Source organism: Ischnura elegans, chromosome 7 (genome assembly GCF_921293095.1).
Source record: "Ischnura elegans chromosome 7, ioIscEleg1.1, whole genome shotgun sequence".
NCBI lineage: Eukaryota > Metazoa > Arthropoda > Insecta > Odonata > Coenagrionidae > Ischnura > Ischnura elegans.
This window is the reverse complement of record NC_060252.1, coordinates 39,826,225-39,898,313: the sequence shown is the minus strand read 5'-3', so window position 1 is coordinate 39,898,313 and position 72,089 is coordinate 39,826,225. Positions and strand designations below refer to the sequence as shown.

Below are 72,089 nucleotides of genomic sequence, written 5' to 3'. Positions count from 1 at the left end.
TAAGAGTTGATGTTTATCTTTTAAGTTATAAATAACCGGTATTAAAGAGGTTTGCGAACACGCACAGTCATTCCACTTCACCAATCATCTATGTTTATCAGACGTAGGTATTCTACGGAATGGTGTTACATAGATTACCATCCGACCGGCATTCTGAAGCAGAAGTACAGATTGCAAAGGACATGGAAAAATTTGCCTTCCCTTACTAACCCAAACGAAATGATTATAAAGTATAGGGAAGAGAATAATGCAAAATAATGGACTTGGACGACCTGGGCGAGAATAAGATCTTATCTACAAGATTAGATATCAATCTGGATTTGTATGCTTGCATGAAATAGATGCATGTTTGCTTTTAGTACAGTGCAGCTATTCGAGGGTGAAATTTGTGAACACATAAGGTCAAGGCAGCTTTAGAGAAGGCACCAATTGTCGTCGTCACACAGGGATGCTGGCTAACAAAAAATATTGGGGGGCCCAAACCGGGGATCTTGCCCCCAGAAATTTTATAAGTAGTGAGTTTTTTAAATGCATTTTAGAAGAGTCATTTGATCAACATTAGAACCCTGATAACTCGGATCTCAACACTCCGGGGAAAATCGAAAAGCCTCACACATTTTTTCCTCACACCCATAACGAATTATTAAGGGGGCTCGGGCCCCCCTCAAGCCCCATGGAGTAGGCGCCACTGTCGGCACACATATGTGGCACTCCGCTGTTTGAATCAAATTCAGTAATTCACGATTTAATGTAATATTCTGAACTAAGTTTTCATTTTTAACGCACATTCATTTTCAAGGAGTGTAAATTTCTCCATGAAAAAGTCCACACATTAAAAATTTGTGGGAATAATTGATTGTAATAATTTTATCGGTCAATGTGGGTTATAAAGAGTCAGATAATTTCACTTTTCTACAGTTAAATATGAAATGTAACGGGCAATATATAAAGAGTTGCTCGCGCATGTTCAAAGTTTTGACATGTTTATTTAGATTCAATAATGATAAATGGAGTGCAAACCTTGAGAGAGAATTTATAAAATAATACTAATTCAACGAATACCAACAAATAACGCATGGGGCATGGGCGTATCCAACGACGGGCAAGAGGGGGTAGCTGTTCCCCCCTAGAAGCAAAAATCGCATGTCTTTAAGAAAAATCAGGATTGGATTGAAACGAAAGTTTTCAACATATTTTTTTAGCTCACGTAAAACGATATTAACATAAGGCATGTAATGAAAATAATTATTTTCAAGTTAATAATTTGAAAAACTGATAAATAAAGCTGTTATAGTTTTCTTAAAATGTAGGTTTCACTCACCTTTTCCATGCTTAAATATTACAACTTGAACAACCCCCCCCCCCCAGTTTTGATCCTGGGTACGCCCTTGGCATGGGGCTTAGGATGTCTCACGCGATATTGAACTTCATAATTGTCCTTATCTATAGTTGGTTGAGATATTTTAATGGTCATATTTTCAGACATTTATCTCAAACTCTCAGGACACGATTTGTGGAATACTTGAGTTGTATGAAATATGAATTGTCGCACTCTAGTTTCATTTAAAGACAGGATCATTCAAACTTGAAGGGTGTAAATAAAAGGGTGCTTTACATACGTGTAAATACTTGGAATATGTATGTATTCCTCGTCTAGACAGTAGTGAGAGTGAAAATTCAATATCAACTCTGCAAGCATACAAAAAAACTTAGCATTATGAAATTTTCCCGACCAAGGGATAAAAAAATACCGAAGAAAGTCTTTCACCATGCCAACAATTGAGTCGATGCGGTCTAGCAATAATGCGCGGCACGGGGAAAAGAATTTTCGAAAGCTGTTGCGCAACGAAGGAAAAGAAATGAATATCTGGTGGCTGGAAGAGAGGCATAGAGCATTCTATATAACCGACAACCAAACAATGGAGTATGAGAGCGGTCCTTCAAATATTTGCGTTCGTTTGGCCCTGAGAAGAAGCAGGGGGTTAGCAAGAAAGTGGAGGAGGGAGGAAAGCAGATAGAACCAGCCAATCACAAGAGCCGAGGAGGTAAAGGAGGGTGTACCCTACTAAGGGTGGACTTTATTCCGGCATGGTCAGAGTGCAAAGCGTGCTATGTGTGCTATGGAAGTAGGGGACAAAGGACGCCTCGAAGCAGAAAAAAATATATATGGATCCGACGTCGTTCTAGGGAACAACGAGTATGTGCGTTTGAGTGCTAGGGTCCTGCTCTGTCCCCTTAGGCCCTTAGGACATTTCTCGGACCACGACGAGATCTATCAAACTGGGAGAGAAGGTTGTAGGCGTTGACCTCGGGGAGCGGGGGTCATGGAATAATAACGCGAGGGCAAGAGGGAGGGTTCTCGGAACTTCAATGTTTGCCCGAGAACACAATCGCGCAAGAAATGAAATATTGTGCCTTCATAGAATCCCTTCAAGGTTTTGCGAAAAGAATAAAGATTCCACTGAAATGGTGCGGTCGGTTCAAAGTAAACGATCTTCGGTTCAAGGAGGAATTCTTTTTCCTGCACGATTCAAGCATTTTCAACACTAAGATGTGCAGTAAGCACTAATGCTTCACACAATTTTGAAAAATCTGAAAAAATTTTCATCGGAATAATTTCCTACCCTAGTATCAGAATATATTGCATGGATATCCAAAAAAGGTTGAAAATATCCAAATGTCGTTACATCCAACCTGTGATATTCCCTGGATATTTTATGGATATTCAGAAGCAAATGCCATGAAATATTCATATTAAATTTTCGTCAAATGGTGATTACGGCGCTAAGTAGTGGCATTCTCGAAACGGAATTGCGATACGTAATGACCAGCGGTGACGGCTTAGTCGGCTTGCGACGGAAGTTTGTTGAACACGTTGAACGTTTGATTAGAAAGTCGTGTGAGTATTGTACTAAAGGAAACGAGTGGAATCAGTGAATTCCACTTGATTCATAGCTTAGAAGAGAAACTGTCATTCTTTCCATTCAGCAATATCATTTCATTTATTGTAAGAATTTGTATTCTGAGGAGTAGCTTGACTTTTACGATGTCAGGAGCTTAAGGTTGGGTTTAAAATGTTCTGCCTCTGTGAAGTATCTTAGTAGATCGAATGTCACTTTGGGCGGCTTATGACTTATAATTAAGATTCAGGCTAAAGGCTGCTTCCAGCAATAATTGTTAGTACAATAGGGGACGATACAGTGTATAGAAGCAGATTTGAATTTCGATATAATAAAGAATAGGGAGGAGTGGTTTTTGCTGCTCCATGGATATTTTATAGATATCCATGTAGCTGTGCAATAACGTTGTATTGATGTTAGCAATGGATATTTATTGAATATCTTAAAGTGGGAACTTTGGATATTCTCTGGATATCCATACATGGTTATACAATATATGCTTTATATTACACTATATATGCTACTATACTATATATGTTGAATATCTTATAGATATTAAGGAGGTTATTTAATAACATTAAAAGGATATTGTATGGATATTATCTGCTGCTTGGGATAGTCACCATACTTCCCTGGTTGTGATACTGTAAGGTCTTATTCGTGCGCCACAGAGCTATCCTAGACAGGGCACTAATGCGACATACCAGGCATCACATCAACGGAAATGCTTTATGTTATACTTGGTAGTTCAATATAAAATTGGTTAACGCATCTTAACTTAAGGGCATTTACAATTTCTTTGGATTACATGTTGAGAAAAACCAAAGATTATGGCCCGTGAGAAACTTATTATTTTTCAACGTATTTAATCATTTTTTTCAATCACTAATGATAAAACGCACTTTTTATTTCTCAAATGTGCCAGAAATATTTGTAGCTCCTTTGAGATAAATAATACAGTGAGATTGATGTATCAACAGAGTATTTTGCACGATTAGCATTAGATTATATGAAATAAACCAAAAGGAATACAACACTAATACGAAAGGAAAGCTTTTGTAAGTGCGATTTCCAAGGAATACTTGAATACAGTTTTCGACCATGGCGTAGGGTTAGAACCAAGTGTGAAACCTGAAACACTCGATTTTTTCCCGATCCCTCTCTAGCAATAGCTCCAGTGATCGTTCCAATGATCACGGAAAAATGATCCTTCCATGCGATCATTCGCCGCGATGGCTCAAGGGATTGAAAGTACCATCTTTCAGCTAATCAGAACGTACGGCCGCTAACAGCGATTGAATCGCACGTTTGGCTTTTAATGGAAACTGTATTTACTCCTGTTCAATGTGGAATTGTACGAAGGTATAGGAATGGAAGGTTGTATAGGAATTTTATAAGGGAAATATATAAATGAAACATGAAAATGTGCATAAAAATCTCAATCTAAAATTTACACATTTTTGATGTTGCTTAGAAGGAACATTGAACATTAACAGGTTGGTTTTATGTATACCGAGACTAGCCACAGCGATAACTTTTACGAAAGTCACCCACAATGCGGATATTGTGCGAACAATCCACTGAGAATCTCAGTGGATTTTTCGTATAGTGGGTTACCTTTAATTCAATAATGTCTCATTTAACAGCATTATTAACACCGTCCTGAGTAAAGAAATTAAAAGTTTAAATTAATATAATTCCATCTGGTAAAACTCAATTCAATCTCAAGAGAGTAAGAATTAAGATTTCAAAATTTATTTATTATATTTCGCACTACTAGATCCCTCGATAGTCCTACCCCTGTGTAGTGCTGGCGCCCTCTCGCCGTGGCCGTAAGAAGGGATCCAGCACGGGCCTAGCTCCAGCGATAGGTTTTCAGAGACAAGAAAAGAGATCGATCGACCCGCCATTTTATTTATTATACCGTCATTCCGCCGTCCATAATTGCATCATTTGTTCCTTCCCCAGGGTTACATATGCCATTAATAAGAGGATTAACAGGAATTTCGGTCGCAGCCATATAAGTCTCGAGTGAATGATACGACTGTGCGTTTATTAGTACGACAGAATATCTCTCTTCCTTCTCCCGCTTTATCCACAGCAGTGCAGAATTACAGGTTGAAAACAAAATCGAGATGAAATCAGCAGCTTCTACTAGCTCAATAAGGTTATTAGGTAGAAATAAAAAAGGATATCTTCCGCAGCAACCTGCAGCTATTACGATAAGGATTGAGGCGTACAGGAAAAATTTAAAAACAAAACAAAAACATATGACTCACAATTTGTGAGGGCATTCTGCGACCATTTTCTCCCTTCAAATCGGCTCGTGATACGCGGAAACCCAAATTCAGTGAATTTTTTCGGGAGAAAAAAAGGAGAAACCCAAAGATAGAGACAGCGACAACAATAGGAGAACATTAGCTGCGTGTTCTGTTATCAAGGAAATAAAAACTAACGGGAAGCCCGCAGTTCAATTCGCGGAGTGTTATCCAATAAAAACGTATCTCAACCCCCAGAATCCGCTTCTTGTGCCCAAGGAACAATGAAGCGGAAAAAATTCCATGTAGGAAATAAAAAGCACGACCTATATCCGTATTCGTGCACAGAGGCATATGTTTCGCAGCCTTTATTTTCCACTCCATGTTCCACCCATCAAAAGTTCTCCTCTGCTCGCATCAACCTCTAATTCCTACAAGTTCATTTTCGGCTTCCTACCCTACGGTTTCTGGCATGATGTTCCGCAACCGTCAACTCCCTCATAGAGACTCAACAAATCTTTGTGACGGAGAGAATAGTCGACAGAGGTTTCTGAAAAGGATCACCTCCTAAACAGTGGTAAATGATCAAAAATACTTACATACTGCATTTAAGCACTAACTTCACGAAACTATGTATGAAACCTAAATTTGACAGCTTACTCAGCAAGAGAGATCAGGCTCATACCCTCCTGCCCCCAAGAGCTAGAGGTTTTTCGGAGAAATTTGAATCATATTTGATTGCATTACGATTTAGAATCAAAACTGACTTAAATAACTAAGAATCATAATATTGTTTATTAATCACCATCATACCGGCAATTTTCAATAGAACAAAAAGTCAAAGTTACGGATATGGATGGCACGCTAAAGATACGGATCGCGAGATAGGAAAAATTTATTAAACATGAATGATACTTGAAAGATACGAGCAAAAGCTCTGTCAATGGATTAACTAGCAACTCTTGAAACATTCGCGCCGGATACATTGGCAAAATCCTGCCGAAGTATGTTTACTATACGATGATGAGGAACTTGCAAATGCTAGATATTGTTGGCCAATGGAATATGATTGCTATTTGTCTACTTGAGTGTAAGAATACCATTAATTTTGATGCGGAAATTTTACAAGTAGAAATGAAATGTAAAAATCGAATTCTCTGGAATCAGAGGGAAAAAGAAAAAGCCAGGAAGAATTGTCATATGAACATAGTGAACGATATTTCTTTCATGGACATTCACCTCTATTGAATTTTCAACAGTTTTTTTTGTTTTGCCAGCTGATCTTTGTATTGAAGTCATAGCTCTCCTTGCTTGTGACCCCTTACTTTTCCATTACTCTCCCTTGCCAACCCTCGCGTCCAAACAAGGCCTACTCGCTTCTCGAGACCTTCCCTCTCGCCAGCCTCTCCGACTCTTACTCTCCTTATGCTTACCCTAATTTAAGCGTATAAAACATTCATTTTGTGATCTTGTTTCTTGATCATGAAAAACAGTGTCAAAATCACGGTCGGAAATTAAGCGACATTGTGGAACTTTCAAACTGAATATTTTCTCCTTTATTTGTGGCTCAAGGAAGTGATGTCGCAAACTTTCAAACTGTTTAGAAACATATAATTTTTTCCAAGTCCATCCGAATGCCCTCGATGAGGCAAATAATTAAAGTTATTTTCCTCAGTTCTCATAAAATCGCTATTCCCTTAAAGAGAATTGCAAGTCGCGATATTAAATAAGCATTATTCGAAGTTGAGTGAGAAAACAAATGGCTGAAGACATTCGTCCAGAGAGGACCTCGGCCGTATTGCAGCTCTTTAAAATCACTTATTATTTCAGAATATTTGAAATTAAAACGATATATTGGAAATATACCACCGAAGGGAAAAGATAGTCGCCCAGGGCTTTTGATCGAAGACTTTAGAGAATATGCCATCCCAAAATGCTCTCCGAATTTGGGTATGGTATGGTATTTGGAGGAGGCGACCGACAGCTGAGGTCATTTGCACCATGAGGGAAGGGTGTGGAAGGAAGGGTGGAGAGAAACCCGGCGTCGGCATTAGCCTGCTCTTAACGAAAGGCGCCAAAGGGACCACGGCTTAACGTCCCATCCGACGGACGGAGTGTTGCGCTTGAAATGTCCTCCACACAACATTCAAGCAGGGATCGGGCAGTCTCTGAAAATTCTCTGCCACTGCCGGAATTTGAACCCGAGCCCGCCGGGTGGGAAGCCAACACTCTAGCCACCACACTAACCGGATCCCCCTCCAAATTTGGGGCATCTTCAACACCGAAGGACTCTGATCACCGGTTTAATAGCCACTTTAAAATATTCATAGCCATTCTGAAATATGCAAATCAATAAATTTGACAAGTTTGTCCGCGTCATAATGAGAAACGACGTGAATCAGAACAATCTCGCAGGGAGTGTTTAAATAGGCTGGCTGAAGCACTACTTACTACTGCAAAAATCGTACTAATGGCACGAAACAAAAGGTGAAACGAATGGATGGTTAAAAAAAAAACTCACGGGAAAAACTGCGTCGTACAGTGAATTCCTCGAGGAAACACTAAAAATACCCGATGGCCTTTTCTTGGCGAAAAAAATCTATGGTAAAATTTAGCGCAGGACACCCCTATCTCTCCGTCGAGCGCGGAGGAAAGAATAAAAGCCCCGGGGCCGTGGAAACGAGTACGGATCGAGGCAGCATCATATTGTTTGTGTAACCATGACTACGGCGCACGAATGCATGCAAGGACTGCGTAACAACAAAGGCTCGAGGAAAGCCATGCACGGCGTAAAAGCTCCCTCGACCATAGAGAAGCTTACAAAAATAATGAGTAATAAAAATGAAGCAAGAAACAAGTACAGAAACTAATCTCAATGGTCGAGTTGGGAAGCTAGATCCCTTACTCACTGTTTCAACACATACCTAGTCGTTATCAAGGCCATTGGTATCAAGTTTCGCTGGGATAAGTAATGAATAATGACGATGAAAATTTTTCTGCTGGAGAGAAAATTGTAAGCATAGCGAAATTAAAGGTAGAGAGACTTTGGTTGCTCCATGATATTCCTGCAATCCGAGTTTGACCGACTCGATCGCTGCATCAACAAATATTGAGTCGATATCAAGGTCCTTGCTAACGAGTTGCGCTCGGAAAAGTAATGAATAACGACCATGAAAATTGCTCTACTAAAGAAGACATTATAAGCAAAACGAAATAAATGGTAGAGTGGTTTCGATCGCTTCATACTATTAATCCAGGATTACTTGTCTTTTGAATCGAAACTTACATTCACGGTGGGCCTTTTGCCGTGTTCAAACCCAAAATTGAATATTACGTTCGAGTAGGAAAGTCTACATTTCAAGGCCTCGAACTATCAATGTAGTACCAATTAAATACATCGTAATAAATACAAAGTTTCATGCGTTCTTGATATGGAAAAAATTATCCAAGAAACCTGATACAAAATATGCATGTTTGGCGAACTTAAATGGAAGGAACACTGAAAACAAATGCTACGGCGTATCATCTAACCTAAAGTTACCGATTGGTTTAAAATATATTATTATTAAACATGGGAGTTTACGCCTGGATTGTCAAAGATTATGGTTAAAAGAAAAAAAATGCCTTTTCCCCGATGTTTCGTTTCTATTCAACATTCGCTAGATGCATTTAAAAGTAACGTAATCATAACATACTAAACAAAAAGTCCTTAACAAGTTGAATAAATACGCCGAATTTCTATTCAAACTGTTCATAAAAATCTCATGAAATATCTCATCTAAAATAATGCATCTCATTACGTAACCACGGTAGAAAATTCAAACATAACGGGAAAGTTTTTCGTCTCCAGAATAATTTGCAGAAACGATATTTAAAAAAAATACAATTGTATTTAATCCAATGGCCAATAACTTTTTCTTATTCAGTCTTTCGAACGATTTATTCCTTTTTACTCTGACCTAGCTTTATTTAAAGAACAAGTAGTTTCCAAATCGATTCGTGAACGATAAATATGTTGGAAAATAGCTAATTGTACCGCTTACAATAAACTTGAATATATGCTTCCACCATTTCAAAAAGTAAAATTCAAAGCTATTAATAAGAAGAGAAGTCGACTTCGCGAGACCTCGCCAAATTCATATCTTAAGTGAAGATTAGGCTTGTTATCTAATTATTTTTTAATAAAAACTTTTTACCAAGTAATTCATTCATCCACAGCATCCAAATGCTCTGGCGGAAAACGTAAATGAGATGGGATGCGACGGCAAAGAATAGTAAAAGTTATAGGTGTGTGTTTGAGGAGAGGTAAGATGAGAACGAAATAAGAAGGATACCTATATAAGGAAGGAGCAATAATGAAAGAGGCGGTGCTGAAAACTAGGGTTAGAACGATGAACAGTAAGATTAATTTCTTATTTAAAAATGGCAATTTCAATGGCAATATATGCTTCCAAGATAATAAATACAGCGAAATTCCCCAAATCCGTTAAAGTATGTTACTATGCCTTAGACTATATTTTTCTTCCATAAAATGTCGGTATAACTTGAATAAATAGATGCACGACCTTTTTAAAATGTATGACCTCATCTTTTACCCTATCTCTTTTCCCCTCCATTAACCTCTTAACCCGTCTTCGGCAGGGTGAATTCCCTAATTCCCCCGATTACACCCTACCCCCCCAGGACCAAACGAAGATCTGCCGCTGTTATTAGGCTGTAGAATTTGTAGACTTTGTGACAGTACATTATTTTCCTCTATTTGCATTTGGTGCAATATATGGAAAATATAAACAAAATGCGCAGAAAATTAAAATATAGATATGTACAAAAGAAACCAAAAACTAAACGTTAACATAGAGAGAAAAAGGAACGACATGCCAAGTCGACTGTAAGCGCGTCAAAAGACGATATTTATAAACACTCATAAAATGAATTACAAATATTCCAACGTACCTAACTGAACTCTCAGTGCACAATAATGTCGATTGAGCACCAGTACTTATACCACCGCTCCTGTTCAGTCAAGTTTTTTGAGAATTTATCGAAGAGATTATTCTTCTTCTTATATATTTTCTGCGGACCGTTTTTGTAAATACGTTTCAAATTAACTCTTTAAAGAACATAGAACTCTTTAACTCACCAGACGAGCAATCACTGAAATACGTAGGATTTTGCGATCTGTGTGAAGTAAAAAGACATAATAGTTGTGCCGGGCGCGCAGTCTTCCCCATCCAACACCGCTTACTTCCCTACTTTTCGTGCGTGGCACTGAGTTCCACAGTGAATGCTCCCCTTTTGTCTGAGAATCGGGAAAGTAATATGTGTAACGGCACCCAAAAATTGTAATCTGATATTTATTTTCGGTGAACTAATTGGGGTCTCAACTATCCAAAAACGCAGCTGCGGGGATATCGGGTTTCATTAGGGAACTGGGGATTTCGGAAATAGTGGAGCAATGAAAAAATGGCTAAGCCTGGGACAGGAGAGAGAGGGGGGAGAGGGAGAGAGAGAGTGAGAGAGGGGGAGAGAGAAGAGGCGCGACCGGACGCGACCAAAGAATGCCGGCCTCTTCACGATGCACTCGACCGATGTGGGGGGCCCCTATGCTCGGGGCCCTCGGCGATACCAGACCAGCCGACCTAGCCAGACCGCCTCTGGAGATATCTGATATATGCCATGCAACTATACAGACAGCTAAACCATCATCGTCTACCGCAAGAGAATTAGGACATAATGCATGCACAAGGCCCAGAGCTCAGGGAAATATCTCTTAATAATCACCTATTAAAATTGCCTAAGGTCGGAAAGTTTTCCTCGTTTGGTAGGATATTAATAATCCTTATTAAAGCCAAGCGCTATCTGCTGGCAGGTAACTCTGCTACATGCTAGCAGACTGTATCGTAGCGGCGCTGAAAGCCTCGCTCCAAGGTCATCTCACACGGCGGCATAGGGAACCAGAAATACGCCACACGGGCTTTTCCCAGATTTCACACTTAGCCGTCGCGTTTTCGCGCGCTTGAAAATTTTTCATTTAGTCGAAAATAGATATCGTCATTTAAAAATCTAAGAGCGTGAAATGCGTACTCCAGCAGTAGTAATCTTTCGTTTTAGGCAATAAAAAATTATAGGAAACCACCCTATTAAATGGGTGACTACGAGATACTCGCGACGGTACCGTGATTATGTAAAAAAAAAGCTGGTGAAATACACCCCCCTACTTTTAATTCAAAACTTTCGTTTTTCACCGTCAAATTTTCAGTGTCCCAACGCAGGTTGAAAAAATAAACTTTGTATATTCCGATTAAACTATCGATAAAATTTCTAATCCCTAAAAAGAGAAGCGAATCAAATTAAAGCTACACCTCTCAGTATATTTTACTGGTAACTAGGAAAATGCTTTGGGGGGATGACATGGCCTGGGGGGGGGGGGAAATTTTTGAAAAATGACATGCCTGAATATACATTTTGGCACTAAAAATTTAAATTAAAGCAGATGCAGTTATTATTTTTCAAAACTAGGCAATATTTTAAATAACTTTTTTATTTCTCTGATGCTTTGGGGGGATCTAATCCCTCATCCCCCCATAGTTATGCCACTGACTGGTAATGTCGTTGTACTATAATGCATCCTGTTCAAATATACTTGAATTCAATGTCTATCTGTAAGCACAGCAAGTTAGATTCATGCTAAACGTTAAAAATGAGCGATGCTTTGGGAATACGCTTGGAACATACCTTCGGAGCACAGCTACCTCCGTGCGAAATAAATAAACAATAATCACCAGACATAAAAGGAGGCGGTGAGGGTCCTTATCCCTTGATACGCTTGCGTTAAGAAATCCATCAAAACTCTCCTGGAGGCCTCTCGCATCTTAAAAGAAATATATTATCCTTTCCAACCGGATTCTCACTGATCCCCTGCGAAAAATTACTTTTTCTCGTCACAAGACATTCATTCCTACCCTTACCTCATCATCCTGGATAAAAAATAACCATTTGAGAGGGAATTGCAATTTCGGTCGCCAAAAACGAAAACGGAAGGTGTGCGGGTAGGAGGTGAATTTTTATCCACTCTCGAAGCAAATGGGTTTCCTTAAACCCAAAATAAAAATAATCCTTGGGTTGCTGAGGAAATGAAATAAACTTTTCGAATGCATAAATTTATATATTATTATCCCTACATCGTTTCGCTCGCGGCATGTCGCTATATCTGCTTCTTAAAATATTTTGAGTGGGAAGAGATCGAGAACTCCCGTTTCAATCCGACATTATCCGATGAGATCTTTTCATTCCTAAACATTCCAGTTTGGGTTATATATTCCACTTTTTCGCGCATTTCGGAGGTTTCCGAATAATGTTCTATTTCTCTTTTTGCTCGCATTTACGGAAGAAAAATATTTGCCCCTAAAGTTAAAGGCAATGCTTTAACAGAAAGTAATAAAAGAGCGATCATCTTTCCACGCTTTCTCCGTGTTGTTTGATGCACTTGCATAATTTTTAGGAGTTTTAAAAACGAGCAGCATTATAAAATATAGAACAAAAATAACGGCAACGACCAAAATTAACACCAATGTGGCGCGCAGACATAGACCCATTATACACATTTCACTTCTGACCTGAAAGCTCTTGCAGGTTTTCCGGAGAAACTGTTGTCATCGGGCATCAAATAACGCATTTGAGGCCCATAAAGCATGATCTCATAAACTATCTATGTGGCATTCGAAACCACTGTGTTCCATTTGTGCATGTAACGGTGAGGATTGTATAAAATAATGTAAATAAATGTAAACTGGATGTGACGAAGCTAGATGCACCAAAACCCTGTACAGATAATTGAGCATTTTTATGTTTAATACTATGCCCCGAGGGCGACTATATCTTTACCAAGTAGTCGATTACCTTCTTTCATTTTTCTGGCCTCGACGCATGAGAAATTTTCTTTAAAAATATTTAATTCAATGCACTTATTATTTTTATGTTTAATAATAAACAAAAAAACGGAGTGTGTGAAAAACGATCCCCATATTATAATAATAATTTTTGACCGAATTTGGGGAAACTTCGATAACGGAATTTATTGCCCTTGTTCCTGAAAGATTTGAAGAGCATGTTCTAAAATAAGAGCAAACACCATCCACATCTTTTTATACATCGCTTTCAATTCAGCAGCCAACCGAAAAACAGTAAAAATGCACACAAGAAAGCATAAAACGTGGTGTGGGGCTGTCTCCGTTTCATGTGAAGTGGAAATAAGGTATCGTAAGGAGGAGTGTGAAACGATGAAATATCAAGAAGGCTGTACCTCAGCAAGCTGAATTTTGCTCGTAGCAAACTGATAAAATTTCCCAATATAATATACATTACGGTAAGACTGCACAAGGGTGAATCGGACGGGAGCGCGCGAACATTTTTTCCATGCATTACCTCACGAATTTGAAATTCTCGTTAAAGCACATTTTGAAGTTCTCAATGTAGTTGGAAATCATTGCATAACAATTAGTGGTAAATTCAAGTTCGACATACCTTGACTTCATTTGGTGTACCTTGCGACTTGAAAATTTGAGAATAATATGCGTCGGCTCAGTAAAATTTAAAGCGGTGTAACTCGACGTACGTAAAGATACTTCAACTTTCTCTTTCCTTACTTATCCAAGCATTTCATCCTATTTCAAGGGAGACAATAGTGCCTATATATAGTTCAATTTACCATCACGTAACCAAACTGGTGTATTTAAAACTAGATTTCAAAACAAGACATGAAGAGCACAATATGAGTTGTGGATGGCTATACTACATTTCTTGGTATGGGTTTTAATATGCAACGTTAAACCTAGTAAAGCTGCGGTGAATGTGGACTAGACACCCTGGAATTCAGTGATTAATGCTTACATTTCAGAGATTTTTGGGTCATTTTCTATGGGAAAAAGTATAAAAAGCGATATTAATTCACAGAATAATGATAGGGAAGAATATGAATAGCATCATGATGATGAGTAGTATTTCAGGCCTACCGCGTTCACAAAGATGAAATTAACGTGAATGCCGTGGTAAAACATTTTCGGGCACAGGGAATTGGAACAAGGGTCAATTACTTTCAAGAACCGGGGTTACGTAGTGGTCTGCGCATAAATCCAGAAAGCCAAAGTTCCGTGGTTCTATCCTCAATTCTGGAGAATTTTTCGCGAGGGATGGCAAGTTAAACGAAACGAAAGTGGACCTCTTTAAACAGAACATTGGAAGTAACTACACTATCCTCTGTTAAACGCACATGATGACTCATACTTGTGTATCAACAGGAGACTTGAATGTGGAATCAGCCGCATTTTGATAAAAGTTATTTAAAGAATGCGAGATATTGTTGCAAATGAACAAATGTATCAGTTTGTTCGCCGTTAACGTCAGGAATATTTACCAGTTTTTGTTTTTTTTTGTTTTTTTTTTAACTATTTAAAAACCAATTTTAGGAAGCAATAGCAATATTTAGGAAGTAAGATATGCCGTCGCATGTTCTCTGATAAATTCTGTGCATTTTGGTACCTCATTTGTAGAGTTTGGTTGCGTATAAGTTGATAAAAAGGCATCTATACAGTATAAATAATATAGAAGATGGATGTATGCGTTTGTTTAATAGGTAAATTGTAACAAAGGACTGTTGAAGATGTGGATAGATATTGTCGTTGGTGAAGATGTGGCAATTTGCGTCTTGTAATTTTTCATGACGATGACGAAATTTCGGTAGGAAAACATTTCGATTCCGATGCCAAAATCAACTTGATTGCGTCGTTTTAGCGGTTTTCTAATATAACGACTTCCTACACGAATAGAATCGGGAAGACTGTGTTACGCGGGAAATATAGTGTTGAGATGCTGGGAAGTAACATCGAGAAATACAATAAAATGTGTCATTTTACTTTTCTGCAACTCCACGGTATCTAATGCGATAAAGACAGAAAATGGAAAGAATAGGACGTCGGTATCCACAAATATTTTTATTGATATTTATATATTCATATTTTTATCCATGGCATACAATTGCTCAGCAAAATATTCACACGAGATCAATTATCAACGAAATTAGAGAAATAAGATGTCATCTTTCAATAAGAATTGAGGCATTATTATATATTATTATGAAATATGACGTAAGAATTGAAATAAAAATACGTAAATTAAGGATCCTGGTCAATGTGAATGATTTTTTTCTCTGTGGATTTTCGCACAATTTGTGCATTGCGGGTGACTCCCGTTAAAGTTATCACCGTGGCTAGTCCCAGTATACATAAAATTAGACCGGAAATTGCTTGAATGCATAAGTACCGACATTGAATAGGTATCATGGTCAGGAGCAACTATAATTTCAATCATTTTAACCTGATCTCAAATATTAAAATTTCTTACACACCTCAATTACAAATATTTTGCTCCTGAGAAATACCTAGACCATGTTTTCAAACTTGAAATGAAGAAAACTATTACTATGATCTATGAAAAATTGTCTTCTTTCCCTCCGCTGAAATTTACAAGATAGTTGCTTAAGCTTTAAACTAAATAATTCTTTATGAAAAAAGTCGTGCGTAAGTGATACGTTATTTTATTCCTTTATCCTATCCTGCGGAAAAATCGGGATATATGCTGGAGTACTTTGTGTGACGATCTTCAAGAATGCATGTTTATTACACTATGCACTATGATAAGGCTTCCGACATCAATGCAAATATTAAATCCTAGAGGACTGATTGCACGTGTATGAGAACATTTTAGGCATCACTTGATACATGTAAGTTCATGATTAGGTTTGAAATCACCCAGAAAAGGGGAAAAGGAGGAAAAGGTTAGCGTAAAGAGGGATATGTAAATCAAATCATGCCGTAATCTTCAATCTCTCCACACGGGTGACGTAGGCTTTCAAGCTAATAAAACATTCCTTACTGCGTCAACACAAAATGTGTTCCCAAATGAAAATCTCTCCGCGTGGGAATGTGGACATGCGCGGGGGAAGATTTGATGTCTGTAACAGCGTGAAACTTCTTAATCCCGGACTCATCAAAATCATCACGCAGGAGCAGTTATGTATCTGCATAAATTGTCCTCGCCACAAGCAACTAACAATAAGATTAGAGAAAATGTTTCCCTACCGAGGCCGCGCAAGGTGATTTTTTTATCTGCTTATAATTGATGTTTGCCTGATTTTACCTCTCAGGTGAAAGGTTTAGTCAAAATTTCACCTTGAAAAATATCATAAAAATACAAGTCAATAAATATTTTTTCTGAAATTTAAGCCATATAAAGCTTGTATTACCAGCCTACGCAAGGGCGTACCCAGGATCAAAACTAGAGGGGGAGGAAGCCGTGGTCGTTGTGGAAGTTGTGACACAGGAAAGGTTTTGAAACCAAAATTTCAAGAAAATTATAACAGAGATTTATTAGTTTTTAAATTATTTGCTCGGAAAAAATATTTTTATTTTAGTAACATGTTATGTAATAATATCACTTTCCTATGATTTAAAGAAAGTTTATTAAAAAATTCCATTGTGAACAAGATTTACTTTTGCATTTCAGAGGGGGGGGGACAGCTGTCCCCTCCTGCCCCCCGCTGGGTTTGCCGATGAGCCTACGCACAGGAAGTACCTGCCACTCATATAGAAGAACAAAATTGCAAAACCTTGGCCCTGCAAACCACTCATTGCCTGCATAGACATTTAAATTCCATATTTGTTACTATTGAGTATAAATAATTCTAAGGATAATATTCTCTACCTTCTACCAAGTAATCTACCTCCATTGATGCCCCTTAAGATTCAAAAACCATATTTATCCTCCAAATAATATGCAAAAGTATTCCCAAAAAATAAACGTTTTGGCGAAAGCACAGTTACACTTTAAAGGATAGTTATGGTATCAATACAGTAGCTATATGTTTCTATAAGTAATGACATAATGCATTATTATTTGATGGTAAACTTAAACGGATTCTCTTTCAAGACTATTGAAAATTACTCTACATTTGTAATTGGAACGTAATTTGTTGTATCATATATATTTTTAGAGAAAGGTCTTTTTCTGTCATTCCGTGTATGTTCCGTTTATACTGGATCAACAGTGATAAATGAGATATCATTCAAAACGTTAAATCACCGTATTCTGACAACAAAAAAACAGTTTCAATCTCAATTTTCTCTATTTATGTATTAATTTGACTTTTCGATTTTCCATGCCGACTGCTCGCTCCAGGTTTATCGACTACAAACATATTTTTTTTATTCAAAACTTCAAAAAAAGGTTAAAAAAAATCTGTTTGACCCATAACAAAACCAAAGAAATGTAACTTGAGCTAGAAACAATATAAAAAATAAAATCTAAGAGGTTTGAAGAATGTTAAACTTTTTCTACAAGAGATATCGAGTGAAAGGAACTTAAAAAGATGACGTTGTAAATTACGTGTCATTATCCAGTAACAGACGTCATGAAACTGGTTCCTACTGGTAACAAACACACATGTCTATATTATATTCATATGTTTTGTATATTTTTGCCAGAAAACAAGTGAAAATAAAGTCCTTTATGAAACACTTTCTTCGCTATTTCTAACCCAATTATACTGTTTCCTAAACAAACTTATTCCCTGATAGCGTGACAAGTGCACATTCTCGCGCGGGTAACCCTAGTACCAATACATTGTTACAGAAAGGTCTTTTTTCTGTCATTCCGTATATGTTCCGTTTATACTGGACTTACAGTGATAAATTATATATCATATAAAACGTTGAATCACCGTCTTTTGAAGAAAAATAAATTTCCAACTCAAATTTCACTACTTACCCATTATTTTGACTTTAAAGTTTCGATTTAGTATTCGGTTTTTTCGACTGATAGAGTAGGGTAATTATAATAGTAATTACGATTACTATCATAACGTTCGGCAGAAATCCGATAAGGATTCTCTTCAAAGGAATGCACATTCCCTTTAAACGAAAATCCTTCCCATCGTGGCGACACCCAATCGAAGGGCCACGCCATATTCCATTCCCGTCCGCGTCATCCCATTCCGCAGCCTCACTTAGTAATGAGGCACAGATACTGTCTCCTCCTCTCTCCGGCGTCTCTAATCTCGGCGCCCTGATACCTCTCTCTCGCACTGGGACCGTAAAGTGCGCGCGAGAGCGGAGAAAGAGCATGCAACGCCCTCGCTGGAAGCACGACAGTAGAGACGCCACATCGCATCGGTCGAGAAACATCGGGATTTTCGAAGCTTATAAAAGTACTCACAAACTGTTTACTCTGTAGTACTGTAGAGTCCCGCACAGAGTCGGCCCTAGCAGGTGCGGGGCTAGGGGCGAACCTTCAGTGCGGGGCCCTTCACTTAAAATATTAAACTCTATACCCCATCTACAAAATCGAGCATTTTGAATCCCTACCACTCTCTGGCTAAGTATGTGTTCCCCTCCCAAATTCAGACTTCGTAATTACGCCGTTATGATACCATCACGCAGTTCGTTTTCAAATCTATCGTATATCTTAATTTTTTTCACGAACGCGCGGCCCCCCAAAGCGCGGGGCCCGGGGCCGTCGCCCCGGTCGCCCCGCCCTAAGGCCGGCTCTGGTCCCGGTCCCGCATTACGATGGATTCGGCCAGGTTCAATGACAGTTATTTGCAATTTGCTTCGGGAGGTATTTTGGGTGCCTATATTAATACTGTTTTTTGTTTATTCGACCATATCGGAAAACCATAAATTTCATTAAATCATCAATTAATTTCATTCACAAAATGCGGATAGTTCAATTAATCGTTGGTAGTCCGCAGGCATCAAGAAATATAAATCTACCAAAAACTGGAGTGACAGAGAATGAATGTAACTTGGCAAATGGTCTCCTAAGAAACTGCATAGCGGGAAGACGCCACAATTGAAAAAAATGGGGGGTACGGACGCTCTCAAACACCCCAAACTGGGTGTATGGATTCCAAGAACGATGGTTTTGGCATACGATCTGAGTTGATTTTGCGTGTGCTTTTCTAAATTTCAAATTTCACCGATTTTGTTTTCAATCGCACAACCTGTCATCAATCTTGTGGTATTTACACGCCTTATTTGTAAACGGAACCCATTTTTTAAATAAAGTAATAATTATATGCTCCGACGCTTCTTTTTTTTAAGACTCCTTGGCCGTAAATAACTATCGGTGATGCAACTAGAACGTAGGTTTGGATAGGTGAGGGTAGCTCTCACCTTAAACTAAGCCACAGGCGTGTGAATTTCGTACTTTAGGAGGGGCATTTTACCTTCCTTGCGGCATCTCGCTGTTCGAGGATTTTATTTGTGCGTTTCCGACGGCTTAACCCGGGATATAAACCCAGATCGCCTCGATCAACAGCCAAGCACTCTACCCCCTAGGACCAGGAATCCTGATTTTTTAAAGACGGAATAGCCCATTGTTATGCAATTAGCTTCGCAGGGAAATTTCGACATTGCTTTAATTTGACTACCAGCAATGTATTTATAATAGAGACTTTTAATCACCTTTTCTTTCCAACAGTTATGGTTTTTATCGATAGTTTTCAATATTTTTTGAGTTTGGAAAATAAAATAATATACCTAATTATAAAGATCGTAAGCTATTCCGGCGAACACTATTATTAATATCTTCTCGACTACGTCACATGAATGGGATATTTCAGGCCTGTTTCCAGAAACTCCCTCATCGTTATCAGGTCTAAGATTGACTGAGTCTAAATGAGCCCTGATGACGAAGGGGAGTGTCGAAATGGAAATGTTGGCCTTAAATAGTCTTACCCGGTGGCGAACCCGAGAAGATCGTATCAATATACCTAATTATTACTTTTTGCGCATAATGCTGAAGGTCAAATTGTAATCGGAAGAGCCTCATGCGGCTCGCGAGCCGTAGGTTGCTGACCCTTGCTCTCGGCTGCCACGTTCCCCTTTCACTCTCTAGGTAATTTAGTGGTGTCAAGGTGCTTGAACGCGCCGAAACGCCGTTCCGGCACTGGTTATCAAAAGAAATAATAATCAAATAGCATTTATACCAATTTTGGTACCTCAAAATTTCTAATATAAACATTCGTAACCAAAACAAAAAATGTAATAAAATGTAAATAATTTCTAATTATAAACAAAACACACAGAGTAATATTTCACTCACAAAAAAAGTCGAAGTGCGTTCCGGCACTACTAATTTTTCCATGACGTCACTGGTAGGTATCGACTGAAAAACCTCGAGTAGTCGATATGGAAGTGGCATCCCTACACGGGAGATGGAGATGCGACGGCTTGCAGAGTGAATGGAGACAACTGGAGTTGTTTGGTGACATCGCGCGTTATAAGACTTGCGTCTTTGCCTCTCTCTCTCCGGAAACCTACATCTTCCCCCGCACTTAAGTCTCCGAGAGTTCTGGGCGAACCATTTGGCATAGCCCTTCCACACCAACACGGCCAAAAGTTCACTCAATCCCGAGCAAAACCGCACACAACGGGAGGAACGAGGTACGTACGGAGGTAATGGAGGTTCGGGAGAAGGAGGAAGAAGAAACTGAAGCGAAAAAAAATGGAAGCGAGAGATAGAGTTGGTGGAGGGGGAAGAGAGCAAATTGTGGTAGGATTCGTCGCTCGAGCCACGGGCACAATGGGATACATTAAAGTGGGGAAGGGGAACGCCATAGAGATAGGACGACTGCCAACGTCATTTTCGACGAGTAGGCGTTACGTACCTACATGCAGAGTCGAGCCACGAGGGACGGAAGCTTTTAATGGCGGCCATTTTGGGGCCGTGGAAAGGGCGCGGAGTTCTCACGTGCGGAGTTATGATGCGTTGCTATGGACTTGTTTATGGCCGAGATATTCTGATTTACGGCGAAAATGGCTCGAGATTTTGTCTCTGTTAAATGAAACAAAAGCGATTCCTGCATTATCACGTGGGTTCATTTACCCAGTTATAATGGCCATTTATCGAGCCTAGGGAAAGACTTATTTTTCATGAAACATGAATGTGACGCACATTACATATTTTTTCCTGGGTATGTAACGATTAATATTAGATTTTTATTAATTATATCGAATTAAAAGTAAATAAAAGTCTTGGGAGGTTTCCGTTCCCTAGTTAATTGTTTATAAGCAATTAAGTTAAAAAATTGAATTTTTGGAGATGCTCAGATGTTTTAGTACCTGCCAGAAGGTTACTAGCCCCTGAAATAGGAAAATATAAGTCGGGTCTCCCAGGACAGTAAGAAGAGCTATTGCGATAGCGTGTGGAATTAAAAGTAAGCGTCGTATTACAACTTTTTCTGCAATCGTATTATTACATTATTCTGCCGATTAAGGTAAGTTTCCTTAGAATAATGAAGAGGTATTCTGGTAGCCTCCCTTTCCTTCAAGTACTGCCATCTTCAATTGACTGTAAGGCCTGCTCTCATTGAATCTGTCTTAAAATCCTATTGTCTTCCTTCCCCTCCCTCTTTTATCTAACGTTCTAACCTCTAAAACGGTTTTCAACATCCCCTCCCCGCTAAATACTCCCTCTATCCATAGACTAAACGCATTATTTTTGGGTTGGCAATGGATTTCATCGATAAATAATCGACGCAATTGATGAGGAAAGAAAGGGTGCATTTACAATTTCCTACTTTAGCAAAATGAGAGCGTTTAGTTTTCTACTTCAAGTGTACAATGACCTATTAGTTTGGAGTCACTATTGAAACTTCGAGTAAAGTTATTCTAGCTATGATAGAATTTCAACAACGACAAAAAGTTGTGAAAGGTGTAATTAAGCTACGGCGAAAACTCAGCACTGAACAAAATAGTATCCAATCGAACATTGAAAGTTTATTCCACAAAAGATACATGTTTGTCAATAAAACAGCCCCATTGTGAATTGACTGTTGATGTCTTTCTTTGGTTGATCAACTTTTTAGGTGCTAATTTCTAATACGTTCAGATGATAAGTAGGCATAACCGTATAGCATTACCTTTTCGTTCAATTTAATTGGATTTTAAATAACCTTAATAATAGTGAATAGTAACATTTAGTAGAGGATATTATCAATATACATAACGATTGAAAAACCAACTGTAAATGATGATAATCCAAATTCATATTTATTGCTTACACTTAATGTAACCTTATATGCGCCCAACGTTTTTCGTTTTGGTCGTAATGATTGTCATGAAGTATGTCACCATTTGAGTAGCAATTCATTTCGAGACTCAGATAAGGACAGAAATGTATTTTCTTCTTTTTAGTAGGCGTGAAAAACGTTTTTTCTAATTTAATAATATTATTAACGCTGTAGGAGATGTTTCTATACAATAGATATCCTTGAAAGCTGAGTGCTTCAAAAGTTACGGCTCCAAAGCTTCTAAGCGACTGAGATTATTGTGAGCTGTGACCATTTCGATTCTCAGAATAAAAGTCAACAAAAAGACTCTAACTGGCAAACCAAAACTCGAGGCCAACCTTGAAACCCCAGCCTATGTAATTTATTAAAAATGAAGAAAATCAGCAAATCGAATATTAATTATAAATTGCATTAAATTCCAGATATTTCTCCTTCCACGTAACAATTATCTACGGATGAAATTATGTTTCCCACTAAATGGACAACTTGAAAACAAACACTATAGCCAGATGAGACCAATGAGGCCTATACGACCCATCACGATTTTGCCAGTCGCACACCGCGCATTTAAATAACGGTCACAACTCGCGACACTGATGGCAAAACGTTCCACATTACATGGAAAAATAAGCTCAACATATTGCTGTTGACAAAAAAAATGCATTTGAAAAGATATAATACATCGGATACACAGCATTTCAATGCTGCCTCACGCGAGTTCAAACGCTCTATTACAAATATTTAGAATGAATGAATAGATCTGCTCTCGCCGCTGAGCGTCAACAATAGTTGCTATCCGATTAATGAGGGAGAAAAGTTGTGGTATTTATGAACTGCTTTCGGGGCAGACAGTGGTTTATGTAGTCCAGGGGCGGATACATGTGGGAGTTGCAGGGGCCGCCCCCCCCTTGCGGATCCACCCGTATTGCCTAACATTGCAGAACCATAATTGTAACTTTTTATATCATAAGATAGAGTCATCTTGTATTAGTGTAGGTATAATAAGTTTCAAATGAAACTTTCATAAACTTTGCATGCGACTTATTTTTCATTCCGATAAAAGTAAAGGTAGCTCAAGAAATATTTTACGCCCCCCTTGAGTTTTTTTTTGGATCCACAACTGATGTAGTCCACGTGATATAATGAAATGTATGAGACATATACGTGCTATGATACGAGTAACTTGGACTTCCCAACACCAGGGGAGCCAAACTCCCAACTACAAAGAAAAACGACTGACACTTGGAAATTTTGGTGACCCTACCATTTGGATAAGGATAAGTAAGTAAAATAAGAACCCCCTGGCTTAAGTACAGTTAAAGGGGGGATAGGCGGAATGGAGAGGCTATACGGAGTGTTTGAGAACCACCAAGATGCTGAAGAGCAAGATATTAAGTCGACCCCAAATAAAAGGGAGGGTAGCAAGCAGCGAAGTTGGGGACTAGGCAAATATGGATGTGAAGTGGGTGAAAAATCAAGGGTGGAGGGGATAAGAAGTGAAATAAGATGGATGCGGACTGCGAGAGTGTTTTTTTCACCAGGGCGAGAGAGGGTGTGAGATAAGAGGTTTTTATAGGGGGGGAGGGGCCTTGAGAGGAACAGGTGGTTGGGGCATCGCGTGGAAAGGCGTTCGTAGTACGTCGAGAGGCCAACAGAGGGGGTGCCGAACGCCTATACCGCTGGCGGTGTGCGGTTATGCCTCGTTGCGATTACGATTGTTCCAGCATAAGGGGACTGCATAGAGGAAGCCCAACTCCATCCCACTGAAGGTGCCACTTCGGTCGCATTTTAATCGGCATTCGAAATGTCCGCAGAGCGGTTACAAGTGCAATGCGACCCAGTATTTTTACAATATCTAGCAGTATAGTGTTTAATTTCAAGGAATAGCATTGAGCAGTTATGAATGTGATAAGTACAACTATGTTGCCCATGAATTTCGGTTGACACTCGTAGTTATACCTTATTTCCCCGAGAAACTCATATCAATGTGTCCGTTAGCGATGCGAGTAGCGACTTCTGTAAACCCTTTTAAATGCGCGGTAGAAGACTACACACATGAGAACAACTTGAGGATCCTCTATGGCAACATTAGCGATCACATCGATTGTAGGAACTATCGTACATTCACACTACGACGGTGAAAACTGTGCTGCCCTCCAGTGCTGAAATCTAAAGGGAACGAGAAACTTACGGTTATTAAACCTGTTGAGATGTGTAGGGTTAAGATATTACTGTGTTCATCGAGTACGTAACGTATAGTTCTCCTTGCGCCCATATTCTTCCTTGCTAGGGCAACTCCATGAAAAGAAATGGAGCGATGGGAGCTTCACAAACTTTTCCGTCTTTCTCTTGTCGCTTCCTCTTCTGGTTTCGCTGCGCATAACCATCCTAACGTGAGGACTACATAGAGGAGGCCCAATTCTATTCCTCAGAAGGCTGATTTCTGTTGTCACTTCGGTCGCATTTAAAGCGGCATTTGAAAATGTCCACGGCGTGGTGATGAGGGCATTGCGATCAATTTTTTCCAATATTTTAAATAAAAATGTTTGTCATTACGTGGAATAGCTTAGAAAAGTTATTAATTTGATAGATCGCAACAGCATGTGTATGAATTTCGGTGGATACCCAATATTATACCTTGCTTCCCCGTGAAACTCGGATCAATTTGTCCGTCAGCGACGCCAGTGGCGACTTCTGTAAACCTATTTACATGCGCGGTAGTCGACAACACATTTAGAGGCAACTTGAGGATACTCTTTCGTAACATTCGTGCATCGTAAAGTGGCAAAGTTTGGAACTACGTATACCATTCTGGACAGCGTTTCACACTACTAGTTCTGCCAACTATCGTTAGGACGATCGCTGGTACGATCAAAATCTGAACGAGGTATTAGGGCTATCGGGAATAGAACACCGAAGTGGATGGCGGGAAGAGAACATACCGGGCGTACTCCGGCCGATGCCCCTACAAATCAGTTCTCCCTAGAAAGATAAAAAGAAGGGAAAGAGGGTTGATCGGGAACAGCAGCATTTTATGAAGCAGTTCCGCTTTTATTTTCGAGGCTACCACCTGCCTTCAAGTACCTCTCACAGCCGAATCTTTGAAAATGGTATTACAGGATGCTATACATCTGTTTGTTCCCAAACTGTAATGTATGGATACCAAGGGAGCAAGCTGCTGGCCCAAAAAGTCAGAGTATGGTCTCATTCCAATTGTTTTGGTACATATTCATTTATTTCCATGAACCTAAAAACAGCTTGCGGACTTCACAACGGTGCTATTAAAGTGCAACAACGGAACATTACAAAAACCAATTAAGCTAAGGCCTTGACCAGGCGGGACTCCACCCCCGAGACTTTCAGTTGGCATGCGAGTAATTTATCCTATCATCTTCGAGCCCACCATATCATTGCGATCCGGCCGGGATTCAAAGCTGGGAGTTTTTGGTTCGAAGACTGCATGTGCTAACCGTTACATAAGGTATTTGATGATCGTAATATCTGGGCTTGGGAATTTTCAGGAAAAGTGTATGTGGAACTTCTGCGATGATTGCGTGAAAAATTTATGAAGATTTGGATTAAAATATGTAATAACTTTGCCACATCAAGGCATAACATGTATTGATGAAGCCAAGTGACCAAGTACAAGAGGATTAGGTGAACAGCAACGGTAGTATTCGGATGGTACGCAATAAGCAAGTGAAGATGAATGCAAAACACAATATAGACGGATATGTGAAAGATACGACAACTCCTTGATGACACCCTTCCACGTATTACTTAACTGGAGGCCATTGTCTCTGTTAATGTTCTTTTTTTCTAGGTTAATATGCAGTGCGTCTTTCACAATTCTTCAGAAGGGTGTCATCAACCACTATAAACCAAGCCGATCGAGAACGGACCAATTAAGGCACACTTAAACGGCTCTAGAGGGTATAATTGCCGGCAAGACCTTGGCTCGGCAACACCTGAAGACGATTGCGGACTTAGTCGTCGAAACATTGGGACCTGTGACCCAAATCTACACCCGGTGGGAAACCCGAGAACTATTTCTACATTAATAAAGGCAGTTTACGGAATATACACTGCGTAACACATATCTATTAAATTATCTGCACATAGAACACCTTTTCGGAGCGTTGCATGACGAATCAATCTAGGGATTCTAGACTCTTGATGATGATTATTAGGATAAAAATTATTTCTTTCAAAAATTGTTTGTGGCCAGGTGCACTGGTGTAACGTTGTAATGGTTACTTTTCATTAAATGGAAACTACAGCCACATTTTAATGCTCCTAAAATATGCCACAACTAAAACGAGTCAAATATTCGGCCATTTGAAAATTCCCTCACTCAGATACCTCTTGCAAGATCAATTAATTTAAGCTGTTGATCGCATGACCCTTTTCATGTTCACAGTGCGCATAGTTTAATAGCTAAAAGAGGTTGATTTATCAGTACTAAAACACCTTTATAACTGGCATACTTTGCTTGAAAACTAATATTCCAAAAAACACTCGAATAATTGTATAACCTATGACCAGAGGAGGAAATTATCGGGAAAAAATTACTTGAACAGTACACAATTAAAGCGAAGAAGACACATTCACTTCTGAAAAACGATGTGCTATTTTGGTATCCTTAAGATAATATAGCGTTTGATTAAATAACACAAAACCTTGAATGGAGATATTTTCACATCTATGAACTCGTCAATGCTACTTTTAATCTATGTAAATTGCTATGGCTTGAGTTCTATTATCACTACGCATCACTTAAATCCTATTATCACTACGTCGTTTAGTTCCATACTCTCTATTGTCAAATTTAAGTTTAATGAATACTCATAGTTGCATTATTAAAGGTGTACCATAATCAGGAAAATAGAATGTTTTCTAGATGGGCAGAGTAAGAATGAAAGAGATATTGCTAGAGGGTCTTGGAAAGGGGAAGGAACTCATACTGGAGTTAAAGAAACGCTAGAGGGAATGATGATACAGAGGTTCTGAAACTCTGGGAAATAATGAAGAATGCTGCTTATTGAGAAATGAGAAGGAAGATAGTATAGTTACAGATGATTGTTTAGAAGTTGATCTTGCTTAGAAATGAAAAGGAAATATTATCGTGGAAGGAGGGGCATCCTATCGCGATTCGCAAAATTTACTTGCTAATTAAAACCTTACACCACAGAATCATAATGATTTATTGATTTGATTTTAACTACTCCTGCTGCTGCTACAACGAGAACCATAATTAATGCTATAATATAGGATTTTATCTGGTTAATCACTATTATTTCAAGTGTCCATGTCATGAATGCCAAAAATAACAATAAATTACGTCAACCCATTGCATGTTATATAATTTGGTTTACGATTGAGAATAAATAATTATTAGCTTAAATCACACATAAAAGATACATATATATTGTGCATATACTCTAATGCAGGGACATTTACTCTAACTCTCATGCTAACAATAAATTATGCCATTTAAAAATATCGTTACTTTGGTACCTGCTCTTTCGTCAAGAAATTCATGCAGCTATCATTTACACAATCGTAATACGCTTAGTCTCGCGGCTGAGCTTAAAGCCACCGAGTGCGTCCACCGGGTTGCGGATGGTGGGTCGACCTTTAGATATAGAGGTTAGCTGCGAGATAAGCGAGTTCTCTCGTCGAATAAGCAGTCGTGGACAAAAAGCGGCGGTATTCTGAGGGGGTATTGGGCTACCCTTGGGTAAGGTAGGCCATTTAAAAGATACCAAAACCTGTGAAGATACCGTGACTTGGCGACTGGGGGCCGCCAATAATTATGCCTCTCATCACCCGGTGGAGAGGGCAGCAGCTCTTCTTCACTTGTGCGAAGGTGGAGACCATACTGGTCGGTACAGCGATACACATTCCACTACGGGCGTGGTAACATTTACTTTAACGGCTGTAGTACTGCGATGTGGAAGGCAAGGGGAAACCACCACATTATCATCCCGAGGAGTCACAGCTACTCCACTCAATTAATATAATGACATGATGGAATTCTCTCGGGTAAAATATTCCGGAGGTAAACGTCCCCCATTCGGATCTCCGGGCGGGGACTACTCGAGAGGGTACATCGGTCAAACGAGATAGAATGTTACGGATAGGAACATGGAACGTCAGATCACTTCGTACCTGCGGTAAGCTAGAGAACTTGAAGGTGGAGATGCGAAGAATGAACCTCGATGTATTAAGCATCAGCGAAATGAAGTGGCCCCAGGAAGGAGACTTTTGGAGTGGAAGCTACAGAATGATACACACGGGATCGCTAAATGGTAATGCTGGAGTAGGCATAATGCTTAGAAAGAGCGCCGGGATGCGTGTTAAAAGCTACCTGCAGTTTAATGAAAGGATAGTAATGGTGAAGATAGATACTAAACCCGTAGCTACTGGAGTGGTACAGGTTTACATGCCTACGTCAGATTATGAAGACGAAGAAGTAGAAGATGTCTACCAAGATATAGCGAAGTTATCAAGCAGGTAAGAGGGGAAGAAAATCTTATTATTTTAGGGGACTGGAACGCTGTCGTCGGCGAAGGTCAAGACGGAATAATAACTGGGAAATATGGGTTGGGTAACCGAAATGAAAGAGGAGACAGACTACTTGAATTCTGCACGGAGCACAGGCTAGTGGTTGCCAACACTTAATTCAAAAATCCCCTGCGAAGAAGATACGCGTGGAAGATGCCAGGAGACCGTAGAAGATTCCAAATCGACTACATTCTAGTGAAACAAAGATTCAGGAACCAGGTGAAGGACTGCAAAAGCTATCCAGGGGCAGATATCGATAGTGACCATAACCTAGTTATGATGAAATGCCACCTTAAATTTAAAAAGTTGAAGAAAGCCGTGAAAAACATATGGCAGGTTGAAAAATTGAGGGAGGTTCAGCATCAACTGGCTTTTAAAGAGGCTGTAGAAAATAAAATAGGGGAGGATCCGACCAACAAACCAATGGAAGAGAGTTGGAAAACCATTAGAAGTGGTCTGCAGGCGGCAGCTGAGGAAGTTCTTGGTAAAAGAAGAGTCGTTATGAAAAAACCATGGATCACGCAGGAAGAATTAGATCTCATTGAAGAAAGAAGAAAATACAAGGCTGTGAAAACAGAAGAAGGACAGAATCGTTACAAGAGGATAAGGAACGAAATAAGTCGTAAAGCGCGGAAGGCCAGAGAAACGTGGATGAAAAGCATTTGCGAAGACGTGCAAAATAATCTTAAACATGGAAAAGTAGAGGCCGCTTATAGGATAGTGAGGAACCACCTTAAGGAAAGGGGCGTAAGATGTAATACCCTTAGGGACAAAAACGGAGAACTATTGATTGAAAACGAAGAAAAAGGGAAGAGATGGAAGGAATATCTGGAAGATTTGTACAAAGGAAGTCGCCTCAGAACGAATGCTATCGAAAACGAGAGGGAAGTGGATTCCGATGACATGGGAGCCCCAATTTTAAGATCGGAATTTGATGCGGCTGTAAGAGACCTCAGGATAAATAAAGCGTCTGGCATTGATGACATTCCTGCAGAACTAATCAAAAACTCAGGAGAGAAGACGTTGAGCCAGCTATACAAAATCATTAGTGAAATGTATACGATAGGTGAGATACCAAAGGATTTCGAGAGGAACATTATAATCCCTATTCCTAAGAAGAAACGAGCGGAGAAGTGCGAACATTTTAGGACCATAAGCCTTACTATACATGCATCAAAGATACTGACAAGGATCATCTATAGAAGAATAGAACGAAAAGCAGAAGAGTACTTGGATGAGGACCAATTTGGATTCAGGAAAAACAAAGGCACAAGGGAAGCAATATTGGCCCTAAGACTACTCATAGAAAAGAGAATGGAAAAGAACAAGCCAACATTCGTTGCGTTTGTGGACTTAGAGAAAGCATTTGATAACGTGGATTGGAGCACAATGCTTGGAATCCTAAAGGAAATTGGGGTTCTTTATAATGACAGAAGAATCATCCACAGTTTATACAAAAACCAAATAGCCGTGATAAAATCAGGGCCCAGCTGTGAAGAAGCAAGAATTAAGAAAGGAGTGCGACAAGGCTGTACATTGTCAGCCGTAATTTTCAACGTTTACATTGAAAAAGCCATTAAGGAAATCAAAGAAAAGGCATTGGGAGTGAATATCCATGGAGATAAAATAAGCATGCTAAGATTTGCCGATGACATAGCCGTTATAGCAGAAACAGAGAAGGATTTGAAAAATATTCTGGTTAATATGGGTAGGGTAATGAGTAGATATCAACTGAAAATAAGCACGAAGAAAACCAAGATCTTAGTATGCAGCAGAAGAGAAGAAGTCAAGACCAACATTAAAATAGGGAGGCAAAAACTGATAGAAGTGGATGAATTCTGTTATTTGGGAAGCAAGATAACTAGTGACGGGAGAAGCAAGAAAGAAATTATCAGCAGAATAGCCCAGGCGAAGAGAGCATTCCACCAAAAGAGAGACCTGCTTACAGCGGGAAACTTAAATATGGATGTAAAGAAACAATTTATAAGAACCTACATCTGGAGTATGCTCCTATACGGAAGTGAGGCATGGACAATGACCGCAGCGGAGAAAGCAAGGATAGAGGCCTTTGAAATGTGGTGCTACAGAAGAATGATAAAAATCAAATGGATCGACCGAGTTAGTAACGAGGAAGTCCTAAGAAGGGTAGGAGAGAAGAGAAGCCTCATGAAAACCTTAATAAGAAGACGGAACAACCTTATAGGCCACATCTTGAGACATGATGGCCTGATGAAGACAATCGTCGAAGGACAAGTGGAAGGTAAGAATGGAAAAGGAAGACCTCGAACAAAATATATGGAACAAGTGAAGAGAGATGTGAAAGAGAAGAAATACGTAGGAGTGAAAAGATTAGCTGATAGGAGAACTGAGTGGAGAGCTGCGTCAAACCAATCCTAGGATTGTTGACCAGTGATGATGAATACGCTTAGTTATGTAGGTCAACATAAGGTCACTATATTGTATCAAAATCACTTCAATAATAACGGATTCAAATTTAAAACTAATTTTCCCTGTAACTACTGCAAAACCGACTCATTAAAAAAATTGAAATCTATAAATTCATGGCCGAGATAATTAAGACGAGACTTCAACATAAATAACACTTCATAGAAGTGTTGGCAAGTGCTATAAATATAGGTTTTCTAGCGTGGATAAATGATTTCTTTATTTGATAACATTCTTGATAGTTGCTTTTCAAAATTTCTGCCAGTAAATGTAGCCAGGAGTTAGCTTTAACCCATTTTAACCAAATGCCGCTTATATGTAACAACCAAAATGTGTACACTTACAGCTCTATTCAGTAAAGATTAGAGCCACGTTTTTTGTGCTTTAAAGTTTAATGGTGAAATACGTAGCTGCCACAATGATTATGTTTGAGTAAAATATATTTTCACAATTTTAAAATGATAAGTCTAGAAATTGAATTTCTCCCAGAAGCAGCTCTGCGTTAGAAAGGGGTAGGCGTTTAATCTTTTTTCAATTTAGCTATAAAATATCTATGTATTAAACAAATAAATGCTAACCTAATTTGTGTATTTACGACAGTAAAAGTACAATTAAAGTATGCCAAGGCCAAAAACTCAACAAAAAAAATCAAGTCCTACTGGGGGAGGTTTGAACTGTGATAAAGCTGCAAGCAAAATGGACCAGGCATTCACCACTAATCTGAGAACTCGTCGAATATTAATCACACCACAGACGCTTCGCTGCAATAACGCAATGTGTCATTAATATCAAGCATAATTAATAATGAGCAGAAAAGCAATGCTGAAATATAATGATAAACCATGAATTTTACTTTTTCATCCCACGAAAAAAATAACAATTTTGACATGCGTGCGTTTCCTCGTTAAGACAGACAGCCAGTTAATTATTTCGCATCTGTTATGAAGCAGGAAAAAAAACATATCATCAGCAGCATTCTCGCATTAAAAAAGGTTTCGCGCACCAGTGACAACAAAAAATATCCTCGTTCACGTTATTGAAAATTCCCCGTGATGTGTGGCAGGGGAGGAAGAGTTAGACTCTGATTATAAATGAAATAAATAATTAATAAGAGCTCTGGCTTATTGGAGCATTGGTTTTGCGGGTTGCATTGAATCGCGATGCTTATTTCCCCAATTCCCACTGCACCTCCCTGCTCATGAGGCCGGAAATCCCCAGATGTGCGCAAATGCTTGGTCTCGACACGACCACTCGAAACGGATAATGACTTCGATGTAAAATTAAAGATTATTACATGAATATTATTTTATCTATGACATGAAGAGTGGGTTCCCACTAACGGTATGCACAACTGTAGCAAGAGTTAAATCACTGGTCGGTAAGGAATACTCATTATGGAGGAAACGTATCATACAGATTCAATTCATTTGAAATCACTTTGAACTATGATGGTTTTAAACTTTTTCCATATCTGCGAAGAACAAAGGAAGAAATTCATGTGTCTGCCTTATGCTGTTCTGTTCCGCGTTTTTTTATTTCTTCCCATGATTCAGATATAATATTTTAGTTCATTTTCAATGATGTCCATAGAGAGACAGATTTTTTGTCTGATATTCACTGTGAACGCGTAGATAACTCGAGCATGTCATTCAAATTTGGCAAATAAAACTAATACAAATATACAAATACTTGGTCACAACGCGAATATACACGGGTTGGGTAATGACTGCGATGTAAAAAAAAGAATTTTACAAGAACGTTTTTTTATCAGTGATAAGTAGAGTGGGTAACTGCCCATGGTTTGCAGAATTGTAGCAGGACCTAAAACACGGGTCAACGACAGTACAAGATTCTTATCACAGAGAAAACGTAGCATACAGATCTCAATCATTTGAAATCACTTTGAGCTGTGATAAGTATAAAATACTTCTCATGGTTGCGAATGGCAAAGGAAGGAATTACTTTCATGCATCTGCATGCATTGTACTTGTTCTTTTCCGCATTTCTTTTTCTTTCATCCCATTTCTCAGATATAATATTGAAGTTTATTTTTTATGATGTTTATAGTGAGCCAGAATTTGTATGATATAAGATAATTTGAAAACGGAGACAATTTGATTTTTTTGTTCAAATTTTGAAATAAAACTTATTTACAAGTTTTCCTTTCGGAGTGCGCATACAGGAACTAGATTTTTGACGGATCCATTGGAAGTAAAAGAAGGTGATCCCACAATAAGCAATAAACCAGCCATGGCAAACTCACTTTATAGAGCGGTGTGTCAAGAGGCCAATTAATCAAGAGAAAATTATCCTTGAAAATCAAATCATCACGAAAAAAAGCAATTAACTTTGAAATGCCACCTAAATTAAGATTTGAAAACACCGCTAAGTTCTGCTATCGAAGTGGAGCGCGCGCATGCATAATTTTCATGATACATAAGTAACTGAAAGACTTAGCTACGTAAGGCATACTACCTCATCTGGGGAGCTCTAAAGAGCATCATCATTAATGAGGCACTTTATACTATTATGCAAATAATAAATATTTCATATTAATTGCATAATCACTTTCCTGAAAAGGAAGACCGTTTAGCAACGGCTGTTGATTGATAATATTTTTCCGTTAAAGTCAAGGGCTTGCACTGCTTATATGAGTTGCCTAACTTTCCGAACGTATCTATGCCAATCAATATATTTGCGTTTCCTGGTATCTCTGGAAACTATAAATACTTTTTGGAGACCCAGCCGCTGGTGACTCCGCCAGCAGTGCATCCGCCAACCCCGCCACGCCTTCTGATGCTGCCACCACCGCGCCAACGCCCCTAGCTGCCGCCACGCCTTCGGTTGCTGCCACGCCACTGGTTGCCGCCAAGCCGCCCGCTGACATCCAGCCCGCTGCAGCCAAGGACCACACCGGTCCCGAGTACGGTAGGCCACACTCACCAAGCCAGCCAGTATGTTCATGCGCCAGTCCCTTGTGAGAGCCTGGACAATGAATTTTCTCCAGTTATTCCCCGAGGTAGAAAGAATAGAGTCACTACTGTAACTCTTATCTTTGCAACTCCCAATAAGTATGTCCTTCTGACTCCGACGGACAATGACAACAGCGATAACTCAGAACAGGCCCTTAAGAGGACCAATTCAGCACTTAGTACTGATTCTAATTCTAATTCCGTCGGCTCTACTTCAGAGCAGGCCCTAAAAAGGACAATTTCTACAATCCCTTCCAGTAGTAATACTACTAGTAGCAGCTCAGGGCCAACCCTGAATACATCAAATTTTGTTGAGAATGATATTCAATGTACCCCTACCACTCCCAAACCTAAACCTAAAATCCCTCCCATCCACGTTGCATATATCTCCAAATGGCCTACCCTCCACTCCCAACTGGTAAAATCCTGCCGATCCCCTCCTATTTCGCATGCCACATCTCGCTCTGCAGCTATTATTAAATGTTCATCTGTAGAAGATTTTATCACTGCAAAATCTATTCTATCGGAACTAAAAATTCCATACAATACCTACTGTTTGCCTGATAACATACGTCGGGAATTCGCGCTACGCGGCACTTTGCCGTCAGTTGAGGACAAACATATCCAGCAAGAATTAGAATCACTCGGATTTCCCGTGATATCATGTAAAAGAATTTTTTCAACGCGGCCCTCAGCCTCTCAGCGTGAAAGCGGTTTAAATTCTGTCCCCCGTTATCCAACTCACGTAGTTCATGTCATTACTGAACACTCAATAGGCGCTGCTAAATTCATGGCCATCAATTATATTACAGGATTGAAAATTAAAATTGACACGTATAAAAAACCCGCTCTCCCTGTGCAATGTCATAGGTGTCTAGCAATCGGCCATACGAAAAATCACTGCTTTCTACCATTCAGATGCGTTCGCTGTGCAGGAGATCATGCTTCACATGAATGCGAGAAACCCACAGCTGAACCTGCCAAGTGCGCACTTTGTGGCAACCAGCATCCGGCCAGTTATCGCGGATGTGAAAAACACCGCGCGGCAAAAGCCGCAATGGCGTCTCGAAGAATTTCAGCTCAAGCTTCAACTAATCAAAATAACATTCCTGCTCCTAATCCTCCTCCACTCACCCGCTCCTTTGCCGCGGCCGCCAATTCCAACTTCCCACCAATCAATCCTAATGCCAATCCCCTTCCTCCGAACTCCCAAACTGAAGTCAGTGAAATTTTCAACTGGTTTACTGGCATCAACTCCCGTCTTTCCTCTTTCCGTACCACGACGGAAAGAAAAACATTCCTGTTAGAACAACTGCTACTCCTCCAGGCCGAACAATAGCTAACAATTTTAAGTCCAGGCTCGGGGCAACCAAGAACTCCCTATTAACAGACATTCCAATTACATATGAACTGCCTTACCAAATAACTCGTCTATGAGTCTTTCCTATGTCTATCCTTCTGGTAGGATTAGAAAAATTTGTCATGCATTTTAAGTTTAAATTAAATTGTTCTTTTAAATTAATAAATAAATTCTTCTGCAATTTGCATTTAATAAAAAAAATAATAAAAAGAGATAACAATAAAAAAAATATTAGATAAAAAAAGATATATAATGCAAAAATGGAAAAAATATATTAATAAAATGGAAAAATCAACATTAAAAAATTGTTTTTATGAATTAAAAATGAATGTATTAGTCTTACTGAAAAATCTATTTTAGCCTTAAGTTTCTGCTATCACAAACAGCACGCTACACACACAATACATACAATGGCGCAAAAAATTTATTATATTGTCAACTGGCTGGTTAGGGTGAGTTGGCTCACCGGGACAGCTAAATAGACGCGCCTTCGGCGCGGAGATATAATGATCTGTCATCGCATCGATGATAGCGCGATCCTAACTAATGTCTTTTCTTTTGGAACTGGAAATATTGTGGTTGTCTCATATCCGTGTCACTCATACAGATATATTTTCTCAATTGCTCAAGAAAACTAAATCTAGCTGGAAGGGTAGCCGTTTAGAGTTCGTCTATTACGATTTTGGGAAAAAGCAAAATAATATAGTCTGAGATTTAAGGCGAGATGGAGTGGATACGTGACATAATGAAAAATGAAAAGCAGGAGTAATTTCCACAATTTTACTACTGGTTTCGCTTTTCAGCATCACCTGATGATGCTGAAAAGCGAAACCGGTAGTATTAATAAATGTAAAATTGTGGAAATTGCTGCCTTTTCATTTTTCATTAAGCAAAATAATGTCTGAAATCATACATCGATCGGGGTTTCGCCCATTGACAAGGAATTTAGCATTTTTTTACGGATACAACGGTGATAATTAAAAATATGTTTTCAAAAGAAAATATTTATCCAGACCGGTATATTAGTGAGGAAGAAAAATTGTGATACCATTTTTTTTCCTAGGTCACTTTTTATTAGATATATTTTTGGAACCCAAGCAAAAGCACAACATAGTTTTTGCGTCCACAGAAGTTATAGCAGTACCCTAGTTTATCATGTCCTTAAGACAAGAATAAAATATTTAAATTCATTAGATAAAGACGGTCCGAATTTTCAAAAGAGACCTCCCTCCGGGTACATCCACTTATTTTTTGAATGAAAAGGAAAGATTACAGATCGAAAACGTTTCGATCAATCTCATCATCCGAGACAAATGATTCGTAAATTACAGGAGTAGAAGAGCCATCCGCGTACGCGCTCAGTCGCGAGTCCCAGAGATGGAAGCAGATGACGCAAACGATTCGCGAGTGGGTTGAAGTCTCGACGAGAGGATAAAAAAAAACAAATGAGGCCTGAAATTGAAAAAAAACGAAAGGGAACGATTCCAATGAGGAGAGGTATGACATCTGAGCCTCGATTTGGATTCCAATCATGTTAAGTAGAGTTTCAGAGACACTTTTACGTACCTAGTAAAATTTCGATCAGGCATTTTCAGTGTTTGAAGAAAACTATTTTTTATTTTATGCTAAAAATGAGGGAATTTGTTACTTTTAATCGCGTAATACCTTAAAAAATTTCCTGAAACTGTAATACTCGTATTTAGTATGTGATAATCATTTTAGTAATGAGATTATACCATCGTAAATTATGTTGGTAATGTTTAGTGTACAAGTGCTGATCGTTCATCTAGAAATTCTATGAGATGGAGACTTCCGCGAGTGAAATAGGTGCGCTTCTTGGAATATTCTTTGTTTTTCAGAACCGACTTTATTCCAAATGGAAAGCGTTCCAATCTACCTTATCATCTGCGACAAATAAATCGTAACAATGTAGCGAAATTCCCTTACAGGAGACCATGATCGTCCCTATCCTGATTCCTGGAGATGGAGGCTGACAACGAGAAGAGTATGGTAGTTACAACGAAAATATAAGAAAAAATGAGAGAGTTCGAAAGAAAGAACGTTCGATTCCTACGATGAAATGTCGACAGTGGAATTTTCACTAGGCCTCTGCTCAACTGAGATCACTTATTCCGTAACTTCAGACGAAGAGTGAATAAAAAAAAATAGTTTACAATGCTCTTTCTTTTCCAATGAAAGCACATTCAAACGTATACAACAATTTCTGCTGAAACAACAACAATTAAGTACAACTGGCACAATTCAATTTGGAACTAGGAGCAAACATAAAATCAAAAGCAAAAAGTACCCCAAGTTAACAAAGAAAATATACGAACAAAAAAGAGAAAAAAATCAAAAAATATTCAGATGACTCCAGATAACACACCATAAATATTAAGATAATTTACTGACATAAGTTCTCGCGGAGGTAATAATAGAAAATAAGCTTAATATTGCTAAACATCGTTAGGATAGGTGATGTTTTGAATCACCAAGGTCTAAGCCATTCCGTTAGCGGATAAGGGGAGCCTGTTATTTCCCTAACACACCCGTCGAGAAATATCAGGGGTTATCCGTAAGTCCCACTATCTGAACCTAGGACCCTTAGTTCAATTACCAAGCGTTGTAACCCTTGGCTACCACACCCACATCGAATGGAACAGTGGGTTGGATATGCATTCTGCACTGAAAAGAAGACTAAATCGGTACCCGGAAATGCATCAGCCTGAAATCATGCCCTCATCGTGAATATAAGCCCTTTTATCTACATCATTTGCTTATATCTCTAGTAATAGTGATTCAGACTAGGATTAGGGAGCGGGTTCTTTTTGTATCAATTAAAGAATTAATTAAATGCCCGGCAACTATGTCTATATGGAAGACAACTCTTACTTGTATGTTTTTCGTATGCAGTGTGAGTCCATGGTACAATTAAATATAACTGGCACAATTCAATTTGGAACAAGGAGCAAACAAAAATACTCAAAAGCAAAAAGTACCCCAAGTTAACAATGAAAATATATGAAAAAAGAAGAGGATAAAAATCAGAAAATATTCAGATGACTCCTGATAACACACTATAAATATTAAGATAATTTATTGACGTAAGTTCTTGCGGAGGTAGTAATAGAAAATAGGTTCGCAACAAGCGTCGCTAATGATTGCAAATGTGACCCAAATCGGCACAGATAAGAATATTATGTTTACCATTTATGTAATAGAGCAAACGGGTACATTTACGCCGTTAATAAGTGGAAAAAAATGATTAAATCAATCGAAACATCGCTGGACGAATTTCAAAAAATGCATCATTTTTTTGCGTATAATGATATGAACAAATACGTGAGCGATCAGGCTCGTTCCGTTTGCCTCAGTCACGTATCCCGGAGACGGAAGCAGATGACGCAGAAATGAGGGATAATAGACACGGAGAGAGGAAAAAAATAAAAAGAACAAAAGAGAAGAGAAATTGAAAAACGGTGGATAGCGACTCGAATGCGGAGGCAGAGAACGTCACTGAGGACGGAGAAGAATAGGACGAAGAGCCCCGCGTGGAAGCAGACAGCATGGCATCGCATAGGACGAGCATGCAAAAGCCCGGAAGGCATTAATGACTCGCTCTGAAAGTAGCGATGAAGGATTCTCTCCCTCTCTCTCTACCTCTCAGACGTTGTCACGTTAACCGCAAGGTGTGTCGAGTAGATGAGGAAAAAGAGAAAATTCTCGAAAAAAAACGTTCGAGAGGAAACCAGCGGATGGCTGTACGAGAGATGAAAATCTGGTACGTATAGCCGACATTTTGCGAAAGTAGAAATGAGATTACGTGACGGAATAAGAGAGAAAAAAGTAGGTTAAAAATGGAACATTTCCCTCCCTCTGATCGGAACGTATGTAAAGTACAAAATTGTCTCCGCAGCCCTTATTATTACTGGCTGACTGGTTACTTTGTCCCATATATGACGTACCTACATGAGTGATATGGTAATGCGGCACTATTCTGTGCAGCAATGTGCCTCAAGAAAGTGTTATCGAAGCAAGAATATCATTTTCTCTATAATGAGGCTGACTATTAACCAATATTTAAGTCGCTACTGGGAGAAATTCTACCTCTACAACAGAATTTAGTTAACAAATCGATCATAATAATACATGAGTTTTTATGAGAGAACAGGTAAAAAATAAAGAAACTATACTTAATATAAGTGGTATTCGTTTAGAAATAAGTCTTTATTAACCTAATTCTTCCATATATCATAAATCGATTACCTAATCGTAATAGGTTATCCAACATTGGGCTGTTATCAGTCATGTACAATATAGCGACAGTCACAGCGTTAGTTCTCTTGTTAAAACGATGTATTCGATATCAAATAAGAATATCGCCATCTGGCTTTTTTTAGGATTAAAATAATACTAACCTACTTTTTTCTCCCTATTTTATTAGTTTAACCAGAGGATGAAAATAGTTTGTAGTACAATTTTAGTATAATAGCTTTTAAGAGAGAGGGAAATGATAAGAAAAAGTAGGGATATTGCCGAGAATAAATGGTAACAGAAACTCATGCAAGTGGGTGCAGCCGTACCGCAGTCAAGTCAACTGAGGGGAAGCGGAAACAACGCGGCTGGCATCAGAAAAACAAATTCAATGGGAGCGGAAAAACGTGGTTTGCCAAGCATGCAGTGATAGATGGAGTAAGGGGACATGAGACTTAAATGGAATAAGAGGAAGACTGAGGATAAATAAGTGCAGAAAACGTTGAAAGAGCGCAGTGCGGTCCTCATTTGTTTCCTGAACCAGGCAGGGTGGTTAGGGAGACAGTGACCCCACCCACTCCACGGTCGGTCATGCGACCACGAGCTGGATTTTTTTTACACCCCCGTGGCTTTATTCATTCATCTTGTTTGCCTCAACAGCAGGAATCCTAACTTCACCTCAAGGGCAGAGATGTGCAGCGACACCGACGGAGGCTGTGAGTACTGCGGTTGCATACCATACACTTCCCGCTGAATCCCGAAAACACTAACCGTACCTTTATTCTCCACATTACTGATTCTTACCTTTTACGTCCTTTTCCGTGTTAGTCCTGTACCTATAATGCAATTGTTTGTTTGTTCTGTTGGCAACACGATGCTAGTTAATATGATAGGCACATCCACTCGAAGATTAAAGCGGTAGTACGGGTGGGATAGGTTCGGGTAGAGCTCAACCTAAAATAAGCACCAGGCGTGTGAATTTCACAAGTTTAGGGTGAGAAGGGTGTAGTTTATTCCTTTCCCTGGGCTGCCTTCTATTTCTAGGATTTGTATATATTTGTGTAAATGTTCGGTTTCAACTTTAAAAATTGTAGCAACCTTATGAAAAACAATAAAACTCAGGATTTAATTTCGGGATTGATCAATTTTTTCTTCCGTAGCAACAATTTTGCGATTTTTTTTATTTTTATATTTACGTTTAATTCTTCGGCACCATTGTAAATCACCATATCGCACAAAATAACACTGAAACAGTTCACAGGTTAGATGGATTGCCAGGGGGAAGAGCTTTGCACATTGACGCTATAAATACAGGTCTCAGGTCTCAAATTTGCTAACCACTCATTGCAGATAAGTGTATCTAAATATAAGGCGTGCTTTAAATTTTCAAAAGAATTAGACTAATTTTCTACCCAAAGTGACGATGCTGAAAATAGTCTGTAATTTTTACAGAGTAATCGAGCATTTTTAGTTGACAATTGTAATTGGGTTCCCCCAATTATACGCTAAGCAAAATAACCTATCGTAAGAAAAATGTTTCAAATAATTAAATTTTCTACCCAGAATATCATGAACGTCATTGACATGTCCGGGATTTATGTGATTCCTGCTAGCAAAGACAAAGCATGATTTTGGTTCGCTCTTACAGGTGAGACTTAGAGAAGTAGATATTTTAATAAAAAAGAAACATTGAGTAATCGTTGCCGGCAATTTCATTGCTATTACTCTTCACATCAACCATCACTGAGTAAGTTTGTTCAATCCAATACACGAATGTAATTCATAAAATGATTGGAAAATTTTCAACCTCGCAGAACATCAAATCCCATAGTAATCACAGGGACTTATAGGATTTTCGTTGGTATAGAGGGCACCATTTTTTAACTTGCGATCCGAGGTGAAGCTACGAATGGTAGTTATTTTTTTTCGAGAATGGAGAAACGAACTTCCTGGAAACATGGGCAAAATAAGACTATTTCTCGTGCACTACCCGTCATTACGCACACTTGCCGCGGCTTGAAAAGCCAGAGCGTCGAATGCGCCACCATCGGGATAGCAAACTCACGGGTCCCTGGGATGCTTCTCGTTGGAACAGGTGCAAACATGGCGCGGCGGTGATTAGTGGGACATTTGGGACGAGGAAGAGCCGTACCGCGTTGGTACCTGTGGGCCTCCAAACCACTCACAGATCCGTTCGTTTCCAAAACCCCGCGAGGCCGCGGCTGTTTCATTCGGCGAGAGAATAAAAGAAAAAAACAAACGATGAACGACGTAAATGGTGAAGGCTAGAAGGTTTTGGCGCATTGTTTGTTGCGCTGCCTCTCTCTTCTTTTGTTTCCCGCGCGCGGAAACGCATGGAGGGTTTTCTGTCGCTCTTTTGTTTTTCAATATTTTCATTTATTTTAAGTGTGGTCCCAGTCCCTCTACATTACAGCGTCGGACAGTCGCTTCGCGTCGCCTAAAAAGATAAATAAGAAGGAGTGGAAATGATTTAGGGTAATTGGTGGCCTGCAAACCTCTGGCTAATGTTCGCATACGGGTTTCGAATGTGTTTTTGCGTCTGGATATCGGTTAAAAAAAACCACATCATTTACTTTTCTCACCGTTCCAGCGGACGGAAGTGCATTCATACTATTACAAGCAAATGTTTATTCTGCTTTCTGTACAAATAATGGACCACAGTCGGGACACAACTTTCCCCAGTGGATTGCAATTTACCCACGTAAATTTTTCCTTATAAAATATAAACCAATTGGTTTTGATTGACTAGTATTCTAAATTCTTTATTTGAGTAGGTATAGGTTCTGAGTTTTATTTTTCACTCAGTCAATTAAGAATAGCTCCCTCAGTATAGATGGTTGATCTCTATTACTAAGCCTGTTTTGACTTGGGAGTTCAACTAACACAATTAATTAACCTCAATGATAAAGGTTAAAAAGAACGAATAAATTTTACACTGTACGCTAAAATAAATAATTTATATTTTAATGATAGCCTGATAATGTAAAAACCGTGCACCCCTTAACAATTTTTTTAATAATACCCATCCAGATGAAGAGATAATGCCTGTACTGGCTAATCCAAGCGTTTCAAAAATTGCTTGGTCAGCTTCAAATATTTAAAACAAATTCAAATATATACAAACACTTATTACAATAAAAAAATCAGCATTACGCTTTTGTAAATTATTTTCTAAATAAGAGCTTAGCAATCAAGAGCAGAGAACGAGAGTGTTACATGGTATACATATTTAATGTATTACTAAAATTTTCATTCTCCTTGCTTAATTTTTCAAAGTCCATTCAAAATGTGAAAAACTTTAAGCTTTTTCAATTTATAGTGCAATTAAAAAACTGCCATGCCTCTAGTTACTACTATCACCCGTAATGTCATAGGCCTCTCTTTTTTCGGGTACAGTTTCTCTATAGCATTAGGATCATGCCGCGTCCGGAATTTGTTCATTTCTTCACACCATTATAAAATATGTTTATGTGCTCAAATATAAAAGTGCTGTAACTTGGTATTATTCTTAAAAAAAAGCATATTAATATATAAAAATGAACTAGTAAAAATGTGAAATTGGAAATATTTTGGCAAATTTTTGCCCCAATCCACAGCTGATAGATATCCAATGAACTAAACCGAATGAAAACGCGATTTTTATGGCCTCATTTGAAGAGGTTAAAAACTATTGCATGACGAAAAAATCAAATTGAATAAATTATCGCAAAAATGAAGTTTTGTCATAATTTTTCAAACTTTAAGGCCTTTGCGCGACCGGAAGATGTCAACCAATTTCGACGATTTTTGTTTTTGCTTTCTTTATAAAATTCACGACTTTTCCGCGCTGTTAGAGCTTCGGAATAAAACAATCCTCTTCCATCCAAAACAAACTTCGGAATACTTTCGGTCCACCTAATTTCTCATGCTAACAATTTCTTTAGAAAAAATGGAAGAACTAAGTACGAATGCACATCAATTTCATTCCTATAATGTATTCTGCTTTTCTTTGCTCGACTATTAAGAAAGCGAATCTGTTTTTTTTTGTAACTTCGGGTGATATCCTGCTTTGAATGGACTTAGGAAGAACTTTCTGAAGATGGCTTTCTGAGGAAGAATCTTCTTTTTTTTCTATCGAGTGTTTGGTTCCATTTCGTGATTTGAATTAGATGATACCTAGATTTAGATACCTAGAATTAGAAGCCTATTTAACGAACAGGCAGCGATTTTTCCTCTGCGTGTTTCATACGTGGCTAATTGGACCACAGTGCTCGCTGTACTTCCTTATAACTTAACGTGGAAAATGGTGGACGTAAGTGGTTTCGGCTAAAAAAATGCCATCATCTACCGACGACATAAAGAAATAGAGAAAAAAACGAGTCTGCGTTGCGGGTTATAAAGCATCTTCAAAAATCACCTCATATAGCAGGGGTGTCAAACTCATTCACCTTGGCTGGCCACATTAGCCAGCTCATACAGCTCGAGGGCCGCATATGTATTTCAGGACTAATAACAGGAGAATTATATAAAATACTACCGCAACTATATTATTATTATTATTTAAAAAGGCAACTGAAAGAGAAGAAATAGTGTATTTACTTTAATCCCTGGTACTAGTACTCCCAGATACTTGACACCTCTTTGCCTGTACAAGTGCATGAAGAAATGCATGTGGGTAATATGGATGAAGTGCCAGTAAGTTTTGGTCTTCCAACTGCAAGAGCTGTAAATCTTAAAGGAGCAAAGGAAGTGCCGTTTGCGATTGATCGAGAAAAAAGTTTTCATTTTCGCATTTTCGTTCGTTTGGTACTACTGGCTGCAATTTGTGATTTCTCAAACGAACTTTGAATCTTGAAAAAAGTGACTCCGTGACCCTGCCGAGCAGGATATCACCCGAAGCTTAAAAAAAAAAAACAGATTTGCTGTCTAAATAGCCAAGCAAAGAAAAGCAGAATACATTATGAGAATGCAAATGATGTGCAATCGTACTTAGTAACGAGTTTTCTGAAGTTGAATGTTTAGTTACAGATGCTCATTCTTTGCTGTGAACGGAAGAAAGGCCGTCTGAGTGTTAAATTTTCCAGAAAGTAAGGAAAGGAAAGAAGGAAAGGTAATGGTTAATCGTTCGTTACATAGGAATGATTAATTATTCTAGTCCAGTTCATATATAAACACATGATGCATCATATTTGCTGACGTTGAACACGTCATTTCTTCCTGGCTTCAAGAAAAATCCTAAACATTTCCTAAGACATAGAAAGCAGTTTTTCTTAAACGAGTCATTAAACACCCTTTCTGCTCATGGAGCATTACAAATACTATACAAGAAGCTTCAGAGATTCAAAAGAAGCAGCCTGGGCACTTCACGCCTATATACTAATGTGAATCTCAAAATAGGTTCTTTTCATGTTCGGTGTAACTGATGATTTTTCCCAATTTTTACTTTTCCTTTATTCGATCATAAACCATTCAGAGATAAGAAATGAACAAAAAGAATTACATTTCACTTTCATGCACTAAGAAATAATTTATTTGGCTTTATTCAGTTTTTTAATGAGCTAATCATAAAGTCAGCTTCTAAAAATTGTATATATTTATTTATTTATTTATCTCAATTACCCCCGAAAACCGCACAATGTGCCTTTACATCGGAAGTTGAAACAATCAACAACAGACGATCAGACACACACATGTTCTGGAAAGGGAAATATATCCAGGCGGGACTCGAAAACTCGACCTTCGGTATGGTAGGCGAGGACCCCGCCGCCACAGAGGCCAACAATTTTAAAAGTTCTACAATTTTAAGACCGGGAGATTCAATTAATGCAAATTTAAAATGAGTGGTTAAGATTTATCCTAAGCAAAACCGTAATAGCTGAATGGCAATAAAGTTTTATATTTATTCTGCTAGTGCACATTGGATTACTTTAATAACATTTCCGACTCAAACCATTCCTATAACCTTAGTAGATACTAGTAATATTATCAACCAACTTGGGCTGACCTATTGCAAAGATTGCAAAGATGAACTCACGAGAAGACGAAACTAAAAAGCACAACACCAATTTTCCCTGCAAAAATAGCATTGAGACACCAGGTACTAATATAATTCGATCGTCATGTAAAAGCCAACTTTCCTCATGTCATGCACGTGGCACATTAATCTTGGATGGTTCCGAACAATCACCATGACGACTCGCCGAGCACGCGCGCTCAAGAGCTCGCGTGGGCGGTGGTGCTGTGAACGTAAATACGCGAACAAGTGAGAATAACCGTTCGTGGATAAACGTGAAAGAATATGAAGAACCTAAAAAGGCAGTGATTTCACTCCCAGTAGCTTGGAAGCTCCAAACTCCATTAGCCTCTAGCGCCATTATGCGGGTACGTACAATGGAGGAAGGGAAGGAGAATAGTATAATGGATTGTGCGATTAAAAAAAGCAAAGTGGTCTGCGTATGGGGAATAGCACTGGTTTCGGCGAGGGAGTAAAATATGTCGGGGAACAGATGTGGGCACGTGCATTTATTATATTCATCGTCGGCCCTTTTTGGTTCATTCTACTCACGAGTTCGTTCACTGCTCTGGCTTCACCGACGGACCACATACCCCCACACCCTTTCTCCGTCGGCTGGGTAAGGCTTTTTGCGGAATCATCTGACAACGCATACAAATATTTCTTTTTACAACAAGGCTGAATATGTATTGAACGAGAAACAAAGGACGCACCGGACACCCGTTATAGAAGGGTAGAAGCTTCGGAAAGGGTGGGATATGAAAAGACTAAAAACAAAAAACGATATAAAACAATGAAAAAAATGGCTTGTTAAGGGGGACACGGCTGGCGGGTTTTTGAGTCGATTCCCGCCGCAGCCGGCGAGTGGCGCCACTCGCGTGTATATATACGATCTGCTCACCGCTGGAACCTACGTATTGTTGACGGTCGCGAGAGCTGTACGGTTCTCTTAGTCTATTTTTTTTCGACGCTTTTTCCTCTCTCTTCTCTCAACAGTTGACTTTTTTCCGCATTGAACGGGAGAGCTTTAATGTCCAACCGTTTGCAAAGTGTGAGAGCGTTCATCTGCTTTGGTTTTGAGAGCGGGCGGGTGAGTTGGCGAGCGCTTGGATTTGAGGGGACTTGGAAGAAAATGCGATGTGCATTGCATGTGTATGAAAAAGCGAACGAACCTCTAAAATTTCGCATGCTCAGAGAAATAAATAAATGAATGAGAGAGAAAAATTAAAAAAGTTAATAAATTTGAACGGGTGTTAACACTAAATGGCCGAGAAGTCACAAGTAAGCGACTAAGAGGCTCAGAGTTAAAGCTGTAATCGGGGTAAAACTTCATTCATAATGCTCCTCTGAAACTCATACAAGCATAGACAGCGTAGGAAAAATTTTACCCTCATTTACAAATATTTTAACAATCGATTAGTACCCACTTCATGAATGAGATATCCTTTAAAAAACCCTACAGGAAAACATAAAAGAATTTTATATAAGAACAGGAAATCATGAAAATTTTAAGATTTATAAACAAACAGTAAAATTATCGAGATGTTGCGTTGTTTATTTGTGAATGATAAGAATCAAAAGTGCTATATATACTGTATATTTTCTATAATTCATAATCTTTTGTTTATAAATTTACCAACACAGATTCACAGGTTTTTCAAAATGTCCCAAGAAATCAGTTGACATGGAAACTTCCATTTAAAATTCTGGATCTTTCGTGAAATCAGGTTCTACTTAGAATCTGGAGCTCATTTATGCTTTTGATTGAATTAGTATCTCAAAATTTATTTGAAGACATCGGAATAACATTCTAGTTGTGTATTCAATCCAATTACATCCTTTGCAAAGAATACGTCACATTCGTACGCATGTACGCAAAAATGGATTTAGAATGCTCGCGCATTGTTTTTGATATAAAAGAGCAACGTAATTAAGAGATTTTAGGCACTGACGATGGTGTTCAAAGCGAAAACGTTCGTATCAAATACTTTTGTTAGCGGAAGTTGCATAAATATTTTTGTACAGGCAATAGAATAACGTTGCCTAATATAAGAATCTAAAAATGAAGTTGAAAGTTCCGCAAAAATCGAAGTATTATTTATGTTACAAATAGAATTAGGATGAATAAGTATATAGCTACCGTTTTGATCATCACATCTCAACCCGTCATGACACAGAGGATTTTTTTTCGGCTGATTGCGCACTAGCCTCAATGTTAGTTTACACAAAATGAATTTTAGTCCTTATTTAAAGTCAGATCTACCAGAAAACCTGTTCACCAATTTTGGCCGCACTTGTCAAGAATTGATTTTTCCGACTGGATGAACACTCTCAAGCAATGAAGACGGAAGGAATCCAAAATCAACGATCATACATAAACTTGGGTCATGCTGGAAAAATGATCAACTACTCACCTTGGTAAATCAAGTATAGTTTCCCGCTGGCACAGGTACAGTTCAAGGCTTAATTCTGAGTTAAGTTAATATGTTAATGAAACAAATTGTGACTAATTTTATATCCCTACACACATTTTTACACGAAGTTTACTCACTACGCATTTGTCTATTATCAATTGACGACGTAGTCCAACAAAACACGTTGATTTACACCTACACAGCGGAGAATTGCTGATAATTTTAACTTAAATTTAGCTTCAAAATCTGCAATGAAGGTAAAAATATAAACTCTCATGTCAGCCTTCAAACAGATTTTGCAATAAAATCTATTAGAAGGCTGATATGTTTGACCTGTTTCAGCCACAATTTTTGGGAGCAGGTTTTTTTTTTGGCAAGACAACGGCTTGGCATGGAGACGGGAACATTCCAAAATTCACATTCAAACAAAAACTAGGTCTCGTCCAGGCAAATGAGCCGAAAATGGGATGGGAGTACGTGTCACAGCCGACGTGAATGAAAATAGTCCTAATACATGCGAGAAAACAACGGACCCGCAACGATGACACGGGACGAAAACGTTTGAAGCGTTTGCACGTCGACGAAGGTTTGAATGGCGCCATATACAACGCTGGTGTACAAGAATCGACAACAGTACGGAGTGATGTACAACGCGATTCGGACAAATATTTGCGTGACGTTTATGTCCTGCCAACGCGCCGCGCGGACCCGTCGCGTCGTCTGCGACCCAGTTACTGGCTCGAACCAAAGGGATGGATTTCAGGTGCAGTGCTAGTCCACGTGGCATTCTTACCAAACAGCCAGAGCACAGCGTGAGGAGGAATCTAAACGTTTTGCTTACAGGAGTACGCAGGGCATAAACATCGAAAATGTCCGGTCTCGAAACAGCAATTCCTGAAGCAAGGGTTGTCAGCAGTTTTAATTCGTGAATCGAGTCCAGGGATAGGCATTAGATTTGCGGTCCAACTGTTACGGGGGTTGATTCTGCAAAACGATTGTTGCATTCTAGAAAAGTGAAGGGGTAATTAATTCTGTGTAGGTTTCGTGCACGTGCGAATGTTCATAGTTAAGGTTCCTGCATACACTTAGTTCAGCGAAGAATTTTCACCCAGGATAACGGCACTCGAATCCATATGACTCAATAACACCGATAAAATAGCAGAAGATTGCCAAAAACATGATCCCGAGGCAGTTAATACGATAAAAAACCATACACATTTTCCTAAGAAAGTAATTTATCCACTTATATAGTACTTTCAAACCCACTTCAAACACAGGATAATTTCCAAGTCAAAGAAAGGTTGGGAATAATAAAAATTCGAAAAAAATTCCGAGGCGTAGTATCAGATTCGTGATCCAATTAGTACAATTACTGATACTCCATTAAGATCGTCGCATTTTAAAATAGGCAATTGATTATTACCAGGGGCGGATCCAGGATTTCATTCTGTGGGGGGGGGGGGGTGGAGCACGAGGATACCTCGTAATACAAAACGAACGCAATGATAATGGGACCGTATTAAAAGTGTTGCATATGTGGGTCTGGGGGGCCACGGGGGCATAGATCCGCCTATGATTATTACTGCTCTCTGGGCTCAACGGCCCGCTTAGCTTAGATTAGGTTAGGGAGATATGCCAACCCACTCAGAACTTATGACGAATATTGGCACAAAAATCAGCGAGAAAGAGATAAGAGGAAACGAATATTTTCACAGAGTGTGATGGCACCTCTATCCGTATGCTTCTACATGGACCTAAGTGGCGCCTTGCTACCTGCCTGCACCGACATTTAGTCGAGGTTCTAACAGCAAAGCAGAGGCTGCTTCAAATGATGTCGTTAATCTCCCTAAGCTTACTCATTCAAAAAACCGTTATCACTATTCAATTTTTATGTTGCATTTCACAATGAATGGAGCTTAAGTTTTAGTCTCGGGTAAACATTGGAGTCCATCATTAAGATATGTAATCACAATTTACTCGAATAATTCGTATGATGCAGACAAGAATGTGAGCATTAACTGATACCGAGAGACAATTGAGTGGAGGCGAGGACTAAGAAGCCATGATCCATAGGATGTCATCAACTCATCTGCGTAAGGGTTGAGAGCATCGATTTTTCGTAGCGAATTCCTCGTGAAGGAAGATATGCAAAATCTACGTGAAACGGAAAAGAAACAGAAAAAAACGTGTATTTTATTTTTCATACTGTATCGCAATCCGTAGTCATAAACAATCGTGAATGAGCCCACACATTTCCAGATCAAGTTATGAGAGTAAATTTTCTATTCTGTCAGTGTGCATGGATATTCAAGAAGTGATTATAGAGGTATTATACACAGGTATATGCAGATATGTTCTTTAGTAAAGTAGCTACTGTGACTACACCATAGGAATGATTTAGCCTTAAGTGAATGTCACCTAATTTGTTACGATTACTTTTTCATTAATTTCCTTAGAGTATTTCCTCTTCATGTGTTTACGTATGGTGTCCTAGAACCCCCACCACACGCCTATTGAGGCGACTTGCGGGGTAGTACATTTATTTCAATGTTACGCTACGCTGAAATATCACTGCATTGTTTAAAGAAACTCAAGTTCCTATTTAGACGCATAAATACGTTTCAGGCTTGATTTCGTAAAAGTTCGACATATCAATGATAAAAAACAAAAATGGTAATATCCATACTTGTAATAAAAAACTCAACAACCGACCATGGTTTCAACGCATCGTGTCACTTTCAGTGAGAAAACCAGAACTCTCTCAGTATCATTCTTGGCTCTGTGTATAAATACTGAGAGGATGCTTGTTGTATCACCTTGAAAATGATACAATAAGTTGAAACCATCGTCCGTTGTTGAGTTTTGGATTACAAATGTAGATATTACCATTTGTGTTCTTTTATTCCTGATATGGAACGGCCTAATGAGTATATCACTTTAAAATTGGTTTCGAACAAGCTTGAATAAAATTCTTGCTTGGGATGAAAAACCAAAAAGAAATGGAAAAAGAAGTATCGAAAGGAAAGCATTTGTATTTTCCTCAGAAAGATGGAAATAATGCCATCACAAAAATAAAAGAGCAGAAGAAGAAGCTGAAAAAGAAAAGAAACATAGAAAGGTGGAAAGTGAGGAGAAAAAACTGCAGGAACCAGCCACAAAAAAGACTACGTCACGATCAAAAACGAGAGTAATTTCTTATCACTCAGACTCCTCACCGATTGGCCGAGTACACCGCTCTCTCGACCAATCCCGTGGTGTCGTCGTTACGCCGTCCCTCATAGCCACGATGCCCACAAATTCTGACCGGCCTGAATGATTATTCAAAGCTTGTTGGGGTAGCTCCATTGCTTATTTACTGATTATTCTCCTCTGCTTGGTCACGGCTTGGGCTCTTGGACGCGGCACGCCGCCAACGAGGGAGCATCAGCGAGGGACAACGTCGAGGGAGCCGCGTCAACCGGCGCCGAGTCGCTCGGGCCGCCGAGACCGCGCCCGGCGGCTTCCAGTCATCGGCCGACACCATCTGCGCGTCGTCTTCCCATCGCCGGCGTCCGTCATCACCGTAGGAGGCGGCAATAGGAAAGGCCGTAGGACCTAAAGAGGGCCATTTTCGCACTTCGCACAAAATCATCGGAGAACTCTTCAGTCCCTTCCCGTTGCCATAAGGGATCAACCGGGGGGCCGCGGCTGGCCGAGTTTGTACCTAATTTCGAGCTCGGCCACTGCGGTTCTCACCCTCGGGTGTCGCCCCCTCTGCACGGCAACCATCCCCGGTCGCTCTCGGCCGCTACCCCGGACACCCTTCTGAGCCGTTAGCATCGCTCATTGCACAGTCCGGGGGAAACGGCCGGGTCCCCTCGTTAGGGAATTAGGCCCCTCCCCTGCCCTCCCCCGCCAAAGAGGCCGCAATGGCGGCCAAAACCGACGTCGCCGACTCCCCCACGGAATCGGTGGCGCCGGAAGACGATGATACAGCGGCAATCCTCGCCGAAATCACGCGCCTAACAGCCAGACTAGGGCAAAAGTCATCGAAAGCGGCCGCGGTCCTAAAGAGGACCATTCCTGAACTCCGCCTGGCAGTATCCTCCGCGGGACCAGAAGCCGCTCCACAGCGCGTCTCTTCCAAGACGCCAGCGCCATGCCCGGTTATAACAGAGAAAAACTCCAATAAGTTTAGCCCCAGAACTACACGGCATAAAACAAAAGTAAAATCTACTCTTCAGCCTGCTGCCTCACAACCCGGCCCCTCAGGCCCATCAAAAGCCATCAAGCAGACTCCTGCTCTCGAGCAATCAGAAAGCCGTGCTACTCCTGCCAGCCAGTTCAGTCATGCGCACTCCCAATGTAAGAGCCTGGACGAAAATATCTCTACCAGACGTAAAGTCACTTCAGTTACTCCTATCATTGCTGTCAGCAATAAGTATTCCATTCTGGCAACGACTTGCGAAACGGAAACTGATCAGATAATCCAGCCTGCACTCAATGGTACCGAACCTAATGAAAATACTGTTATTCCATCTGCACCTTCAACCAATTCCATTCCCGCTGCCATCCCGTCAACCTCTACTCCATCTGTAAACATCCCCTCTCCTCCTACTAAAGCCAAAATTCCTCCAATCATTATCTCTGATACCACTAATTGGTCCGCCCTTCACGCAAAATTGCTTAAATTCTGTAAATCTCCACCAATATCTCATGCTACCTCAAAATCTGCTGCCGTCATTAAATGCAGCTCTGTCCCTGATTTTAATGAAGCCAAGAGGATTCTAAAAGAAATGAACATTCCATACAATACCTACTGCCTGCCAGAGAACAGACGCCGAGAATTCGCTCTGCGCGGTACCCTCACCTCCGTGGCGGACGAGCAAATCAAATCAGATCTTTTGAACCTAGGCTTCCCCATAATATCCTGCAAACGCATCTATTCAACCCGGCCCTCTGCCACACAGCGCGGCAGGGGAGTGCCGTCAGTCCCGAAATACCCTACACAAGTAGTCCACGTAATCACAGACTCCTCCATCGACGCTGCCAAATTCATTCAAACCAGATATGTAGCCGGACTGAAAATCAGCATTGATAATTTTAAAAAGGCAATTGAACCTGTGCAATGCCATCGATGCCAGGCCCTCGGCCATACAAAAAACTTCTGCAATCAGCCGCCCAAATGCGTACGATGCGCCCAAGGACACTTCTCCTACGAATGTCCAAAGACAGACACACAAACTCCGGCTACTTGTGCTCTCTGTGGCAGTGATCACACCGCCAGCTACCGCGGCTGTGAAAAATTTCGTGCGGCAAAAGCAGCCATGGCTGCCCGCCGCAAAAACTTAGAAACTGCTCCGCAACCCGCTCCACTAACCCGCTCGTTCGCTGCTGTCACCAATCCAAATGAATTCCCTTCACTATCATCCACCGACCAACCCGAAACCAATGACCTATTCTCATGGTTCAACAGCATCAATTCCCACCTGTCTTCTCTCCAAACTATTGAGGAGAGAAAAACCTACATTCTCTCCCAAATGCTTCTCCTCCAGCCCTCGCCATGAACCAACACCATACCACCAAACACTCTTTACAGGTCATCTCTTGGAACTGCAACGGCGTACTGACTAGAAAACACGAACTCCTTCAGTACGCCGTAGACAACAACATAGATATCATACTCTTGCAGGAAACACACCTAAACCCGACTCGTTCTTTCTTCTCTCCACACTTTAACATATACAGACTGGACCGCAACACACGCCGAGGCGGAGGAGTTGCAATCCTAATCAGAAGTAACATTCCCCATTCCCTCCTGAACTCCCCCACTCCAGAAGTGTTCGAAGCTCTTGGTGTATCGGTACACACTCAAGCCGGTCCCTTAAACATTTACACAGTATATCACATGCCAAATAAACTTATCACCAAAGACCACCTTGATAACCTGTTCTCCGCTTCAAACGGAATATACTTCGGCGATTGGAATGCCAAACATCCGTACTGGAACAGCAATAGAATCGACAAAAATGGAAAAATCCTGTACTCTTACGTCAAAAACAGAAACCTCCTTCCTCTCTCTCCACTCCAACCCACACACTATGCTCCCCGTTCCAGCGATGTAATCGATTTCGGCTTCTCCTCCAATCTTCCCATCCAATTCACTCCCTCTCTAATCTATTCTTTCACTTCCGATCATCTACCTCTTTCATTTTCCATTCCCTTAACGAATACTACGCTACTGCCCTCCGAATTTACTGTCACAGACTGGGACAAATTTGTCACGTTTCTAAATGACTCTCTCTCTACTCTCCCCCCAATATCCAATCCCACGCCGGAATTGATAGAAAAACAAACAGAAGCCATCACCACTGCACTTCATTCGGCCAAAACTTCCGCCTCCCGTACATTTATTCCCCGCGCCAAAAGGCCAGACAGATTTCCACAGTACTTAGTCAACCTCATCAAACGCCGTAACACCGCTCGTCGTGTATGGCAGCAGTTCAGGATCCCTTCCGACAAAACCATCTATAATAACCTCGCAAACTCTGTGAAAAAAGAAATTAAAAAATACAGCATAAGACTCTGGGAGAACCACATCTCAACACTTACCCTAGAAAATCCGACTGATCCCCAAAAGAAACCAATCTGGAATACCATCCGCGCTCTCAAACGCACGGACAAACAGTTATTCCATCCAATCTCCTCCAACTCAACCTTGATATTCGATCCCGCCCAGAAGGTCGAAATCCAAGCTGATCATCTTCAACAAACAACATCCCTTGATTCCTCACTTTCTCCAATAGAACCCCAAATAAACTCATTCTACAATAACCTTCCCCCCTCCTCCACTTTCACTACCATCGCAAATCCCTCTCAAGTCCGCAATATTCTTAACACTCTTCCTGTCAAGAAAGCTCCCGGGCTGGATAACATTTCCAACTCCCAGTTGAAATATGCCAGCCGTTCCCCAAATTTTCTCTCTGCAATCACTGATCTTTTTAACCACTGTTACTCTGCCCCATATATTCCCGCTGCTTGGAAACAAGCCAAAGTCATCCTCATCCCAAAGCCAGGCAAAGATCCAAAAATCCCCGGAAACTCTCGTCCCATTTCCTTACTCTCTAATCTTTCAAAAATTCTCGAAATTCTTATTCTGTCCCGCCTCGAATCTTTCTCTTCCGCAAACAGCCTCATCCGACCTGATCAGCTTGGTTTTCGGCGCAAAATGTCTGCGCCCCACCAAATCCTCAGACTAGTGGAAAAAATCAGCCACGGTTTCAACCGCCGCTACACAACTGACGCGGTCTTCCTCGACGTTGCAAGAGCGTTTGACAGAGTTTGGCATAAAGGCCTCCTGTACAAACTTCACCTCCTGAAATTCCCTCCCTCAGATATTCTTTTCATCAATTCCTATCTGCACAACCGTCAATTCCGAGTCGCCGAAGCCAAAACGTTATCATCTCTGCGACCCATGGAAGCTGGAGTACCTCAAGGCTCCATCCTCAGCCCGTTCCTTTTTACAATTTATGTAAACGACATGCCCTCCACACGCAAAACATCGCTCCACATGTACGCCGATGATACAGCAATTGCCGCTACATCATGGAAGGGAGATACAAACATAGGCAAACTCAACACTCACCTTAGACTAATCCATAAATGGACGAATCTCTGGAAGATTCGCATCAACGCCTCCAAAAGCACACACATACACTTTTCACGCAGAAAAAAATTCGGCCCACAAACACAACCACACATCAACAAAATCCGTATACCAAGAGCCCGATCACACAAATTCCTCGGCGTCTATCTGGACAGCAAACTCACCTTCCTACCCCACTTAAAATACAGTACTGCTAAAGCCATCAAGGCACGGCAAGCGGTTTATTCCCTTTGCTCCTCATCCTCCCCGCTACCGCACTCTTCTAGAATCCGGCTTTATACTGCAATAGTCCGTCCTTCAGTACTCTACGGCTGCGAGATTTTCGCTAACAATAAATCCATCAGAGATAAACTGGAATCCTTCCAAAATAAATCCCTCCGCCTTCTACTTAACCTCTCCCGACTCACAAGGATCAAAGATATTCGCTGCGCTCACGGTGTTCCGTCCATTGGAGAATTTATCAACAAACTAGTAAAAAACTTTAAGTCCAGGCTCAGGGAAACAAACAACACTCTCCTTACAGACATCTGGAATTACGATCCTACAATCCCAACAACATACAGACTGCCTCAACAAGCTACTCTTCTATGAGTCTATCCTATATCTTTCCTTCTTCTAGATATTAGTATTGCTAGGTTAGCATTGTTTTGTGTGTCCACAGTAAAAAAGAAAGAAAAAAATATATATATAAAAAAGAACAAAAAGAAAAAAAATAAAATAAATAATAATAATAACAAAGCAACAAAACCAATATGAAAAAAAAAAATTATTATTAACTAAAAAGAAAAAAAAGGGGGCCAATAAAAAAAAAATATATATAAAAACTATTAAAAACAATGAAAAAATAAAACGTATTCAACAGAGGAGGAAAAAAAAAAATCAAAAGAGCCCATTACAAATGTGGACGTTCTTTCCAACTCCGTTTTAATTACCTTGTACTCATCATTCTTCTGTAAAAGAAATTGCAAGATGTATGTAGCTTAGTGTATTTTGATGTTTAATATGTAAGTTTCTGCTAACACAAACAACACACTACCCCGACAACATATACAACTGCGCCCAAAATTATTGTATTGTAAACTGGCTGGTAGGGGTAAACATCGCTTTACCGGAACGGCTTTAAACGCGCCTTCGGCGCGCAATCTAGTGAAAATATATATAAATTCTGACCGGCGGACCCCCATCATCCTCTCGCCACTTGTATGCACAGGCTGCGGATGCGGCTCCACGTCACGTTAAACCTCCCTTTCTACCTCACGCTTCAACAAACCCTCTCCGGTGAGGCGGTCCACCCTATTCAATTTTGAATACGTCCGCGATACAGAAGGCGACTCCGTAAAGGGGTCCGCTCCATTAGCGCGGCGGCACGTGGACAGACGGAACCGATCCAAGAGGGTTGGCGTGACAGGAATGCAACCGCAGACAGAGAATGCGTGCAGGATACAGAGAGAGTACGTAATTTGCGCACGGGGCTCTCCGAAAACCCCTGGACCCATAGTACTGGATTCCCCGTAGGTCTTCGCTTTCCTTTTTTAAGACTAACCCTTGTACTTCTTTGCCCATATGAGTCCTCACCACACAAAGCTCAACTACAAAAAAAAACATAAAATTTTTACATTAATTATTATTAGAGATACGTGAAAATCACACTTTCAATTACAGAATATCGCATTTTGTAGTGTCTATTATTTTTATTTTCATAATGAGGTAGATGACGATAAAAAAAGTAAAACACAGTTATATGACAAAATACAGAATATTTTAAATAATTATGTTGTAGAACAATAATAAATTAAGACATATAGTGGCGGAGGTGTAGCTTGCCCACGCCCACTTGTAGTTCGCGGGCACATAGAGTCCCAGCCAACTAGCAGCTGGCCAGTCGCTCACATGCTTTAAGCGGTGAGTGTCGGCGGAGCATTTAAACTGCACTCGGCACAAAATATACGAATTTTACCGTGGAAAAGGCAAATTTGCGTAAAAATATCATAAAAGTCCAGTCATCGCATCTATATCGCATTTATTTGCGCACATCGCATCTATATCGCATTTATCGCATTTGCGATTTTCCCGCATCTCTAATTATTATTAATTACATTTGATCAATTTAGAGTAATTGATTCCTGTTGCATTAAACATTTCATGTAATTATCAGGGAAGTTAGGACGAAAGATAAATTACACTGGAAAAAATAAAATGAACAATACCATAGTGTTATGTCAAAAAAAAACTTACGACACTATTTTAAACGCTAATATTTCCCAAAAAAATCGTGGAACAGAAAACAAAAAAATAAGAGAACACACCGTTTCAATTGCTATAAAAAAACCGCATCAGCAAATATAAATCGCATGCATGATGCAATGGAGTTGTACAACCGAGTTGGTACAAGAATACAGTGGCAGAGAGAAAATGCGTGCAGGATACGGAGAGATTATGTAATTTGCTCACGGGGCTTCTCCAAAAACCCCTGGACCAATAGTAGGTACTCGATTTCCCATTGGCATCCAAGAATCTGCTTTAAAACTAACCACCGTACTTCTTTTCCCAAATGAGCAGGATCCTATTCACAGAATTACATTTAACTATAAATACTCATAAAACTGTTAAATAAATTTACTATAAATAGCTATACCATAGTAACTGTAAATAACATTTAATCAATTTGGACTAGGTGATACCTATGGTATCAAATAATCATCACCATCAGACGGAAAAGTTACAACAAAAGCATTCACCATACCACAGTGTTGAAAATGAAAATTCACAACAGTATTTAAAAAATTAATATTCCCTAAAAATTTGTGAAATAGAACTCAACCGAATGAGAGAACCCTCTGTTTTAATTATTATCTATTTCATAGGCCTTCTCGTTTTAAAACTGACCCATGATATTCTTTTTCCAAGTTTGCACAGTCGTATCTATTCAATCTTAACTAGCAACACCATTAAACTGTTTCAGTAATGTATGTAAACGAAATTATATCAATTTAGACTCAGTGATGCCTATGTCATAAAAAATTCATGTTAGGGAAAGCTACAACAAAAGATAAATCTAACAGCAAAAATAACTTCAACAATACCACAGTTTCACATTAAAAAAAAACTTACGACAGTCAGTGGCGTAACGAGGTGGGAGGTCCGGGGGGTTCGGAGCCCTCCCGGAATATAAAAGCACAATTAAATTGCTTCATATAAGAAAACAAAATATCGAAAAATCATGAATTAATAAATTTTTCTTTGAAAAATGAAGTTTTTTTCGATTATGAAAATTATTGAAATCTATTTAAAACCCTTTGAAGGAAAAGCCCATCCATTGGAATGGAAATGGAAAGTCCTTGAGCTATCGCGGATAACGATCACGGGAAACGGGCATTTTTTTCCGCGACCGCTGGATATTAAATATTAAAAGTTAATACATCTCAAAAAAAAACACGCGAAAAGTAACCATCAAATAAGAGAACTAAACGTCTCATTTGTTGTTAAAAAAAACATTGTTAGCAAAATAGGAATCTCGACAGCGTTGGCGTAACAAGAATGCAACCGCGCAGACAGAGAATGCGTTCAGGATAGAGAGAGAGAACGTAATTTGCACGCAGGGCTCCACCAAAAACCCCTGCACCCATAATTGGTACTCCATTCCCCGTATGTCTCCACCTTTCTGTTTTAAAATTAACCCTCGTGCTACGCCCACAAGCCTATCTACTGTACTTAACGTAATATGAATTATTTTCGCAAGTTAATGGACTAAGGTTCAATTCTCTTTCAACGCCAACATTTTTTTCGTGAATATTGGCGATAATATCATCTCCACACCACTGTCTTGTAAATACTACCATTATTTTAGGAGTGATGGCGCTAGGAATCTATGGGTTTACGGTATAAAAACCAAATTTTTTTTATTTCTCCTACGTGCACCGAGCGATAATCCATTAACTTTAATGAAAAAATGCCTTAGGTTTATAAATAATTTGTTCAATTAGCAGGGAAAGTTGCTAAGACATAAATTCAATTGGATCGTAATAGATTTAAAATACCACAATGTAACCTAAAAAATACCTAACATCCACGTTTCAACCAATTATTTTCATAACCAGGTGGCAAATTGTTGGAATCCTTGTCTGGTGTTTTTTCTGTCACATTGTGGGATTGTATTACTTAAAAATAAATCAGTGAAATGGGATACCACTGAATTTGATAAGACAGAGTTTTGATTGCAACAAAAGAGTAGTGCTAAAAAATAGTGATATAAATTATGAATTGAAAGTAAGGCCAGACCGGAATTCAGTCGCAGAAAGTGTATACGGGAGGGATACAAAGAGAGTACGCAATTTGAACACAACTCCTAAAACTCCTCCCTTGGTCCATATTAATTCCCTACAAATCTCTGCCTTCCTGTTTCAGAACTACTTCCACTCCTATTTCTTTACCTACTTTGGGTGCAGTCATGTCCACGGATTGAAGTTCAAACTCAGAGAAAATATAAACAATACCGTTTAGGGAGGCTGCGCGGTACCGAAAGCAGGGGCCAACTTCATTTTTCTTAATAATGGAAAAAGTAAGCATATAAAATGAATAAAAATAGTTAAACTTAAATCCCTAAACTTCCTCTTCTTTGGGAGAATTAAATTTGATGAAATTAAAACTCCAAAAATAAATATTTAAGAAAAAAACTCTATCCTCGTAAGCAGACAATCAAACCCACCAAGTGATCCCGGATTCGGCCTTTTAAATCTTGGTCTCACACGCAGTTGCCGAAAATCGTTATTTTATGCCCTTACACTGAGATCACAAAAAGGTCAATAAATGCTTAGGAACTGCTATGGCAGATGACCTGGTGTTAAAAGCATGCCTTCTGTTATTAATGACTCAAAAAATGTTTACCATGAGTCTTCAGTCACAATGTCTGTAAAGAATGCAGAAAGAATTGCTAGTAATCTTATAAGATCAAAGACCAAATTTTAGAATTTTAGCATCCTACAAAATAATTTTTTGAGAATTTAATCCCATTATTTTATTGGAAAAAAATACCATCGCTAAGATAAAAAATATCTTCATAAAAGGATTAATTTTGAATGGGGCATAGATGTAAAGCTCTTTGTAGAGTTGTTATAAAACTTTAGCCAAACAATAAAATTACATAGAGGGTCGAAAATTTTGCTAGACAGTTGGTGTGCAGAAGGACAGTTTTGATGGGGCTTAAACTACGAAAAAAATGAAGGGATCTAGCGGTTGCGTAAAAGAGAAGGGAACGAAGAGTTGCCGCAAAAAAATTGTCGGATTGATGACCGCTGAAGCCAAAACATTCAGCGCCATGGACTTTCAAAAATCTAAAGCCGTGGGGACCTAATGGCTTGTCGGCCCTATGAGAGACGTGATGGCCGCAGCTTAGCGTTAAGTTTTTGGCGAGAAACCCAACGTGGGACGGCGGGATACAAAGGAAGCCCAGATTTTGTCTTGAGATTACGAGAAAAGTTTCCGCTGATCCGACCGCCGAAGCCGTACAAGTGGCTAGGAACAAGACACCACGGCCAAAATAGAACCAGACTATTTTATCCGCAAAGAGGAAACGTTTATTGCTCCGTAATGCGTACCACCGTCTAGCTTTCCAAGATATCGTCGGATCAAAAAGAATATACTTTTATGTGAGACGATTTCCCGTGTTCAGCCTTGCACGAATACTTTTTCCTTTTCGTCCACAGCTTCTCGAACTGCCGTTACATCTGGCGATCCGACCTCAAATGTCTTTTTTAAGATCGTTATTCAACTGCCGAGATAATGCAGCGCCCATGCTCGAATTATACGGACATAAATTTGCCGAAACATTTCGTTATGTGGGACTAGAGTTCTCCGTCGTATGGCTTTCCTTCTTCTCTGCAACATGACTTCGAATATCTGCGATCTTCGAATTAGTATCCACGCTTTCCAGTTCTTCGATTTTTTTCATATTTGCCTTGAACGAGCAATATTAGGCAGAATTTAGTCTTTTAATACCAAGAATAGCATATATTTTTTTCCTATGAATTCATTGCACCGTTTTAATAATTTAATTTAATTTTTAAAGAAACTTTTTTACAATATGGTAAAATTGGTGGAAAAAGGAATTTAAAATAATCCTCGGCTGGTTTATTATCAATTAACAGCGATACAACACAGGTTAACGGATATAAAAGTTACTTTGAGCTGGAGTGACTATCCTAATAAGACCATCAGTAAAATCTGATACTGTATTTAATAAGAAACGCATTTACTCATGTGATTTTGTCAACTCTGATAATCAGATACATGATTCAAAACTTATAGGTTACGGGTAACCGTCACTTTTGACTACTCATTTGAGGAGCTAGAAACATCGATCTCACATTAATGGCACTTCTATGATACTAACTCCAGTTAAGGTCCATTTCAGTTATCATCGTCAAAAGCAGTATATTTGGGTTTATAGGCCACGTACAATCACTATTATATTCCATTGACAGAAATATAGTTTTAATGCATCCACCAATAAGCTGAAACCACCTATATGATGCTGAATAAATAACTTTTCCATTGAATGATATACAGCCTATATAACGCAGCCCGATTTTTCCTGAAACAAACTCGTGAAATGCGATGAAAAATCAATTTATAAGGGAATTGAAAATTGGTACCAATTGATACTCTTGTGTGGTTAATCAGCTCCCAGTAAATAAATTATATAACACAAAAATCTATTTTATTTACTCAAATCAGTCGCCTGAATGTAGTATCTCCTTACACTTACGAATAGTTTTTCGCCTCGAAATCGCAGGTTTTTCATTTTCACATTAACTAAACATCAATTTAACATAACTAACAAAATGTTCTCTTTATCCTTGTATAAATAGGGTAAATATGATACAATGTACTACAAAAATAATGTGCATACATATATCATGAGTAGCAATGAATTTTTCCTTATATAATTTTCCTCATGACGACGATATAACTCATAAATGCGCAACCGTAATGTTTCTAATTCATTGCATTCCACCTGCAGTAATTCCAGGTGACTTTTATATATTAAACAAACATGAATACGATACAATTTTAGAACTCTTTCTCAACTTTATCTTTCATTGACATGGATACTGTCACAGAATTATGAAATGTAGTATCAATAAGCGTGCTCTTTTCTTAGTTCGAATGAGGCATAATTTATACTTATAGATAAAATTAAAGAATCAACTGACATATGTTTCTTAGATTCCAAATTTCAAGATTTTTCTCCCAAAGTACCTCAACATCATTAATGTAACCGATATTTCCGCAATCCTCAAGCTGTGTTTTTATCGATGTATGTATAATGGAAAATGGTATAAATATATAGTAATAGTAAAAATTAATAGATAAGTTTAGAGAATCAACTCATGAATATGTTTCACTTCTTCTCATATATTCTCAATTTCACGATTTTTCTCTTAAGGTACCCCATCAATATTAATATAACCAATATTTCCCCAATTCTCAAGCTGTTTTTTTTTGCTACCGCCATGTATTACAGAAAATGTCAATCCTCTTTGATTCCCTTCAAATGTTAACCATTACCGTTCCTCAGTTCGATTTCAAACGACGCACTGCTTCTTAGATGAGTGCTCTGAACAAAAAAGTAATGGTTTCCTTGAAACCAAAGCATCGGGTAAACAAAACCCTCTCCACTGATCGCAAATGTATTCTATGAGAAGAGGATGCTTGGAATTCGACCTTATTTGTCCGTGGACGGGATAAGAAAAGAAAAACAGAGACGCTTCCCAAAACCTCTTGTATTTATAATGCACGTTTGATGTTCCACGGGAGTCCCCTGGAGCAGTGCCCTGGGGTACAACATCTTTCTCCACTCGAACTTCCCCATCACTCTCTGGAGAACCTCCGCTCTGAAGATTTCCGTTCGCAACAAAAAAAAACCTCAAGCAAAGGACACTCGAAGCAAGGAGGTATGACGTCTCCTTCGATTCATTTCTAATGTATTTATTCCTCCCCTCGTTACGGAGGTCCGCGTCACCTGAGCCGACGGGAAATTTTCCCAGCAGGATCATATTCACGGGTTCTCGAACCATGTAGCCTTCCCTATACACGGCCATTATTCTCCACGGAGCCTTTACGCTCGTGCCACCCATCCACCTTGTTTCCTATCACCACTTAACAAACCAATCACCATAAATATACACGCTGGAGTGGTTCATATTCCTTGTCGAGTAGGTGAATATTTTTATAATCACACTAAGAAACACCATAATCAGTATGAGATAACAAATGGAATACTATAATATAAATATGTATTCAGAAAAATGGAACAGCGCGCGTGACATATAATACCATTCACTGAGAATCTCAAAAGGACTCAGAACAAAATCCTATGGGGCACATAATAAATTTCTCATTGAATAATATAAAATATAAACAAATAAAATATAAAGGCATTAGTATAAACAGAGAATATGACATTCATCCTTCCCTTGTGAGAAATTAGGAAAATAGCGAACTAAAAACCCAATCAGGATAAAAATTCAAGCCGTAGTTGTTCATATTCCTTTTCAAATAGTTGGATTCTTTCTTAAGTATATTTAAAAAACATCATAATCATTATGAATGAGATTTACGATTGGAATACTATCATATAAATAAGTCTTCAAACGTAGAATAGCAAAAATGTCCGACTTACTGAGAATTGGAAAAGATTCAAAACTAAAGCATATGGCGTACATTATACCTTTTACATGGCAATTAACCCTTTAAAGACCGTAGGTAAGTCACAAACTGATTTTCATTATTTTTTGCATATCCTATTCATTTTACAACTAATTAACAGTTATTATGAAGGAAAACCTTAACAAAAATTTTTAAATGTGTATTCATGTATGTTTCAAAATGAGAACACGCCACAAAATGTTGCTATTACTTGAAAAATAACTAGGTTTACCACTTGACCAAAAAACTAGATTTAAACAATGTAATATATATTTATCTTTTGAATAAATGAGCCTTTGTAACTGGAGAGGGAGTGTAGGGAAAAATATCGAATAAACCGCATACTCTCTACAAAGGTGATGTAAATAACCGATTTTGAAAAGGTATAATGAACGACCAATGTATGAACATGTCTTGCGGTTCACTTTAAAAATTACTTCCATACTTTATTTACTTACATAAGAAAAGCTATAAAAGTAATCACAGTTACGAAATATAATTTTCATGAATTTTTATAAACCTGTAAATCCGCTGGGTTGGGAAATATCAAACCCTGATCAATGCACATAGTTGTCAAAAAAAATAAAAATAAATGTAATATCAATGCATATGCCGGCTTACAGCGATACATGGAACCCAATCATCCGATTAATGCAAAATCTTTCCCTTCATTTTAGTAATACGATTTCTAAGGCTATTCAAGACATAAATGAATTACCATGAGAAAAAATGTCCCCGGACCATGAATCAAACAGAGGATCTTTGGCTTTCCGGACCATTGCGCAGACGCTATTCAGTTTCCTGAATTCCCATCGCAATTATACCGAGACTCGTGGTACAAGATGTAAGACCATTAGATAATTCTCATTTTCTAGCATCCCTAAAAGTTGAGGCAAGCACAAATGTTTGCATGCTTTATGTTACAATGCAACATCGCCATTTCCTGAGAATATTACTTCAGCGTGCATTCAAAATTGCATGAATTGACCCATTTTTGCCCATCGTAGCCATACGGATACATCCTGCCGTTCTAACAGCATGATGATCTTGAAGAAAACCCGCCCTCGAATTGTCACGCACATGCTGTTGAAGCTTACAATAACTTAATCCGCATATAGGTTTATTTTTGAAGCCAGTCGAAATAAGGCCAATTATGGAAAGAGATGGGTGGGATACGTAAATTCAATATGGACGCCTATTTTGTGTAAATTACATGAACGTATCACAATAGTAAACAGAAAATAGCATTGCATATATTATTTTAACTTTTCTTCGTCTATAAATATGCTTTTCCCTGAAGATTCATCCTTTCTTTATGGGTAACTTCTGCAAATCGAGCAGTATTACATTCTTGCCTTGTTACCACCCAATGTAGCAATATGATATGGTACTTGGAAGAGGCGACCGACAGCTGAGGTCATTTGCGCCACGAGAGAAGGATAGAAACAGAAGGGTCGGCGTTAGCTTGCTCTCCAAGATAGGCACCAAGGAGACCACGGCTTAACATCCAATACGACGGACGGATTGTTGCGCTTGAAATGTCCTACACACTTTACTAATCGGGCTGTCTATGAAAATTCTTTTCCACCGCGAGGATTTGAGCCCGAGCCCACGAGGTGGGAAGCCAACACTCTATCCACCACACCAACCGGATCCCCGTATCTATATGGCTACGGGACATTCTGAAGAAACAATATTATGTGTCACAAATATGTTTCACTGAAATACTGAAAACGACTATTAGAGCAACGTACTGGAATATCTTCACAATCGTGACCAGAAATGTTTCTTGGCGGATATGGGTTTAACAAAAGTTAAAATGTATTCCAGAAACCATAGGCGGATTAAGTTTGGGGGAGGGACGGGGACACGTGCCCCTTCCATGTGCTTAAAAAATAGACAAGATTTTTAATATGGTTATCATAACGTTCTTTTTATTTTGCGTATTACAGAGCCTATACAATTTAAATTAGTATACAGGGTGTCCCATTTATCTTGACCACCCAAGATAACTTTTTGTCCAGATGCAAATTCAAAAATGTGTCAAGCAAATGTTCATTAGCCGTCAGGGGGACATTAATCAGCATTATTGCCTTCCTTGTAGCTTTATTATTTACCAAGATATAAACAGGAGGAGTTGTAGGAGAGGAAATGAATTGCCGAATAAAAATTATAGGGTGGCATTTAAAAAAGACATAGCGCTGTTCGTATCTCTGTAAATAATATAGCTAAAAGGAAGGCACTCAGGCTGATCAATGTCCCTCTGACGGGTAATGAACATTTGCTTCACACATTTTTGAATTAGCATCTGGACAAAAAGTTATTTCGGGCGGTCAAGATAAATGAGACACCCTGAATATACTTTCATAACAAAATAAAGAGAATATTTTTTCATGAAATTGTTGTATTTTGTTTTTAATCTCAAATTAGAGAAGACCTGTCAGACCTTTGTGACCCCCCCAGAAAAAAATCCTGGAACAGTCCCTGCCAGAAACGAATTTGGTAGGCTCGCGAGAGATCCTTCCACGTAACCGATGTACCCTCTCCCTATACACGTTTTGTCCCTTCACGGTCCCCCCTCCTTCCAAATTCATACAAATACCCCTGGGCCCCTCAATATTTAACTCCACTCCAAGATGCAGTAGGGCAGAAAGGTGGCCGAGGGTACAGCGGAGACGGGTTTGATTCTGAGGAATTGCTCAGGTCTCTGGAGGCCGGCGGGGTTGGTCGCACGAGGAGATAGAGTAGGGTAGGAAAACTTCACCGCGATCCTTCACGTGATTCGCGAGAGAAGAGAGTATCGAACAGGAGAACGTAGAATGCGTCAAACGTTTTCATTTGTTTCACTTATTTCGTAGGAGGCTCAATTGAAAATCATAGAAAGATTCTGTGGCGTCTGGGTCCTAGAAACGATAAATGCTTTCGCTGAAATTAGACGCTCTTTATTTATATTTTATCAGATGCAGAAATAGGGTATTCCCACACTAAGGCCGTCGTGTATCAGGGTAAAAGATAGCTTCAAAACATATCTATATATGAATGTTATCATCTTCAACGAAATGGAGTCTGAGGCCGTGAGATATGAGCTTTTGCCGGTCGCAAAACTTTTGAAAACGAACAGAGAAACTGATGCAAGGAATAAAATGATTAAACTCTTTATCGCGCAAAATTTCAGTGACCAAATCTCAAGCTGTCTTTGACTAAAAGGAGCACCTACTAATTAACATTTTAGTGAAGAGAAACGAATATATCTTCCGAAAGATCATGTTTAACTTAGAAACAGAGACGTATCCATTAGGCGGCGATGCTTAAGGGGCACGTTGTAAAAATTAGATTAAGATTCGGAGGGGTCATTACTTTGACGATGTGAAAAGTGCTTTCACCGAAATTAAGGGCTCTTCACTTACATTCAGACAGATTATAAAAGAAAGGTATTCCTAAGATAAGGTCTTCGGGATATACCTTCGGAAAGAGAGGTGCACATTAACATGAAGGTAAAGATATGACTTGTTAGATTGACGGCTGGCTTTCGCTTTTGCAAGAACAGTCTCTGATAAAAGGCTGTCCAAGTGTTTCACAGCTCCCTGAAGCTCTATTTAAATCCGTATCATTTTAATCAATCTTAACTGCGAACCAAAATACAAAAAGTCCCAGAAATGTCAGGCGTTCCTTTCCTCAGAAGTAATCAGCGTCGTCGGATCGGATTTTGAGAGCTAATAATACGAAGGGATATCTCTGGCAATCTTGGAAGATAATACGATCAGTTTACGACCGTCTAGGTGGGTGTAATTATTCAGGGGAAATCAAATGAGGACTTCATTTAGGCTTTTCTTGGACCAAATTCCAAAACTCCTAAGTTTTTACTTATTCAATCTATCTAGTCTAATCTTTATCACGCCATTGATCCATCTTCGGGGTTTCAAAAAAATTTCTTGCTTGACGTACTAATCTACTATGGAACATATTAATCCTTGTTGATCAATCCTAACCCAGACAATGGAAACGTGAAGTCTCTCATCGCAAGAAAAAGAATGATTATGATAATTTCATTCAATAAATTATCTAAACACTAGTTTCAATGTCGAACCTCATCTATTTTCTGATGATATAATTTTTGTGAGGACGTCGGGAATAATTTATTCGATAAAAATCGATGCAGGTGATACTTATTTTGCCGGTTAAATTCCAGCGTTCATCTAAAATTGCTGTGCATCAATATTTGACTATGTAAGAACTGATTTGAAAGAAAATTTTGAAATTAACCCTCATCTATGGGTACATAACTGTGCGGAAATATTACATATGTTATCGACTCGTGAACTATCCATAACACTATTTCTTGTAAATAGAAGGAATGATTTTAGTCCAAAAGTTTACTGCAGAAGAGTTATGATATTAAAGCCGGTGGGATTCTTAATAAGTGAAACAAAATTTCATTTCTTGCACAAAAAGATTCAATTTCACCTGCGTCAAAATTCAGCTGGGAAACATACTGTTCTTCTGTTTTAGCGCAGAGTTAATAAAGACCAGGATGATAAAATAAGAACACAGGATTAAGTAATTATAAAATTGTAGGATTACCCAAATCATATCATGGATAGACGCATTTTTTTCAATTTAAAAGAAGTTTTCTTGGTGTATTTCACAAATTATTTTATGTGACTATCCTTTAAATATAAAACATCAATATCAAAGTAAAGACAAAATGCCTCTCATACCAAAATGTTGGCCGGGGAATGAAGCGAAGAATTTATGACACAACATGTGCAGAAAATTTATCCATTGCATTATTTTTCATTCCGTAACTAGTTTTTAATGAGCAGGAAAATAATGTAGCAGAATATCTGGTAACCAACCAATAATTTACGTAAAATCTCACAATTATTCAACTATTTTCTGTCTAAAAACTTAGGTTAACATACACTCTCTGCACCTATGACTGTGGCTATCAATGGTGATGATGAAGTTGGAAGGAATGTATGGCGTGCTTCTGGGCTTTTAATGAGAGCCTTAAATGTCGGTAAGATTGCGTATGTCTCCAAAAATATGCTTATATATAAAAACGCAACAATTACAGAAAATTATGGCAAGCGTACTATGTGGGTCACCATAAAAAACCTATTGATTATAAAAATTCTAGCCCCGGCTAACAGATGTACGCTAGTAGGAAAATGACAAATCACATCCTCATTGGAGGATGAATTAAGGATGCCATCTAGGGTGAATACGCAAAGGGAAGGAAAATTCCACGAGTAGAACACAAAAGGCACTAAATTATGATGGAACGAATCCTGAGCCAGACGCTCAAATTCTTTGGAGGGGAGCTTATTAAGGGGGTGGTCCAAAGGAAATAAAAATGAGCGAAAAAACAGAGACCTGTGGAGAGAAACTAATTGGAATATTTACGTGAAGGAAATAACGACGAACTGCGGAAAATATTACAGGAGATGGAATGTGGCAAGGAATTAGTCAAAGAGAATAGGGGAAAAGCTTCCAGAATCTTCAACTCGAGGACAAATACAAAAAGTGGAACAGAAACATAACTGCCGAAAAACTGAGCGCTTGCGTGTCGTAATACGAGGTGAATTCAAGTTGTATTGCCTTCGATTTTTTTTCCTCGGAGACTGGAGACACACAGGAACATGTGTGTTGTTTTAATATAAGCGCCCTATCTTTGTCAATACGTGACAGAGATGGCTTAACTTTAGGATGGACAGAACACTTTCGACAACATCTAGAATGATAACTGTTTTGGATACTTGAAGTGAAAACGTTTTTCTAAATTCATGACGTGAAATCACTCTTTTTTCTTTTTACGAGGTGTGACACCGATTAAAATTCATCGACAGTTAAAAAGAGACACGTGGTGATAGACTTGTGGATGTGTAGAAAGTGCGTTCGTGGGTGCGATAGCTTAATGAAGGCAGAACATAGAGTGGCATCAGCTCAAAACAATCTAGGCGATTTTCTAGTGATCAAAAAATACTGACTCGGCCATGCGGATATGGAATCATGGCGTCGGCATCGTGACAAATGTATACATCTGCAGGGATATTATGCCGAGAAGTAACACCATTTTAATGGTCTTCGGGTGAGTAGCCGGTAAGAAAAAAATCGGAGGCCTTAGAACATGAATACACCTCGTAGGTGCGATGTGAAGTCAGATTGCGCCCCGCCGATGTAATACAAATGTCATCATTCTGAAAAATAAATAAAAATGATACCCGATGTCATATTATTACGATCTTTTTAATTTGGGAAATATTTTCTTTTATTAGAAGATCTCTCTACTGGGGATGGTACGCCAAGTCATGATCAACTGATCTAGACGATTTTTGAGGGACAGGTGGATGGCGAGGACGCTAAAGAAAATTTGTGAATATAATATATGGAACAGGTAATTAAAGATATAAAAGGGAAGAAACTCTTGTAAAATTATTAGGTCATAAGAGGACTAAGAATATTTGAATAAATCCTAGGAAAATTTCGACGCCGGGCTTCTCTCTTGTCGAGCGATTAAGGGCATGCATTTTATTTTTTGCATACAATTTATTACTATTTTAAAATACAAAAACTGCATGTAATTCAGTTAACATTTATACCATGCTCAAACCCGCACCATTCCTTCATCAAAACCCTCAATATGGAAATTGATATTTACAATGGAAAGCACTGAAATGTCTAAAGTTTCACTTAAATGATTTTGAATCATTTTCAAGAACGTTTGAGAAAAACAGTAACCCTAGATCACTTTTCCGCTAGCCCAGCTTCTTTGTGAAAAGGAGAAACGTGGGAGGTTGGAGTACTAGCGACTAACGCACATGGACCATATTCTCGAGCCGACCGCAACAAAATCATGGATCCCATTCATCATCAAACTCCTCTGGTAAGAGAGAGAGAGAAAAGGGAGAACGCCCACTTTGATATTAGAAAGTAATTTCACAGCATCCTTTCGATTAATGGACCCCGACGGAGGGTTCACTTTCATCCGCATTTTCCTCCTTTTGTCCGAGAGAGGAGAAGAGACAACGCAGCCTTTTGTTATTTCGACCGGGATCGTACCATCTCAAACCACCATCGAACTCAAATTTCGCGAAGGTTCCCTCCTCTCCTTACAATGACGCCCTCTTGTTTTGAAATCTTGAAAATTTAATTTCCCTTTTGTTAATATATTGCTTCCCGAACCGAGAGCTTTAATGTAAATAACACCTGAATGAGAGAAAAGGATGCCGGATGATAATTTAGAGGAATAATAAATAACGGACTTTTGACGCGGAAAATGAATTTCGCTCCTTTTATGGCGGCGTCACCGTAGCGAAGCCATTCAATGGAAATACCTTATCCTTGCGGTTTCGAGTTTATTAACTTAAGAATGTCACCATGGATAAATTCCTTCAATAAAATGAAGCTATAGAAAGGTCAAAAATAAT

At 39.1% G+C, this 72,089-nt stretch overlaps 1 protein-coding gene across 1 annotated transcript; it reads left to right on the top strand.

Moving 5' to 3' along the window:
- Positions 1-23,619: 23,619 nt before the first annotated feature.
- On the top strand, positions 23,620-34,276 carry LOC124162961 (translation initiation factor IF-2-like). The gene is made up of 2 exons (XM_046539741.1): positions 23,620-23,728; positions 34,041-34,276. Exons 1-2 carry the CDS (start codon positions 23,620-23,622, stop codon positions 34,274-34,276), a joined length of 345 nt encoding a protein of 114 aa, XP_046395697.1.
- The last annotated feature ends 37,813 nt before the right edge of the window (positions 34,277-72,089 follow it).

Coding starts and splice junctions, on each gene's coding strand:
- LOC124162961 (XM_046539741.1), top strand. CDS start 23,620: ATGGAGAGGCTATACGGAGTGTTTGAGAACCACCAAGATGCTGAAGAG. Junction 23,729..34,040: donor GCAGCGAAGTTGGGGACTAG/GCAAATATGGAT, acceptor TTGGAGACCCAG/CCGCTGGTGACTCCGCCAGC.